At 50.5% G+C, this 70,243-nt stretch overlaps 2 protein-coding genes across 5 annotated transcripts in view; one reads left to right on the top strand and one right to left on the bottom strand.

Moving 5' to 3' along the window:
* Positions 1 to 13,458, bottom strand: part of LOC138822751 (MICOS complex subunit Mic25-like) — a 222,252-nt gene extending 208,794 nt beyond the window's left edge. For all 4 annotated transcript variants that reach the window (XR_011370612.1, XM_070015695.1, XM_070015696.1 and 1 more), the window contains exon 1: positions 13,269 to 13,458. Coding sequence is in view for 3 of the 4 variants with exons in the window: in XM_070015695.1 (XP_069871796.1) it covers positions 13,269 to 13,355 (87 nt within the window). In the remaining variant the exon portion in view is untranslated. The remainder of the gene's footprint in view (positions 1 to 13,268) is intronic.
* Positions 13,459 to 33,614: 20,156 nt separating this feature from the next.
* Positions 33,615 to 54,988, top strand: LOC138822750 (thioredoxin reductase 3). The gene is made up of 16 exons (XM_070015692.1): positions 33,615 to 33,932; positions 36,672 to 36,732; positions 38,054 to 38,163; positions 39,946 to 40,050; positions 40,260 to 40,332; positions 41,507 to 41,626; positions 43,558 to 43,700; positions 45,281 to 45,396; positions 45,739 to 45,964; positions 46,927 to 47,019; positions 49,289 to 49,365; positions 49,978 to 50,134; positions 51,767 to 51,874; positions 52,706 to 52,801; positions 53,710 to 53,844; positions 54,264 to 54,988. Exons 1-16 carry the CDS (start codon positions 33,705 to 33,707, stop codon positions 54,324 to 54,326), a joined length of 1,911 nt encoding a protein of 636 aa, XP_069871793.1. The 5' UTR covers positions 33,615 to 33,704; the 3' UTR covers positions 54,327 to 54,988.
* Positions 54,989 to 70,243: the final 15,255 nt, after the last annotated feature.

Genomic DNA, 70,243 nt, shown 5'->3' with positions numbered 1-70,243 from the left:
CTCCACACGGAACCCGAAATTCTAGCCAGAAGATACTTGAGTGAAGCCTCAAAGGACTATTTACTTCCCTTCCCTGAGCTCAATCTATGTGCCAGGGGAGGGGAGGGGAGAGGAAGGGAGAGGAGGGGAAGGGAGGGGAGAGGAGGGAAGAGATGGGATGCATTTTGTAAGATAGAGTGGGGCAGAGGGTGGCATTCCAGAATATAGAACAGCATGATTGAAAGAAGGCACAGCAGGGAGAGTACATGGACAAGTCATAAGATTCAGTCTGGCAGGTACACAGGCAAATGAAGAAAGAAAGCTATAAAGGGTTGATGAATTCTACTAGAGGCCTTGAATGACAAGGAGTCTAGAATTTATGCTGCAGTGAGTTGGGAGGCACTGAAGCATCAGAGAAGATGCCCCACCAAGATCTTCTCTTTGCAAAGGACAGTCAGGCAAAAGAGAAAAAGGGGCTGAGATGGCAAAGCCTGAGGAAAAGTAACACAAGAGTGCAAATCAGGAATAAGAGAGATGAAAAATGTACCAACTGTAGGACTGAAGGGGAGGGAAGGGACACAAAGACACTAAAACAATTGTTTAAGAGCTGGCATCTGTCTGAATGCATGAAACAAGTAAAAAAGCCAATTCACAGAATAGTAAGTGCAATATGATCTCATTTGTGCAACAAAATAGGAAAGAGTATGCTTGTATATGCAGGCTTGAAAAGAGTCTGAAAAGAATCATGAGAAATTGTGAACAGTTGGCATTTAAAAATAAGATGCATTTTGCAAAAAGAAAAAAATCTTAAAGTAATAGATGAGAGAAAAGATGACAGCAAGGCTCTGAGCCTGGCTTGCTGGAAAGAAGGAGGTGTCATTAGTGAGCCAAGAACTGCTGTGTGTGTGTGTGTGTGTGTGTGTGTGTGTGTGTATGTGTGCGCGCGCGTGCGTGCGTGTGTGTGTGTGTATGCGCAAGTGATATCTTCTAAGTGCATCCAAGTATCTATGTTCCACAGGCAAATAGATTGCTCAGGAAGCTGCAAGAGGTTGCATCTGGGGAAAAAAATGAGGGAATCCCTGGTGTTAGGGCACTGAGAAAGGAGAAAGGATGTAATTTCCCCACTCTCCAGAAGGAGGCAATGAAGCTCACAGCTGGCACAGAGGAAGTCAAGCCCCAGAGCGAAGGGAAGGGTGCCTATTTAACGCTAATGATAGAAACAACTTTGACTGGTATTCCTTGAGCACACTCTGCATGCCAGGCTCCAGGCTAAATGCACTGTCTATGCATCACCCTTTCATAGATGAAGAAAACAGTTGGGAAGCTCAACAGTCACAGACTCAAATCTAAATCCTGGTACTTAACAGTGACACCTGCACATGTGAAGACAGGAATGTGGAGAAACTCAAGTTACCTGAAAGCTGAACTGACTTAGATGTCACATCCCCTGGCCTGATAGTGTTTTATGGCCCAGAAAGTCAACCTAGTTAAGCCTACTGAGGTCAAAACCAGCTCACACAATGTTACTGACCAGGCACAACAAAGAAGTTCTCTAAGGTCACAGGTGGGGTATCAGCTCATTCATGGGCTGGGACAGTATCGCCATCATCACACCATGAATGGAGAAGGATGGTGCACAGAAGACTGCCTGATGCTGCAAGGCACATCAGCAGCTCAGCCAGGTCTTCACAGCCACACTCCTTCCACTTAGTACCACTCAGCAGTATGTACTGTACCAAGCACTAGGCTACTAGAAAGAGATGAATGCTGTTCCCTGCTCACCCCCATGCCAGGCCTGCGGCTCCTGTGGGAAAGGAGGAGAGGACGGTCCGCGCACACCAAGCAAGGGCCAGTTTGCCAACTTCTACAAGATCAAGTTTGTTTGGAGTCTCAATCAGTCAGGATCCTGATGCCCAGACACCTCAATCCCTGTAAGTTCCTGCCCAACTCCGTGATTCTAAAAAGATTCTTCCTCTCCTTGCCTAGGATTGTTGCCTTGGAGATTTTGTTCCTAGTCCTTTAGTTTTCGATGAGCTGAAATTAGACGCACCGGCTGCTCACAAGATTTAAATCCCAGAATGTCAAAATAAGAAGAGTCCTGGAGACCTTGCACTTCAGGCATACAAGCACAAGTATCCACAGAAGCCACGAAGGTGACAGAAATGGAAACCTGGTAAAGACAGAAAAAGTAGCGCAAGGGCACTGTGGTGCTGAGAGGTGAACCCACAGGGCCACCAAAAGAGGGCAGCACCTTGAAGCTCCAGGAAAGTGCTACCATATGGGAAGAGACCAGACTTTGAATGCTTTGTTTTTTTCAAAAAAAAAAAAAAATCACATTTATATAAAGCCTCTCAATGTTTAAATAGTGGCAATTAATTCAAATCTATTAATACCATGGTTTCTGGATTCATAATGTGGGAGGGAGGACCAGCCACTGGTTTAAAATACCATCTAGCAACCGACTAATTTATAGCAGGCTCTGAGCCAGGTGTCGGAGGCAGAAAACACAAGTAGGATATGGTTCCTGCTCAGAGCCAGAAGGAGTAGCTGAGGAAGAGATCATTTGGCCTGACTCATAGTACTTAATGTAGGTAGCAGATCTACAGAAAGTTCCTAAAGAGGCAAAAAAAACAGAATGTGGTCCTCAGAGAAGGGGGATTTAGTCAGTTAACGAAGGAGAGGTAACTGCACAGACAAAGGAGAATGGAGTTAGACACAGAAACATGAAGCAGCTTAGAAAAGGTCAAGACCAAGGGTCTCCTGCTGGGACATTTCTGCCCCTGTTTCTGGAGACAGAAAGGGACACCAGCACATGGAGAGCCAGTATCTCGTAAGGCAGATTCTGCAACAGGTCTTTTAACTGTATGCAAGGGGAAGTCCTGAGCCAAACACATAAGGGTGAATTCTGATTAGCCTCTAACAAGGAGCTAAATGGGGCTGTGAGAGCAGGATAAATGAGCAGAGTGGGAAAGAGACATTCTTTCCCCCTACAAACCTCCCTTTTAAGTGTCTGAATTTTATGACCTTTGCCTAAAAAAAGCTTACCCTTGTAGCATCAGGACTTACAGATTGGTGAAAAGCAAGCCTATTAGAATAAAGAACAATTTGTCAGATGGTGATAGAAAGACAGTGTGGGCCTGAACTGAGATAAAGAGTAGTAAAGACAAAGAGGGAAACTGTTGGAAGAAACTGTTGGAAGGTAAAGCTCAAGACTGTCACTAAAAGCAGAAAAATGTGGACTGCCCATTTTCCCAGACAGGGACTAGATGGTAGAGCCACTCCCCACATGAAGAAGAGGCCTTTTCAGAAGAGGCAGAGGAGTGGTGCAGAGGGGACAGATACACCCACAAGACGACATGGGGCATGGAAGAGATGACCAGGGGAATTCAGACAGCTCAGGCTTAGCTACTTAGAATCTAGATGCCATCAGCTCATGAATGAAGATGAGAGAATGGGGGGTAAGGGGACAAACTGCACAGAAGCGACAAGAGGACGAACAAGGAAAACTTTTGAAGATTCTATAGACATGAGGCAGGGGGGTGGGGTGCTGTTTTGGTCCTGGACACCAGCTCTACAGAGACATTCCTCCAAGAAATGGAAAAGCAACACTTGTGTCCCACAGCAGCACCTTCACTTGCCAAAGGAAACAGAGATGAGCTTAGTCAAAGTAAAAATTCACTACCTTTACATTTATGCTGGTTTGGATTTTGTTTTACCTCTTGTTTTTTTTGTATGTGTGTCAGTCATGGAGCTTGAATTGAGGGCCTGGGTGCTGTGCTTTTTTGCCCAAAGCTAGTGGTTAACCACTTTGAGCTCCATCTCCAGTTTTAAGTGGTTAATTGGAGATGAATCTCATAGCCTTTCCTGCCCTGGGTAGCTTTGAACCACAATCCTAAAATCTCTGCCTCCTGAGTAGTTAGGATTACAGGTGTAACCCACCAGCACCCAGCCCACATTTATGCTGTTTTATAGATTTAACTTTTATGAAGATGTGTAAAAGGTAATTATAATTATACAGTTAAGGATCACTGCAATGGAATTTCATCTTGTAGGAGGGGGACATCGTAAAGTCAGATGGCAAGTTAGAAATCACTGCAACTCTTACACTGTTTAAATTTTGTTACAGGTTACACTGATATTCAAATAAACCCTTGAGAGTTACTCAAAATACCCCCAGGGGCACATGATTGTATATAGTCCTCCACTAGAAAACACCACTGAATTTAGGAACTCCCTGGTCATGAGAATGGAGGGCACCAAGGGCAAGTCTGAGCCTTCATACTATCCTGTCTCAGCAACTGAGGAGAAAAGATAGAGAACCCTGAAGTATTTATTCTGTTTCCCTGTTTCCTAATATCTCAACACGCAGCCCAAGGTGTGACATGTTGGGGGAGTGTGTGTGAAAGCACCAAGCCCAGGGACTGGCACACAGTGTGTGCTCAGGCAGTTTGTTGGACTTGAAATTCAAACTCAGACTCCATTCATTGGAAAGCAAGAGAGGTGTTGGCTGGCTGTTTCTTGGCTTCCCAAGCTGGCATTTCCTGTTGTGACTCTGTCAAATTACACTCACTCAAATGGTAAACCAAGCAGCACGGTAAGGCTGAAGATTGGAGAAGACTTGTGATCTAATCCTTCAAGGTATATATGCTAAATACACACGAGGACATATCACATCTATCTCTCTAAAGCGTCAACATTTTTTGTTTACACACTTACTTTAACCAAGTCAACTTAAGATGAAGGATGCAAACAAAAAGAAGATTATCGATTGGAGAGGATCCCAGATATGTAGGTTAACATCTAGCAAAAACAAAACAGAGATAAAGAACAGAAAAAAGTAGTAATATAAACTACCATACAGATCATTGCTATTAATGCTGAGACATTCAAAGATTCAAGCTCAGAAATGCTGTTGGGTAAGAGTACAGTAGAAAAGAAACTGCTACATACATATGAAACAAGTCCTAGTAATTCCTCCTTCACAGCTGTCAGATAGCCAACTTGAGAACTGTTAATTCACTAAGTCAACATGAACTCAAAAGTCACATAACTAACTAGCCATTCTAATTTTAAAAAAAAATCTTTGCTCTCTTAGAACTTACTAAAGAAAAATAGGATCAAAGTCTGAAAAGAACACGGTGACAGAGACTAATAAAATCATTAATGTGAACAGGATATATACATAAGCCTACAATTCACATATTATTCATGAAAAGATGCAATGATCTCTCCTAAGTTCAGGCAAGAAAATAATTTTCACAGCTTCTATTAAACAGTGTGCTGTGGAATGTAGCCAACGCAATAAGACAAGTTAAAAAAAAAAAGAGAGAGAGAGAGAGAATCCAGAGTGGAATGGAAGTAAAACTGCCTTTACTGGCAGATAGTATGATCCTACCTAATATCCTAAGGAATTAATAATGAAAAGAACAAGAATCTGTAGTAACGTTGCAAAACACGAGATCAATATGCAAAAATAAGCTCTATTTCTACATACTAGCAATCTAAAATTCAAAAATTAAAAATTAATTTTAAAAAACAATTTTGTGGGCAGGGAACATAGCTTAGTGGTAGAGTGCTTGCCTAGCATGCATGAGGCCCTGGGTTTGATTCCTTAGTTCCACATAAAAAATAAAATAAAATAAAAAATTAATTTAAAAAACAATGCCACGAGTCAGTGGCTCACATCTGTAATCCTAGCTACTCAGGAAGCTGAGATCTGAGGATCACAGTTCAAAGTCAGCCTGGGAAGGAAAGTCCATGAGACTCTTATCTCCAATTAACCACCAGAAAACTAGAAGTGATGCTGTGGCTCAAGTGATAAGAGTGCTCGCTTTGAGCTGAAGAGCTCAAGGACAGCTCTCAGACCCAGAGTTTAAGCCCCACAACCAAAAAAAAAAAAAAATTGTTCATAACAATGTAAAAAAGAACACTTGGGAATATTTTTATAAAGTGTAAACTTGTTTCACTAGAAATATAAAATGTTGCTGAGATACATCATGGAAAAAATATATTTTCACAGACTGAAGACTCCATATTGTTAAAATGGCAATTCTTCCCCAAAGCAATCTATAGATTCATTACAAAATTCCAGCAAGAGCCGGACACCAATAGCTCACACCTGTAATCCTAGCTAGTCATCAGGAAGCTGAGATTTGAGGATTGCAGTTCAAAGCCAGCCCAGGCAGGAAAATCCATGACACCCTTATCTCCAATAAACTACTCAAAAAAGCCAGAAGTGGCACTGTGACTCAAGTGGCAAAGCTCATGCCTTGAGCAAAAAGAAGCTCAGGAACAGCACATAAGCCCAGAGGTTAAGCCCCAGGACTAGCCTGTCTACCACCACCCCAAAAAAAGTCCCAACAGGAGTTTTGTAGAAGTTGATAAATTGATCCTAAGATGTATGCAGAAACACAAAGGACTCAAAACAGCTAAAACAATATTGAAAATGAATAAAGTTGAAGGAAGTCATACTTCCCAGTTTTGAGAGTACAAAGCAGTAATAATCATAAAAACATGGTGTTGGCAGAAGGACAGACATAGAGATCAATGGAACTGAATTCAAAGTCCAGAAATAAACCTTAGGTTTATACTGAATGGATTTTTCATGAAGACTCCAAAGTAATTCAATGGGGAAAAATAGGCTTTTCAACAAATGGATTATGAAAAATAAGATATGTCATGCAAAACAAATAAAATTTTCAGCACACTCTAGTACTTGAGCCAAGTTCAACTCATCACTTGATTTGGTAAATCATTTTTTACTGAAACACAGCCATACCCACTCATTAACATATTGTCTGTGGCTACTTTCACCAAAAATGTCAAAACTGAGTACTCATGACACAAACCTTCTGGTGTTTTGATGGATTTACTATCGGGCCACTGAAAGAGGATTTTTGTCCAGCTCTGACTTACAGCCAGACCTTACAACATATACTAAAGTCACCTCAAAACATACCAATAAACGTAAATATAATAGCAAAAACTATAAAACTTTTAGGGAAAAAAAAAAACAGGAGGAAAGTTCCATGACCTCAGGTTAGGCAAATATTTTACAATATCAAAAGCACAATCAAATTTGAAAAGCATAAACTTCATCAAAATCACTAAACATTTGCAGTTCGATGACTCTATTATGAAAATGAAAACACAAGCCACATACTGGAAAAAATAGCAGCAAATCAGAGCAGACCAGCAAATCAGAACAGAACAAAGAGTTTATATCCAGCACAAAGGAATAATGATTTTAAAAAAAGACAAATAATCCAATTAAAATGGTAAAGATATGAGTACATTTCACAAAAAAAACAAATATGGATAGAAAATGAGCACATGAAAAGATGCTCAACAGCATTAGTTATTAGGCAAATGCAAATTCAAACCACAATGACATACCATTTCACAGCTACTAGAATTGCTATAATCAAAAAGACAAGACAATAGGAAGTGTTGGAAAGGTTATGTGAACCCAAACTCTCATATTTGCTGGTGAAAATGGAAAAGAATACAACCACTTTAAAAAACAACTTGGCAAGGTTGTTTTGTTTTGTCTTTTCTTTTTAGACAGGGTCTCATATAGCCCTGGTTGGCCTTAAATGATGATTCTCCTGGTTGGGCCCTCTGAGTGCTAAAATTACAGATATGTACCACTATATCCAACTTGGCAGTTTCTTAAAAAGTTAAACCCAATTCATAAACAAAGTGGCCCAGCAAGCCTATCCTTGAGAAATAAAGACATATTAAAAAATAAAAAAAAAAAACTTGCAACAAACAATCCTAGTAGTATTCAAAATAGCTGAGAACTGAAAACAATTCAAATCCCCATTGAGGACTGAACACACAAAATGTTCTATATAACCCATACAGTAGGGTACTACTCAGCAATGAAAAGGAACAGACTACAAACACCTATAAAACCACCAATTTTGAAAATATTAAGCAGAGCTGATAAGTGGCTTAGAATGGACAAGGCCCTGGGTTCAAGCCCTAGGACCACAAAAAATATTTTCACTAAGTCAAAGAAGGTAGTTCATGCCTGTAATCTTAAGTACTCAGGAGGCTGAGGTCTGAGGATCATGGTTTGAATCCAGCCCAAGCAGGAAAAGTCCCTGAGACTCTTATCTCCAATTAAGCACTAAAATGTTAGAAGTAGAGCTTTGGCTCAAGTGGTAGAGCACTAGCCTTGGGCAAAAATGCTCAGGGGCAGCACCCAGCTTCTAGTTCAAGCCCCAGGACACCCCCCCCCCAACACATGCACACACAATATTTGAAATGAGAAGTATTTGTGATATATAATACATCTCAGTAAAGTTTTTTGTTTTTGTTTTTAAAAAAGAAGTCAGAAACACCCAATAAAAAGCTTAGCAAGGGCTGGGAAGGTGGCCCAGTGGTAGAGTGCTTGCCTTTCATGCATGAGGCCCTGGGTTCGATTTCTCAGCACCACATAAACAGAAAAAGCAGGAAGTAGCACTGTGGCTCAAGTGGCAGAGCACTAGCCTTGAGCTGAAGAGCTGAGGGCCAGCTCCCAAACCCAGAGTTCAGGCCCCACGACAAAAAAAAAAAAAACTTAGCAAACATGGCAAATTATAAACACATTTCTGTATCTCCACAAACCAGAAATAAAACCCCAGGCACATGACTACAAGCAAAAGCAGGCAAGTTAGCAAGTCAGAAAAAGGCATCAGCCAGGCACCGGTGGCTCACACCTGTGATCCTAGCTACTCAGGAGGCTGAGATCTGAGGATCACAGTTCAAAGCCAGCCTGGGCAGGAAAGTCCATGAGACTCTTATCTCCAATAAACCACTAGAAAACCAGAAGTGGTGCTGTGGCTCAAGTGATAGAGTGCTCACCTTGAGCTAAAGAGCTGTGCCCAAGCCCAAAGTTCAAGCCCAGTGACCGACGAAAGAACGAAAGAAAGAAAGAATGAAAGAACAAAAGAAAGGCATCAGTAAAAGATTTAACATCCATCCAGGTGCCAATGGCTGTAATCCTAGCTACTCAGGAGGCTGAGATCTGAGGATCATGGTTCAAAGCCAGCCTGGGCAGGCAAGACAGTGAGACTCTTATCTCCAATAAACCACCAGAAACTAGAAGTGAAGACTGTGACTCAAGTGGTAGCGCAAGCTAGCCTTAAGTTGAAGAGCTCAGAGCAGGTGCCCAGGCCCAGAGTTCAAGCCTCATGACCAACAAAAACAAAAACAAAAAAACAAAGATTTAACATCTAGAGGCTAGAGAGAATTAAAATATATGGAGGCAGGATCAATAAAAGAGAAAACTTGACTAGGGAGGAGGCCAGGGTGGCCTTTCAGAAGAGGGATCCAATCTGTTCCATCCCATTGTATTGGTGGCAAAAGCCAATGGAAAGAAGTAATGAAAGAAATAATGAAAATTTTCGATACATGGCCCTTAAATTTGTTCTAAATAAAAACGGACTGCATTATGCACAATTATGAAATGTCTTTGGATGGACATGAAATTGAGACTGTGTTTCCATGTCAAAGAACACTAAAAATCGTATTAATAGTATTTTTTTTTGTTTTTTATATCTTTAAATACTCTTCTCCTGATATGAGAACTTCAATGTGGCCTCCAGGAAAACATTCACAGCGTTTCCTGGCATCCGGGGCCCAGCTCCCGGTAGCCCACAACCTTCTCAAACATCCTCATCCCTATGCCTGTCAAGCATCTAACTTTGAACCTGGCTTTCCAGATCTTTTACTAACACACTCAGCTCACTGAACCTACCTCCTCACTTATGAGATGGGGATGACATTTTACCTCTAAGAGGGGGATTATGGTGTCTCTCAATGTTAGCATGTGCAATATCTGAAATAATGCACCAGGCACAGTGCCCAGCCAAGTCACTATGCACCATCCACAAGACTGGTTCAGATCATATCACCAGAGTCATCTCCCCAAACAGGCATTTGCCTTTGTGCTATTTTCTCGGAACTTGCAGCTTTCATTCTGCTGCCTCTTTGTCTTTCCTTTCTATCTTTTCCCCTACACACCTGAGTCCTCCAGATGGCAGACACTTGGCCTTTGTTCTTCGTCTCTGTAAGGCGAGGCATGTCTGGTAAGTAATATACTGGCACAAATATTTCCTGAGATGGTAGCCTCTCTCTGGTTGTGGGATGTTGTGGGAGTCTCTTGCGTATCTAACTATATCCTCTGGACTTTCCACTCCCCAGTGGCCCAGAGCTATTCTCAAAGGAGCACAAAATAATAGTAAGGCTTATCTAGTCTAGATAATGAGCTTGGGGACAAGGATAAGGAAATAGGTTTACCAAGGCAGTGGAATAGGAAGCTGAGTAACTAGCATAGGGAAGAGGTTGGAGAACTGTGACAAGTCTGGATGTCAACAAGCACCCAACTTTGGTTGAATTATTAGGTGACTTTTTTACATGGGATGGAGAAAAAAAGTAGACATACAGAAGATACTATTGCCATAAGTTTGTCTATTCTTATTCGAGGATGAGGGAAAATTAACTGGTTAAAATTATCTTTATGTATTTCACACATGCTTGTTCTAAATAGTAGAGTTGAATATAATTGTAGCACTTTGCATTAATTAAATTTCTTTTTTCTTCCAAAAAATTAGGGCTTAAGACTTTATATGTAAATATATGCAAATAAGCATGCAAATGAGCAAGGCCCTCCCTAACCTTTCATTTTAAAGGAACCAGAGCACTTTCTAAGACCTGGGGAATAAATACAAGTGGTCTCTAGGAATACTTTATTTTCTCTGAAGGAGCCAGGGCAGATATTCTTTAAGAATCTCTTACTAGGTTAATGTATTAACTTCTCATCTGTTCTCTTGGGTAACTGCTTTGTTGATCGATCTTTTTTTTCCTGATCTTTACTCACCTGCCTAGAGATAAAGTGAACCCGGAGTAACAAAAAGCACTCATTACTATCCCATCTTTTCTTCTATCTTTCTCTTTCAAATGAAGTACACAAGCATGACTTATCCTTTCCTGATATGGAGCTAAGCATCTCTCCCCACATGCCTCTGGACAGGACACTTATTCTCTCTGATCAGCCTGCCCAACTAGAAGAGGACACAATCACTGAGGTTCCTTCTTTCCTTCCCATTTACTAGTCACAGCTAAGTTAACAGGACTCTAGACCACCTAGTAAGAACAAAGTAAGAACCTAGTAAGAGCCACACTTCCACTTCTGGCTTTTTGGTGGGTAACTGATGATAAGAATCTCACAGACTTGGGGCTGGGAAGGTGGCTCAGTGGTAGAGCACTTGCCTTGCATGGATGAGGCCCTGGGTTTGATACCTCAGCCCCACATAAGCAAAAAAAAAAAAAAAAAGCTGGAAGTGGTGCTGTGGCTCAAGTGATAGAGCGCTAGCATTGAGCTGAAGAGCAGAGGGACCGCACCCAGGCTGAGTTCAGGCCCCACAACCGGACCCCCCCCCCCCAAGAATCTCACAGACTTTTCTGCCTGGGCTAGCTTTTAATCAAGATATCAACTTCCTAAGTAGCCAGGATTATAGATGTGAGCCACCAGTCCCCACATTAACTAATTTTTTAAGGTGGCAACTAAGACCAAAAAAAAAAAAGCTGTTTACCCAAGTCCACATTAACTGAGCCTTTTCTTTCTTTCTTTCTTTCTTTTTTTTGGAGGGGAGGTCCGATCGTGGGGCCTGAACTCTGGGCCTGGGCGCTGTCCCTCAGCTCTTCAGCTCAAGGCTAGTGCTCTACCACTTGTGCCACAGCGCCACTTCCAGCTTTTTTTCTTTTTGCTTACGTGGTGCTGAGGAACCAAACCCAGGGCCCATGCATGCAAGGCAAGCGCTCTACCACTGAGCCACCTTCCCAGCCCCTAACTGAGCTTTTTCCTGAACTACTTCCCTACTTAATTCTACAATCCTCTGGGCATTTCTTTTAAATTGGTCTGTTTACTGGGTTTATGCATTTAATCATTCAACAACTATTGACACAGCACTCACAGCGTTCCACACGCAGTGTAGGAGGAACTATAAACTGTTGGGAGTTCAACAGCAAGGTCTGGAAAGACCTACTTCAATCCTGGTTCTCCCCAGTGATCACCTATGTGATCTCAGATGTGACTTCTTCAATCCTGGTTCTCCCCACTTGTCACCTATGTGATCTCGGATGTGACTTCTGGCTCAGTACCTCAGATCTCCTTACTCAAAAAATGGGATGGTAGAATACTTCTCTCAGAGGTCTGTAGAAAATTAAATGAAATACTGTCTGTAAAGGGCAACGCACAGCTGCCACCACACTCAAAATTATGAGCTGCTTTTATTATTCTCTTGCATTTTGGGGATAGTCTCACCTGTCACACAAGAGCCTGTCTCAAGAACTTACACTAATGGAAAAACAACTTATCAGCGCAAGTTTTAAAATGAGACGGGTGCAATGGAAATAAAACTGTCAGCCAGGTGGACGCTATTTTGGACTTTCGTGGTCAGGGACACAGAATCTGTCTAAGGCCCATTCTGACCTGAACACACCTGGTCTTGGAAGCTAAGTACGGTCAAGTCTGTTTGGTGCTTGGATGGGGGGAAACATGTAAGGTGTGGGCAGTGACAAGGTGGAAACCGGGAAGAGGAATGGAGCGGTGCACGGTAAATAGAGATTGCTTGGCATCTTCTAGAGAAGGCAAGAAAGAACTCCTGGGAGGAGCGGACAGACAGGTGGAGATGGGGGGAGGCAAGGGGACTGGCCTGGGATGTGGTCAGAGAGGTCAGCGGGCACCTGGGCAGCCTTGCATAGCCTGGAGAGGAGGCTTTCTCAAGAGCGCGGCTGCGGGTCCACGTGGAGGGCTTCGGCAGGGACGCGCGGCCCAGGACCTCAGGCGCAATTCCTGCGTGCGGCGGAGGGCAGGGCGCTCCCGCGCGCAGGCGGCCTCGGCAGGCGGCGCCCGGTACACAGAACGCGACGCGCACACTGGGGAGAGGCGCGGGCGCGGAACGAACTCGCAAAACGTAAACGCTAAGCCGACCCGAGCTGCGCTTCCCTCGGACGCTGGCGGCCTCCCGACTCGCGGCCTCCGCGGCCTCCACTCCTCCTCCCGGAAGGCCGTGTCGAGAAGGCTGGACACCGAGGACCGGCGTGGCCTCTTCCCGGCCGGGAGACCCGCCGAGCCTCCGGACCCCAGGCCCGGCCGGGACTCCACGAGGACGGCGGGCGGCAGACGCTCCGGCCGGCCGCACTTCCCTCAGGGCCGGGCCGCGCCGCGCCGCGCCGCGCCGCGCCGCAGCGCCCTTGGGCGCCCTCCACGCCCGGCCCGGCCCCGCGGCGCCGCTCACCCGGATGCCCTGGAGCACCCGGACCCGCTCCTCCTCGTCCATCTCGAAGGACACTCTGCGGCTCTCGCTGCTCTCGGCGCTCCCCATGGCAGAGGCTGGCGGACCGGAGGGCGGGCAGCGACGCCACCGGCTCCAGAGCAACCAGGCAGACGCCGCGCGGGCGCTGAGCCCGACACTTCCGAACTCGGCCGCCAAGGCACCGACCAACAAGAGCTCCTCTTATTGGTCGACGCCGGAGGCCCGGCCAATCAGACGGCTTGGTCCCGCGGTGCTTTATGGGAGTCGTAGTCCATCTTCCAGGCGCCCCAGGGCACGCCGGGAGCGCGGCGGGGGCGTGGTGCTCTGGAGCCGGGCGCGCGACCCTCAGGAGAGTCGGGCACGCGGGCGGCAACGCGCGTCCCGCGGCGGAGGCGGGCGCGCGGGCGCGCGGGCGCGCGGGCGGTCAGCGGGCAGAGCCGCGGGCCGCCCTGAGGCGGCGCCCCGGCCCACGTGGGGTGGCCGCTGGCCTCCTGCTGCACACTCGCGTGGGGCGCGACCCCGGACCTGTGCTGAGGGCCGGCCCCGGCCGTGGGTGACGCCCTGGCATGTTCTGTGGAGCGGGGGCCTGGAGTTCTCTCTCCGGAAGGCACCTGGGTGGAAAGCGGGAGCCATACGCTTGGGGACATTGAACACAAAAGAGTTTTCTTCCTCACCTGCAGGGAGGGGCTTGATCCTGGCTCACCGCACACGTGTGGCTGTCTGCGCCAGCCGTCAGCCCCCCTGACTGCAGGGCCTGGGACGTCCACCTGACAAGTAGAAGGCACTCACAGCCAGCACCACTAGAGCCAGGTACAATTGACGGGTGCACAATTCTTTGATCACTGGTTATTGTTGTTGTTTTCTTTTGCCAGTCTTGGGGCTTGAACTCAGGGCCTGGGCACTATCTCTGAGCCTTTTTGCCCAAGGCTAGCCCTCTACCAACTTGAGCTACAGCGCCACTTCTGGCCTTTTCTGTGTATGTGGTACTTGAGGAATGGAACCAAGGACTGCATGCATGCTAGGCAAGCGCTAGCACTAAGCCACGTTCCCAGCCCTCCCTTGTTGTTTTCTGAGAAGGCCCATCTAAGAAAATAGGTTGACTTCTCTCGCACTAAAAGAGCACAGAACCACAATTATAACCATTTGGGAAGCAAATGTGTCATGATAATAGCTTCTATCTGTGTTTTGCTGAACAGTAACTGTATCCCACAGATCTTCTACCTTAGGAAGATTTGTTTCAGGGTGCTAGCATGCCAGCATGTATAACAAACCTTTGGAAGCCAAATCGTTTGTGTGTTGTCATTTTTTTAATCTTATGGTTAAAAGGTTCTCACACCAAACTAGGTGTCCTTGGACTCTAAAGAAATGTCTTTTTCTCATACCAACCAGTGTCCTGATTCTCTTACACTAACTAGTCCTAGAAATCAGGTCAGTTGACAGTAACTCCTAGAGCTGACTTCAGTCACACCAGGCAGTCCCTTCCCCTGTGCCAACCACAAGTAGGGTTCCTCGGCTATGTTACCAACTGGATATTTCCACAACCCCTGCTTAGGTTCAGTAGTTCACTGGGACACTCCCAGCAGAAAGCGTTGTACTTAGTACATTAATCTATTACAAAGCTACAACTGAACAGCCCAACAGAGAGGTTGATGGGTCAAGGTCTAGAAAGGCCTGGTATAGAAGCCTCTCCCCAGGGAGGCAAGTGGGATGCCAGCTCAAGTTCTCTGAATCTGGTTCAAGGGTTTTTACTGAACCCAGTCTCCAGTCAGCTTGGCCCCTCCCTGGAGCTGGGGGATGGGCTGGAAATCCCCACCCTCTGGACACCATCCTGGTGCCATGTGATTCACACCACTGACAGACTCAAGTGAGCCCGCACAGCTTCTCACCACAAGCTACTGCTGCCACTTGGGGGCTCCAAGGGTTCCATGAACAGAGGGCAAAGCCTAAATGTGACACAGTAGTTGGTTGCCAGATAGTGTTTAGTTCCTTCCTTTTTTGGGTCTAAAACTAGGACACTGGACCTGGATGCCTGATGCTTTCACTCATTGGCTGCTCTCTACTAACTGAGCCACACCTCCAACCCTTAGATTTTGTTCTGTGTGTGATAGCACTTTGTCTCCCATTTCCATGTAGTCTTCTGTTCAATCACTGGTGCTTTTGAGTTGAATTAAATGGTTTCCAGCAAAAGTGTGGGGCCTGCCTTCAAAACAGTCTGAATGGATTTAGCAACTCTGTTGCTAGAGGACCATGAATGATAGCGCAGACATAGGGAGGGATGAGACCCTGGGCCTAGAGCTCTAGAAGGATGGAGTTCGGGAAAAACTAATTGAAAGTCTAGTTGGATCATAAAGATGAAGGACATGAATGCCAGGCTCCAAGTTTGACCCCTGAGGTGGAGATGAAGTGGGGAAGTCTTGAGTTTTGGAGCAGAATAAAGACCTGGTCCACCCTGTGCTTTGGGAGCTCTGGGCCCCACCATGGAAGGTCATCTCTGTCACAGCCCAGAGACACTTCCCAAAGCCTCTCCTACCCCAAAACAACCAGGCCGAGATGCAGAGTGCACTTCCTGGTGTTTGCTCTCGGGCAGTCTGTGGGGAATTCACATCACCCTCTTCACTGCGTTGACCCTTGAAGACCCAGTTGATTGGGGGAGTCTCCATTCCCAGCTTTGTATTTCTGGTGACGGTGGCATCCACTGGCCACTGGAAGCCAGGTCCAGTTTCTAGCATGTGACACTCCTCCCTTCCTCTCGCTTCGTCGAGGTCTGTCTGCCTGCAGGAAGCACACTGCAGCTGTGGCAGGCTCAGGCAGGATGGAGACCCTGCCCATCTTTCTGTTCTGCATGTTACCCCCCACCCCTCCATGCTCCTCACAGGGGGCCAGGATGCAGGGGTCACCCTTGCTGGCCCCAGTAGCTAGTGGGGAGGCTGTGGTGCCAGGAGTGCTCTGCCCCCCCCCCCCCGCAGCTCTGTCCATCGTCCCCAGAAGGTACCAGCGGTCCTCTGCTGGAGTCACAGAAGCCAGAGTCACAGAAGCCAGGCCTGGCACACACCCACTCCTCCACCAGGCTCTGGTAAAGGGGGCGGTGTGGCCACAACTGCCTTTCACCAGCACGGCTCATTGCCTACAAAATCAGCCTGCCCACACCTTTGCAAACAGTCCTTTCCTCACACCTCTTCAGGCCCCCATTAGAACAGCCATCTGTTCCTGCCAGGGCTGGACTGTTGGCCAGTTGCTGTGTGTGTGCAGTGGGAATGAACTACATCTGCTCTGTGTGTGTGTGTGTGTGTGTGTGTGTGTGTGTGTGTGTGTGTGTGTGTGTGTGTGTGTGTGTGTGTGTGTGTGTGTGTGTGTGTGTGTGTGTGTGTGTGTGTGTGTGTCACTGCCGGAAGGGAGGGTCAGCCCAGACAATAAAGCTACTGGGCCCATTGTTCCGTTGCTCTGTGCTCCCCACCTGCTCTCCTGAAATCCAGGAAATTCTCAGTGCGAGGCAAAGCCTCCAGATGGAATGAATCGACTGAAAAGCACAAGTGGCTCAAGCAGAACGTCAGGATCTGCCTCCTTGGCTCCAATTTCCTTTTCTGTCTTTCAGAGTTTTAAGCTTTGGCTTTAGCCTTGGATTTGACTATTTAACCAAGCAGCTGACTGCTTAGTGAGAGGAGCAGGCCAGGGACAGCTAGGATTCTGTGCAGCCTGGCAGCTTCCCTGGGGCAGTGCCACGAGAAGTCAGAGCTCCCCCAGCAGAGCAGCCAGGAGTGGCCAAGGGTGTGGAAGGCTAAGGGTTTCAATATGAAAAGACATAAGTTGGCTCAAAAAGCCAGATGGGCCACTGGATGTCCAGTGAAAGGATCTGAGAACTTAGCTTGTACACCCTGGATCCTAGGTTTTTTCTCTGTTCCTTCCCACCAGCCCCCCCCTTGCCTTCCTCCCCACCCCACACACAAGCATGCTTGTGCACAGTTCCAGGCCCCAGCTCTGTCTGGCAAAAGTCTTGCTTTGTTTCCAGGTCTGACTGGAACCCTGGAAGGGCTTTGTCACCCACTGAGAGGGCCAGGGCCGGACAGCTACCACCAGACCAACGCTCAAAATCTGGGCTCCAAAGAGGCCCAAAGCGGGCTGGGAAGGTGGCTCTGGTAGAGCACTTGCCTTGCATGCATGAGGCCCTGGGTTCAATTCCTCAGCACCACATAAGCAAAAAGAAAAAAGCCAGAAGTGGCGCTGTGGCTCAAGTGGTAGAGAGCTAGTCTTGAGCTGAAGAGCTGAGGGACAGTGCCCAGGCCCAGAGTTCAGGCCCACGACCAGACCCTCCTCCCCCCCCCAAAAAAAAAAACAAACAAAGAGGCCCAAAGCCCTGCACAACTCACGGGGTTCCAGCTGGGCAGGCTGGGGCCAGACAAGCTGCAGCTCCAGACCAGGGAGCACCTTAGGGCAGAGAGGGCAGCCTGAGGTGTCAGGACCTCCGTCGGGAGCAGCAGCCAAGCCTCTGACCCTGTGCAGCCTGGCCACTTAGATCCCAGCTCAGATCCCAGCTTAGATCCTCACCTCCACAGACGGAGCCCCTCACCTCCACAGACGGAGCCCCTCACCTCCACAGACAGAGCCCCTCACCTCCACAGACGGAGCCCCTCACCTCCACAGACGGAGCCCCTCACCTCCACAGACGGAGCCCCTCACCTCCACAGATGGAGACCCCACACCATCTCTCCAGGAAGATGAAGGCCACTCTATGCTGTTGCTCATTCACTTGTTGATTGTTTGTCTCCAGTATGGCCCCTGGTTCACACACAAACACACACACACACTCAGAAGCTTCAGAGATAGGGACATGTCTGCTCTCTGCATCACTGAATTTCTAGCACTTAGTCAAGGCCTGGTAGGGATGGGCTCTCAGAAATCGTTGAGCGGCTGATTGACTGAGTGAAGGAGCCTGCTCTGCTGGTGTCATGGCTCCTTGTCCAGGGCAGGAAAATCAGTGCCTGAGAATAAAGGCCCTGGGCCTGGGGACTCCCAGCTGTGCTACCTGTGGGATCTTCCAGCAAACCAACCAACCCGCCCTTTCTCTGCCACTGTTTCTCCATCTGGAGGAGAGGAAAGAGATGCCAGTTCCAACTCACAGGGTTGATTAAGAATTGCCTGTGTGGGCACTTGGACTTAGAATGATTGGAGACAGTGAAGAGGAAATACGTAGTTATGACTGAGTGCGTGTCATCCCAAATACCCTGCAGGTGGGATAGCGCCACCACAGATGTGGAAACCGAGTTTCAGATGGGAAATGAGACTGAAATGCCCACTCCTCAAAGATCACCGGGGACCACCGGAGACTCAGACACTCGAACTGCAAAACGCAAGGTTTATTCAGAACAAGCCTAGGCTCGGACCTAGTCCCACACACTCTGACACAGCAGAGGGAGGGAGGAGACCCCGAGCGACATTCCAGCAGGGTTTATAAAGGCAAAAACCACAAGGTGACAAAAAGATACATTATCCAGGTGTCCAAACAGAATTACATGTGAATGCAAATCTGATTGGCTCGGAGCTAGGGGTAACATTCGGGGTGGTTAGCGTCAGCAGGGGGTTACAGAACCAGAACCGGATGGGTCATCTGTGTGTGGGGGGGGGGTAGTTAGGGTCTGATGGTTTCAGTATAAACAACCTCTTTCTGTAATCTGTGCAGGTTCTGGGCAATTTCAACATAATAATACCTCTCAATACAATGACACTCTCAAAAACATCTTGGCTAGCAGGGCTTAGAAGAAAGGCAAAAAGTTAATCAACGTAGGTTGCCTGAGCAAGATAGAATTACTCTTGTTCTCTGAAGACGTGTCTCAGGCTCTTTTTACTAAAAGATAGTGTCAAGATGTGAACTCTGGTTTAGATGTCTCAGAAGGTGGGAAGCCCTTCCCAAGGCCCCATGTAGGACCCTCGTACCCCATGGAACACAGACCAGCTCGCCCCCGGGGCTGGACTGAGCTGAAGGCCCATCTGACCATGTGGTGTGGGTATGAGAGCAGGAGGCTCCTCCTGGCGGGCGTGCCCCACCCCCTCCCCACAACTCCCCCCCCCCCCAGGCCTTAAGGTGTGACTTGTAAGGTCCATTCCTGGGTGGTGAGCAGTCCCTGCCCAGTACCTGTGTTACCTAGGCAACTGGGACACCTGGAAGAGGTCATATCAGCATCTGCTGAGGTCACATCTGGATCTGATGTGGCCACACCTTTCTCCCACCTGGTCCCACCTCCTCTTACCTGGTCCCACTTCCCTTTACCTGGACACACCTCTCCCTGCCCCTACCCTAGATAAGACCTAACCCAGGGCCAGACACCCTCTTTGCCAGCCACGTGGAGTGCCAACCTGGCCTGGTCCCAGCAGGTCTATTGAATAAACCTACCCCTTACCTGAATACCACGTGCGTGGTGCTGTTCTTACTCCTACCTCGTTTTATAAACCTAACATGACTGAGAGGAGGTTCCTGGGAATCTCACTTCCTCATTCCTGCTCCCAGCCCAGCCCCCACGCTGGCTTCTGCAAACTCCAGCACCCAGAGTGCAAATGTGAAATTATAAAACTGCACCTGCCCCTCCCCACACCCTGTGAGAGGCTTGAGGTTGAGTTTTATGAATTCATTAAATGTGTAGGCAAACTTTTAAGGAAATAACATTACGTTGAAATAGGAGCTCTAAATCGGCCCAATTCCTTTAGGGGCTCCTGGGAAGTTCTACCTGCCTCCTTGGCTATGTTGTTTTCCCGCCTTTCAGCCTTTATTGGCCAGGAATGGGAGGGGCCAGCCCCTGGATCCCCTGCGGGCTCTGAGCAGCTGAGGGGACCCCAGGCTGGCCTGTGGGACACACCAAGCCAGGGCTCACCCAGAGGAGGCTGCAGGAGTTTCCCCTCCCCTTCCCAATCTCTTACCACCCTACCTCAGGTGTGCTAACCATGCCCCTAAGTAGCTCTCCAAATAACCCCAAGACTGGCCTCACTGAAGCTGCCAGGCCCTGACCACCCACCAAGGGCCTATCCTAATACTGTGCTTGTCTTCATCCGTCTGCCTGCACCACCAGACTCAGTGAGACCACATGCAAGGCACATCTGGAGCGCCTAGAATTCACAAGGAAACCCCAGCAGATTGAGAGCCGGGGGACCGGCGTGTTCGGGGAGCCTGCTTTCCTTGGCTTTGTGAGTCTGCTCTTCAGATACATCTAAACTCTCACCTCAGATTTCACCAGTCATTTCAGAAAGTCATCTTAATGTTTGTTAAGGGAAAATAATCCTTTTCCTATTCTTTCTTTCTTTCTTTTCTTTTTTGAAAATGTCATGGTTGTTCCTGAAAATTTCCCTTGGGGGGGTGATCACTGTGGCACATACCGTCAACAGTCTTCCCTGAGATTCCCCTGAGATTGCCGCCGTGGTTCCATTGAACTCACAGGTTTCTCCACGGAAGATCTGTCCAGCGCATTCTTACCACAGCCATTGAGAGAATGTTGGTTGCTTTCTGTATATGGGTCTTCATGCCGGTCTACATTGGGCCTCTTGTTACATTGCCTCCTGGAAGGAATCTTTTGCTCATTTCTAATGGACATCTGCTAGTATGTAAATAGTTACTGATTTTCTCTTCTCCCCCCTCCCTCTCTTTCTCTTTTCTTCTCCCTTCCTTCTTTCCTCCTCAGTCCTATCCTCCTCCCTGTTTCCCCCCATTCTCTCCTTCCTTTACTTTTTTCCTTTTCATTGAGGATCTCACGACTCTTCCTGAGCTCAAGGATCCTCCGCTCTGCCTCCCGAGCACTAGGATCCCAAGGGTGTGCCACCTCACCCTGTAGAGTTCTTGGAGCTTTTGTTCTATGATTCTGGGGATGGAACCCAGGGCCTCATGCGTGCTAGGCAAGTTCAGTCCCAGCATCCATGTTTTCTAGTGCTTTGTGCTCCCCCCCATGGGGCAAATTGTCTTTATCATGGTATATAAAGTTTATGAGTTCTATGAGCTTTGTCAATACAGTTATTTCTTCCACATTGGGTGATATGTACATTACGTTCCTTCTGCTTAGTGTCAGCTGTTCCCTCCTTCCCACTCATTCCCTCCCTCCCATCGCTGCCACTGAGTTGCTTAGTTCATTTCGATCAATGACCAGTACAGCTGATGGGTCCCGCTGTTGTATGTTTTCCCGTTTCCCTCTGTTTCTGTGTCCTTCTCCTAGTTTCCCTAAGATATGCACATATATACCATATATGTGGTCAGCAGCATGGGTCATTTAGTAATCATTCTACAAGATGAGTGGATGCTTTGTGCTTTTATGGTACTTTGTGGGATAATTTCTCAGCATGAGTCTTCAAATTACCAGTTAGATCATCAGCTGTATTCATTCCACTTTTCATCAAGCTAGCTATTGAATTTTTTTCCCCTAATTAGAGAGTCAGGTCTTTAATATCCTTATTTTTTAAATGAAGGCAACAACCTTGGGCAGATCTCCAAAGTCACCTATTATACTTTTCCCAAACTCCTGTTCACTCTCTCTGTTCGACCTGATTCCCGAGACATACTTTTTGTTGTCGTTGATTGATTTTGGTGACTCTCCTTTACAGGCCTGTTATGGGGAGAACATGACAGAAAGACTTTCTTGTTAACCGTTCAGAATCTCAATACAAACTTGCAGGTTTCCAAACAGATCAAGCAGGTAGCAGTACTGATGCTAGTGGGAGAGGTGTTCACCTAGAGCAGGGGAAAGGGGGTCTGCAGCCTTCTGCTCCTAGCATGCCTCTGCCTCTCCAGCCTCCTTCTGCTTCCCCGTTCAAACGTGCCTCCCCCTGCTCCAGGGTGTTGAAGCCTCATTGAACCCTCTTCACAGGTAAACCGGGGGCCTTATCGAGCTGGTGCTTGACCATTGGTAGTCAAAGCTAGGTCAAGAAGTGGTTCCTGGTAGAGGGCGGAGGTAGAGGACAGAGCAAGGACATTTCACAAACCCTTGAGAGTGCCAAGGGTTGATCCAGTAAGTTAAGGTCATTTGACTAATCCTAGGCGCAGATGTGGTTGAAAAGGAAAATCAAGGCAGTGTGAAGAGCCCTGGCAAACCCATGCGGGCATGGCAGGTTTGTGATGACTCTGCCCAGGGCTCCTGTAGGTGGCGCTGTGTGTGCAACTGGCATTGCTGAACCCAGGTAGCTCTGCACACTAGCTCACTGGTGGCGCCCAGAGGCTCTCGTAGGACAGCAAGACATCCCCTGCACCATTCCTGCAGGATGGGGCTGAGTCACATGTGCTGGACTTTGAGGTCTCTCTTGTATGGGCACTGTGGGTATATTGGTTAGCATAGCTGCCTTCCAAGTCCTTTTTTTGTTCTGTTTTTCATAAGAAAAGCTTTGAATGGCAGGTCTGGTGATGCACAGCTATAACACCAGCCCTTGGGAGGTTGCAGTGGGAGGATTTTGGGGTTTAAAGCCAGTCTGAGTTACATAGGAAGACACCCCTCCACCCCCCCAAAAAAAGCGCGCCTTGGGTCTTTTGTCTTCCCGTGACAGGAATGAGTACATTTATTCAAATCCCATAGACTTCGTAAAGGAAGAAAGTCTAGATCTGCCTCCAATCCCAGCCTGGATAGCTTTGCAATTTAGAATTCAGTCTTGTGTGTTATAAACATCTTGTTTTCAGACCTAAGAAATTCACCCACACTTTCTGGCTGGTTGATATTTTTTTTCTCAAGTCTATAGATGCTCTTCATCCTAACTTGACAAAGGAGAGGTGCTTTTGAAGCTGTTTTATAGGTTTTCTATTCTACAGGCTTGCTGCCCATTACGATCATCTGTCAGAGCCATAAAGCAGCAGTGTGCATGCTTTCCTGTTGGTTGATTTTATTTAGACACTAATTCTTATGGCTGTTAGAAGAAGGAAGACAAAGGCAGGGGGGAGCATACTGAGATCTCTCAGAAAATTCTCACCTGCTCCATACATCACGGCTCAAGGACAAGAAGCACACTTCTGCAGCAAGATAAATAAATACATAAATAAAGCCACCGGGAGTTGTAATAATTGACCATTAGCAGCCTCCCAAATTGCTTCCAATCTCTGGTCTGTCTCCAGACACTGGAACTTGCTGAAACCAGTTTTATCTCCAATAACTATAACTCTGCATCTTTAACCGGCATATGATACCTCTGCCATAGAGGAGCAAGATGAATTCTTGCGAGTGAGATGATTTCTGTGAGTGAGCAGGAAGCAAATATGAAAGGCCAGCGTGCCAACCCCAGTTTTCCGGGGCCATTATGCAGCGTCTGAGAGGAGAAAGGAAAGAAGGGGCCCTGAGAGGCGCCGTGGGTAACATCCTGCAGGTACACAGCGGACTCGGCCTCGGAGGCAGCGGTCCTCCAGATGCGAAGGGATGGCCGCCCAGGCAGCCGCCAGGGAGGCCTGGCCCCAAAGATCCCGTCCATCTCGTCCACCCTTGCCCTCTGAACACATCATCTGCAGCGCGGCTGGGTAAAGTTAGGCCCCAGGGGTTCGGGGCGGATCAGAGGCTATACAGATAGAAAAGGGGCCGAGGAAGAGGCGGTTGTGCAAACGGCCTCCCCAAGGGCGCCAGGATCCATCTCTGCTCTTGTTGCCTTCCTGAGCTGCCACTGCTGTCAGCTCTGGAAAGGGCCCTTGCCCCTCGCCTGCCGGCTCCCTGGGTGCGGGCTAGCGGCAGAGCATGCCAGATTCGGTTAAAGCACTGGTAATGAAACATCTTCATTACAAGCCCCCTTCCAGTGTTGATTTTCACTGTAAATGAGCCCAAGATGTGAGGGCTGGACGCCTCACCGCGGCCCGGCCTCCCCGAACCTCCAGAGACCCCGAGGAGGCTGCGCGGCAACCACAGCTGCTCGCTGCAGAGCGCAGCTCAGGCTCTGGAAGGCACCGTCCCAGCCGCGGCTCTGCTCTGCCCTTTCCAGCACCACCCACCGCAGGCCGCCCGGAGGACCCTGCCGCCATTGCCACCCCGGCCAGAGGGGGCGCACTTCCCCTGGGGCGAGGAAGGTCCAGCAGAGGACCTGTGATTGGTGCAGCCACAGCTCTTCATTTGCATGGAGGGCTGCTGTGATAGATGCAGACACAGCTCTTTGTCTGCATAGAGAGCTGCTGTGATTGGTGTCACCCCGATTCCTCATTTACATGAAGGTCTGTGGTTGGTGCAGGCACAGCTGTCATTTACAAAGAGATAGACCATGATTGGTGCAGCACAACCCCTCATTTGCATGAAAGGCTATGTCCTGATTGTGCAGACACCCTGGCCTTAGCATCCCAGCTACGGAGCAGGCTGCTCCTCTCACGGTGCCAACCTGGAGACGCCTTTCTGGGCTGCTCCCGAAGCATAGTTCCAATCTTTAAGTAATGGCTGGGCTGGTAACCTAAAGCCAGGCAGGGGCAGAAGCAGCACCACTCTGGGCGGAGCTGGTCAGAGAGGGGAGAAGAGTTCCCTAGAGCAGAGGGGAGCGGAGCAGAGTCAGAGACCGGGAGGGCCGGCAAAGCCGCAGACGAGAACGGTGCCCGGTGCCCCGGTTGCTGGAAGAGTTCCCGGGACCTGCCGAGCCTCAGGGCCACGGGTGGGTGTGGGGCACGCCGGGCCTGAGCGGTGACACTAGCGGCAGTGGAGCTGGTGTCCGACCCCGGGGCCGGATCCGGAGCCGCGACCACCGCCGCGGCTCGGGGCGGCGGGAAGGGTAGGGATACAGCAGCTGCCAAGGGCTGCGCTGCGCCGGGTGAGGCCCGGAGCCCCACGGGCCCCTCCGGGCTGCCAACGCCCGGAGCGCGCCGGGCCTGGCGGGGTGAACCCGGGCCTGGCACTGAAGACACCAGGCTCCCGTCGCCACGCCGGGTCCACGCCCGCAGGGCACCGAGGCCCCGCCCCGCGGCGGCCCCCGCCGCAACCCCTACTCCCCTCCCCCCCCCCCCGCCGCGGCCCGCCCCCATCCCCGCCCCGCCCCCCCCGCCGCGGCCCGCCCCCATCCCCGCCCCGGCCTCCCCCGGCCCCCCCCCCCCCGCCGCGGCCCGCCCCGGCCTCCCCCGGCCCCTCCTCCCCGCCGCGGCCCGCCCCCATCCCCGCCCCGGCCTCCTCCGGCCCCTCCTCCCCCATCCCCGCCCCCATCCCCGCCCCGGCCTCCCCCGGCCCCCCCCCCCCCCCGCCGCGGCCCGCCCCCATCCCCGCCCCGGCCTCCCCCGGCCCCTCCTCCCCCATCCCCGCCCCCATCCCCGCCCCGGCCTCCCCCGGTACCCTCCTCCCCCCGCCTCCATCAACGTGTGGACTCCACCGCGGGACGGCTAGCCCGGGCTTCGGCCTCCTTGCTGATCCCAGGAAGAGTCTAAGCCATTTGCACGCATCAGAGGCCGCGGCGGGGTGTTTCTCCACCCCGGTGCCCGCGGGCCCCGCGGGAGCCTCCCGGCCCGGGCCTCGGCTCCGCAGCGGGGAGAGCGGCGCGGGCCGCGTCCTCCTCCCCGGCCGAGTGCGGTGGCCGAACGGGAGCAGGCTCCCTGCTGTGGTCCCGGCGGCGCGGGGCCGCGGCTTCGTCGGCGAACCGAGGGGCGCCAGCGCCGCCCGGCGGCCGCCCCGAGCCCCGCGCCCCACCCGGCCGCGGAGCCGCGGCTTCGTCGGCGAACCGAGGGGCGCCAGCGCCGCCCGGCGGCCGCCCGCGTCCTGCTCTCCCGGGACCCTCCTCGAAGCCGCGCCCCGCGCCTCAGCGAGGGGCTCTGCGGTGCCCGAGCTCAAGTGCGACTCCGCGATGGGGGCGGGCGCGGGCCCGGAGCCGTGCTGCGGCGAGCACGCGGGCCCAGACCAGCCGCCGTCGTGATCATTACTGATAAGGACAGTAACTAACTTTGCCACGCTGGGGGCCGAACCCACGGCCCGGGCACGTAGGCCAGGTAAAGGGCGGTACCAGCGAGCTACCTGCGGGGACGCGCCCGCCGCTAGCGTGGTGTCCGCGGCCGCCCCGGGGGACGCGGCGCTCCGAGCCGCCGCCCTCCGAGAGCCTCCGCCCTCCAGAAGGGAGGCTCCAGGCGCAGAGGGTCGGGAGGCGCCGCCCCGTCCCGGGAGGCCCCGCCCCGCGAGGCCCCGCCCCCGTCCCCGGGAGGCGCCGCCCCGTCCCGGGAGGCCCCGCCCTCGTCCCCGGGAGGCCCCGCCCTCGTCCCCGGGAGGCCCCGCCCCATCCCGGGAGGCCCCGCCCTCGTCCCCGGGAGGCCCCGCCCTCGTCCCCGGGAGGCCCCGCCCCGTCCCAGGAGGCCCCGCCCCGGCGCGGCTCGCCGACGGCCGTTTGCTTCCCCTCTGAGGAAGGCGCGGCGCCGCGGCGCCTCCCGCACCCCACTGAAGGAGGCTGGGGTGGGCAGGCCACCCTGCTCCGAGGCACCGGAGGTCTCTGATCTCAGAGGAGCCGCTGGCATCGCTCTGTTCCGCCTGAGCAGGCGTCGCCATTTCCTCAGAACCCCCACGGCTAGGCTACCTTCTGGAAAGATCCACCCCAGCCAGGAAAGGGGGCGGCTCCCCTTCCCCTGGGCTTCAGCCGAGCCGTCCCGTGCTCACGGGCCCAGGGAGTGCGGGGGTCTCCCGCCTCGCGGCCTGCTCTCCGCCCTGGACGGTGGGGAGCGCGGCGGGGGCCAGGCCCGAGGCCCAGGCCGCTCTGCGGGAGCGGGAGCGGGAGCGCGGCGGGGGCCAGGCCCGAGGCCCAGGCCGCTCTGCGGGAGCGGGAGCGCGGCGGGGGCCAGGCCCGAGGCCCAGGCCGCTCTGCGGGAGCGGGAGCGGGAGCGCGGCGGGGGCCAGGCCCGAGGCCCAGGCCGCTCTGCGGGAGCGGGAGCGCGGCGGGGGCCAGGCCCGAGGCCCAGGCCGCTCTGCGGGAGCGGGAGCGCGGCGGGGGCCCAGGCCGCTCTGCGGGAGCCGGAGCGGGAGCGCGGCGGGGGCCCAGGCCGCTCTGCGGGAGCCGGAGCGGGAGCGCGGCGGGGTCCAGGCCCGAGGCCCAGGCCGCTCTGCGGGAGCCGGAGCGGGAGCGCGGCGGGGGCCCAGGCCGCTCTGCGGGAGCGGGAGCGCGGCGGGGGCCAGGCCCGAGGCCCAGGCCGCTCTGCGGGAGCGGGAGCGCGGCGGGGGCCCAGGCCGCTCTGCGGGAGCCGGAGCGGGAGCGCGGCGGGGGCCCAGGCCGCTCTGCGGGAGCCGGAGCGTGAGCGCGGCGGGGTCCAGGCCCGAGGCCCAGGCCGCTCTGCGGGAGCGGGAGCGCGGCGGGGGCCCAGGCCGCTCTGCGGGAGCCGGAGCGGGAGCGCGGCGGGGGCCCAGGCCGCTCTGCGGGAGCGGGAGCGCGGCGGGGGGGGGGGGGGACGGGGATCCGCGGACCGGTGCCCCGAGGCTGGGCTCGCGCGCAGAGCACTCGCGCCGCCTTTTTAAAGCGTTTCTTCCCCCAGACCAGCCCACGTCTGCGGTGCCGCCGTCCCACCCCCACTCCCCGCGCGCGGCCCGTGGCTCCGCGTCCAAGCCCTTCCCGCGAGCCCTGCCTCCCCCCGCAGCCGGCTTCCCGGCCGACACCGAGCCGGGAGGAGCTGCCACGCGGCTCGGCCACCAGCCAGGCGCCCCGGCCCGCGCCTCGCAGAACCGTAGCCGCGCGCCCTGGTTTCTCGAAGCTACCAGACCTTCGCATGTGTTGGCAACAGCTAACCTAGACACTGGCCACGGCCGAAACTCCTAAACCGTGACTCATCTCCGGGTCCCATCCAGGAAGCTGATGGGCAAACGCGAGAAGGGCGGTTACTTACGAAAGCCAGCAAAGACAGAGCTTGTCCCGAATAAGACTGGGTGAAAGACGGTAAATACTGAAGTGTTAATCAGGACAAAGGATGCTTTTTAGGAAAGTGTGGCTTCATTTTTTCTGAACCTAACCGTACAACCCTGGAATATATATGTTTAATTTTTAAGGCAGCATTTGTTTGCCAGTAATTGCAAGTTAAATATTAGATGGCAGCTGTCCAGCCAGAGGGCAGCACTGCTCCACCTTCTCAAAGGCCCAAGGCCTCTCACCCATTTGTATTCTCCGTACACAGGTCTTCCTCGTGACCAAAGAATGGCTAGCTGGGGGGTTGCGCAGGGCATAACTTGGTGTAGTTTCAAAGTTCCAGTGTAAATACCTTTAACCAGCAAGAAACAGGGCTGGTGGTGTGACAGCAGCCTTGTGCCCACTCAAGGCTCTGAGTTCAAACCTAGTCCCTCAAAAAGAAATGGAGCTTGATTTGTCCTCCTTGCATACGGGCTGGACGGAGTTCCAGGCCTGCCCTAATAAAGTTAGCTTATGAAACGCTGGCTCTCCCCCGCTGCTCCAGCCATACCCGCTCTGTGGGTCAGCTTTTCATCACAGGGACAAAATGCCAGAGAAAACTCAGCTGGCCTGAGGGAGGGCTATCCTGGCCAAGGTGTCAGAGGTCCTGTCTGTGGTCCACGGCCCGGGATGAGGCCCACAGACAGCAGCACACAGCCGGAGCTGGGGAGGAGCAGAGTGCCCTGCCTCCTATGGCCAGGAAGAAAAATGAGACAGAGAGCACAAGCAGGGAGGAGGGACAGAGAAAGAGAAGGAGTGGGGGTTTGGGGGTTGGGGGGGGGGAGATAGAGCTAGAGGGGAGAGGGAGGGAGAGGGAGAAAGCAAGAGAATGAATGAGAGAGAGAGATAGGGAGAGAGGAGAGCCCCCACCCTGTGCAGCCGTGGATTCCCACAGCCCTGCTCAGCCGCAGGACACAGTCTCACACAGACCTGAGCCCGAGCCACAATACAGTGGCCCTCGGGATCATCAGTGCCACTGTTCCCAGCTGCTCAGTCCTGGGCTGGCAGATGGTGGAGGAGAGTCTGTTCTCAGCACTTCCACGCCCCCTGCATTCCAGGCGATGCTCAGAGAGACAAAGTCTGGTCCAAATGCTTTGGGACGTGCTAAGTTGTTTGTGTTTGTAGCAGGCAGGCGCTTAAACCCAGCACTGGCCACCACCGTGACCCACAGGGCTTCGCGCCTGCGTCCCAGCTACTTGGGAGGCAGAGGTGGAGAAGGGTGGTGGTTCAAGGCCTGCCTGGGGGAAAAAGTGAGACTATGGGTAAAAAGCAAAAAGGGCAGCTTGGGGGGCATGGCTCAAGTAGTAGAGGGCCTGTTTAGAAAATTTGAAGTTCTGAGTTCAAACCCAGTACCACCTCCCACTCAAATTACCTGGGACAAGTCAATCTGAATAAGGAAGAGTCAATTGAAATATTTAAATTCACGGATGTAAAAGCCTTGGGAAGGAAGTCGGTGTTTGGTATTGTATCCCCACTTAAATACGTGTGACCAAATGCAGTCCTATCGTTCAAGCAGAATGCATATATCAGAGACTGACAATGGAAAAATAATAAAATTCACAAAATTTGTGCGTGAAAAGGAGGTGAGGTAGCAAACATCCAAGTGTTCTACTTTCTTCTTGTTGGGAAGTAAAAACATGTAGCTAAAGGTTGGAGTTTGTCAACAATGTCAGAACTCCAATCTCAATGTTGCTTAATCACTTTTCTTTAAAGAGCTCTGTGAGGAAATGATCTTTTCTGGAAAAAATTTGTTTGGAGCATAGGAACATATAGTTCATCCAATTCCATTTTAGCTTCTCCCTCCCTCCTCCCCCTGCCTCAACATTTCATTATTTCATTTATATTTTGTTTTAAAATGAGCAGAACCAGGGCTGGGTGTAGTGGTTCAGGCCTGAAATTCTGGCTACCCCAGAGCTAGAGATGAAGAGGATCGCAGTTCAAGGCCAGACTAAGCAAAAATTACTAAGGTCTCCTCTCAGGAAGACATGTGTGGTGGTGAGCACAGGTCATCCGAGCTACAAGGAAGGATGAGAAAAATACCTGAAAAATAATTAAAGCTACAAAGGGCTAGTGGTAAGGCTCTAATGAGTGGCTACCTAGAAATGGTTGGACCCTGAGTTCAAATCCCAGTACTGCCCAAAATAAATCAGCATAGCTATATTTGTAAAATTATATTTCCATGCATCCTTCTGTCTGTTTAAGCACATACAAAATGGATAGAATAGCCAACACCAACATACATACAGGGACAAAAATTGTTTCTGCTAAACTTTAGGATGTTCGTTATCTTGTAGTCTGATCTGTCTTCACTACTTTTATGTGTTGCTTGAGTTTTTTTTTGGGGGGGGGAAGTGAGCAATTTTTGGTAGTACTGGAGTTTGAACCCAGGGCCTTGTGCTTAACATTTGAGCCATAACTCCAGCCCATTTTACTTTAGTTAATTTTTAGATAGAATTTCTTGATTTATTTTCCCAGGCCAGCCTAGAACTGTGATTCTCCTGATCTTCATATCCTGACTCTCTGGGATTATGGATGTCAGCCACTGAGCCTGGGTACATTATTTTATAAAAGTAAGTGGGAGATAAATGAGTTAAGTATACAACTTAAAGAATAGGAAGAATAAAAATGGTTTCAAAGAACTAGCGAAGGCAGAAGCAAAACTTAGTGAATTAAAAAACAGATTTGATGAGTAAAATGGAAAACTTTCTTTGAGAAGCAAAATGGTAAAGAGTGATTAAGAGCTTGTGTTCATTGGGCTCTGGCCTGTGACAGGATGCCTGAGGAAAATCAGCTTGAAGGAGGAGGAAAGGGTTTTCTGGCTCATGACTTTGGAGGTTTCAGTCTAGGGTCCTGAAGTCCCTGTGCTGCAGGCCTGTGCAGGAGCACAGTGCTTGCCGCATGGTAGCCAGAAGGGAGAAGAAGAGGGAAAGGGAGGGGGGGGAGGGCACCAGAGACAGGACACAGCTTCTTCCTCCCATCAGGCCCCAGGCCCTCGTGTTGTGAGGACGGCCACCAGGAGAGACCACATGACACAGAGTACAGTCAATAGAAAGTCTTTATTAGTTGGCCAGGACTACACCAGGCCATCGGGTGCCCAAAGTGCAGCCCAAGTCCAGTCTCAGGGCCCTTTTGAAAGCAGAACACCCACCTTCTTGTTGTTTGCTCAGGTGGAAAGTCCCTAACTTCCCCCCCCCTGCAGGTGCAAGCCAAGCGGGAAGTGACAGAAGCCAGCACAGCACTGAGCTGGGCAGCATGACCATTTCCAGGACCCATCCCTATGACCCACTTGCTTAGGAGCATACACGGAACAGTGGGTACATATATCTTTACACGACAAACTGTAAGGAAGTAGTCTCATGAGTGCAAGTGCAGTCCTACCTTTAAGAAAGAGTCACAAAAGCAAAATGGAATTACAGAAGCTAAGTGTAAACGCTAAGATGGTGAGGCTTGATACGCCCTATCACCCTGGCAGCCTGAGAGCTACAGGTTTACTGTCTGTCAAGGAAGTCAGCAGCCCCTCCCCCAGCCTCTTCACCATAGCTCTGGCACCAGGGACACAGCCTTCAACCAGGAGCCTTTCGTGGGTGGGGATAATTTATATCAAGACCTTAAGAGAGATTAAGAGCGGAGACACAGCTGAGCACAGTGATGCACGGCCATGATTCCAATGTAGAGGTTGAGGCAGGAGGATTGCAAGTTTAAGGCCAGTCAAGCCAGGGCAGCACAGGGAGTTCAAGGTCGGCCTGAGCTGCACAGCAGAGGCCACCTTAACAAAATGGGAGGCAAAGGGTAAGAGCAGAGGGAAGGAGGAGGGACAGAGAAGAAGAGAAAGACTCACATGACCAGTCTGAAGGAGGAAGGGGACATGCCCCTGTTGTTTCTTTCCTAAGTTTCTCCAAACCCTGACCTTTGCTCAGGCTGACAGCCCAGTTGTGTGAATTCATTGCATTGCATTCTTTCCTTCCTTGAGAGTTTCTTTGCTTTTATTTCTTTCCAGTCCTGAGCTCAGCGTCTGAGCTGCTTTTGCTCAAGGCTAGCTAGCACTCTACCACCTGAGCCATAGCGCCACTTCCAGCTTTGTCTGGGTATGTGGTACTGAGGAATCGAACCCAGGACTTTATACATGTTGGGCAAGCTCTCCACCACCAAGCCACCTTCCTCGAGAGTTTTTCTACAGCAAGGTCTGGGCTACCCAGCCATGTTCACAGCATCGACACTGATGTCTCCCTCACTTCTGCCCTCTGGTGGCTCTCCATATGACGCAGGCCACTTGTCCTCCCAGGTGTCCCCCTGGCTTCTGCCTGTGCCATCCTCCACATCGTCTTGATTTCTCTCTCCCTGAGAGCTCTCGCTCCAGAACTCAGGTGTTGGCCTTCGTGTCCTTTTCCTAACATGCCCCACACACCTAGTGTCAAGCAGCTGTCTGTGAGCCAAAAGCATGAATAAACTGCACAGGCCTGGGAGTGGCAGGGATCAGGGCAGCCCCTGCTTCCCTGATTTGGGGCTCTCTGGTCAGAAGGGAAAGCAGTGGAGATGATCATTTGTCATGAGGGTACACCAGGGGGAGGAGACGAGGGTCATCTATGTGCTGGTGATGCCATCTGTGGCTCACTCTGTCAAGTATACTGCTGGCCTGCGACGAGGCTCCAGGGGTAGAGCTGGGGCTTGTGATGAGGTCTTTTCCTCCTGGACCTGGGCAGATAAGAGTAGAGCAATAGTTACAGGAGACCATTGGCATACATGTGTCCTGAGGAGATTAGAACATGTGTGGAGTGACAGCTCAGGGACCCAGCAAAAGGGGTCCTCGGAGAACGTTTCCCCCAAGCTCCTTCAGGAGCTGCTAAGGGTGATGTGGGTCTGCTCTGACTACAGCAAAGAACCACAACCTAGGTGGCTTACACATGACAGATGTACTTTTGACAGCACAAGAGCGGTGTGTCCGCATGGCTGGGCGCGTGTCCTCTCCCTGGTCTGACTGCTGCTCTCTTGTCCTCAGACAGAGGAGGAGGTGACACTTACTTTTGAAAATATCAGTATTTCCTAAGATTGGCTTTATTCACACTTCCCAAAATAAGACATTTATCCTGCTTGGAGAACATCTGTGCATGAAGACGGCCTAAGGGGCTGGTGGAGGGGACTAGCAGTGGAAGGAATGGCACGAGGTCACCTCTGGGCCGTAGCGCTCAGAGCAGGCCGCCCAGGGTGAGAATAGCAGAGGGCCACGCTGGGGGCGGGGCTCTGGGCGGGGCCTCACAGGGGGCGTGCCCAAACAGGGTAGAGCTTGAATGGGCATGGGCGGGGCTATAAAGGGGTGGAACCTTACTGGGGGCGGGTCCTCTCTGGGGCGGGGCTTGATCAGGTAGGGGGCGGGGTTCGGGCGGGCCCGAGGGCGGGACCGCGCAGGGGGCGGGGCGCGCGTGCGCCCAGGGCCAGCGGCCAGCGCGGAGCTCGCGCTGCGTGGGCAGAGTTCTCGTGCCCTCGGTCACCGTCTCCGCACCGTCACCTCGGCCGCCGGCCGCCTCTCGGTTCCTGAGCCGGCCCGGCCGGGGCGGCAGCGACCGCGAAGCCCTGGAGCAGCCTCCGTCGCCGCCGCCGCCGCCGCAGTCGCGGGCGCAGATGTCGCCCGGGCTGGGGAAGGCTGGCGTCGTTCCCAACCGCCGCCTGGGCTGCGTCCGCGGCGGGCCCGTGTCGTCGCCGCCGGGGCGCCGCGCCCGCTTGGCGTCTCCCGGGCCCAGCCACCCGTGCTCTGAGACCCGCGAGGAGCTGCGGCGCCGCCTCCGCGCCCTCATCGACGGCAACCGAGTGATGATCTTCAGCAAGAGCTACTGCCCCCACAGCCAGCGGGTAGGAGGCGGGGCTGGCGGCCGGGCGGGCCGGGCTGGGAGCGGCCGGGCTGGGGGGCGGGGCCTGCGCGGCCGAGGGGCGGGGCCGAGGGGCCGGGACCTGCGGAGGGAGGGGCGTGCGCGGCCGAGGGGGCGGGGCCGAGGCAACTGAGACCCCGCGGGGGGGCAGGGCCTGCGCTGTCCGGGGGAAGGGGCTGAGGGGCGCTGACACCGGTGGGGCGGGACCTGCGCTGCTGCGGGGGCGGGGCTGAGGAAGGCCCACACTGGTGGGGCGGGACCTGCGCTGCTGCGGGGGCGGGGCTGAGGGGAGCCGATACTGGTGGGGCGGGACCTGCGCTGCTGCGGGGGCGGGGCTGAGGGGGGCCCACACTGGTGGGGCGGGGCCTGCGCTGCTGCGGGGGCGGGGCTGAGGGGGGCCCACACTGGTGGGGCGGGGCCTGCGCTGCTGCGGGGGCGGGGCTGAGGGGGGCCCACACTGGTGGGGCGGTGCCTGCGCTGCTGCGGGGGCGGGGCTGAGGGGGGCCGATAGTGATGGGGCGTGGCCTGCGCGGCGGAGGGGGCGGGGCCAGGTTGGTCCTTTCTCTGGGCTTCCCGGGAGTCCCGCCCGAGAGCGTTCGGTGGTCCGGACGCGGTGGTTCGGTGGAGGTTGAGACACGGCCGGGTGCGGACTCCCCCCTCCCGCACAGCCCCGCTGCTTGGGCCTGTCCACGGATCGAAGCCCGCAGCCTGCCGGCGGCACCCCGGGCCCGCCCTGCTTCCTGGATGCCGCTAGCTGAAAATCAGACCTGTGGAAGCTCGGGGCGTGGTGCCCGGCAGCGCCTTCACGGGTCACCCTGCCAGCGGCGCCGCCGCGGGCGAGGCGGAGGCCTCCGCCTTACCAAACCTGCGCGGTCGAGTCCGGGGTAGGACGGCGGGCCGTCCTTTCCCAGCTCGCTTAGCTTGCGGGTTCTTTGCTCATTGCGGTGTTCACATGCACACAGGTCAAGATCATTGATATGCATGCGTTGGCATGGGATTTCTTAAGCACGTATTCGCGTGTGTTCATTTTAAAAGTCAATGAAATAAGGCTAGTACCTTGGGCACCTCCTGGAGTGTCTTCTCCCTAGCTTTAACCACCGTCCAAATGCTTTTTTCCTAATGAATGGAGCTGGTTTGAGCAGAGGTAGGAGATGATGAAGACCATGGTTGGGCGGAACATAAAGAATCTGAAGGAAGCGAGGAGGGTCACTGCTATCTCAGACTGTGAAGCAGCATCACCCGCTCTCCTCCTTACTTGTGTTCACGCCTGTGTAGGAAATGCCTTGACTGTCTTCAACCTCCCTCATAGCTCTCCTTTTCCTTTTTTCCATTATGCTGAAACGCATGCCCAAATAAAGCCTGTTTTGGGAGCCCATTTTCTCCATCTGCCACTGAAGTGGGGCTCGGTCCAGGCAGGTGGGGGGGCAGGATGGGACGGAGCCCACAGGACACTCTACTGAGAGGCAGTGGACGTTCGCAAATAGGTGTTCATTTGTTGAGCGCTCTTGCAGGATTTCCACAGACTTTAATACGTTTCACAGGGAGCGGGGCACAGACCTCCTGGGTTTATCTCTGGGGCTGAGAACATTGGAAGGTTTTGAGTAACATGGCACATGATGGCTTCGAAAAGCCCCCTTTGCTGTAATTATGGGAACTGGAGTTAGAGGGACACAAAGTTGATGCAAAGAGAAATCTAGTGATGCCACTAAGAAATTCCAGCAATAAATAAATACTGGTGGGTTAAATTCAGATCACAGCACTGGGGTACGGGAAAGATAAACGGGTTGAGCATGGAGAATTAAGACTTAGTAATGGCTGTGATGGGAGGGATGGAGTTGCAAGTCCAGACTGGAAGCTGTTGCCTGAAGAGCTATAGGCTACAGGGAAGTTTGCTTAGGTCCCGCTGCTACCCTCTGAGCAGCAAGGCTCTCAAATTTCTCTTTCTAAATTGATTTTAAAAATTATCTCTGATAGTACAAAGAGGTGTAAATTGTGTTGTTTTTTTTCCTGCTGATACTGGACCTGAACACTAGGCCGCACAGCTCTTCTTCACAGCTAGCACAGCACACTCTTTGAGCCACACCTCCATTTCTCTGGGGTTTCTTGATGGGCAACTTCCCTAGAGGGAGGAGTTTGTGTTCTGCTGCAGATTTCCCACCCTAGATGTGGGACAGACAGGCAATGGGGGTAGTTAATGGCAGCTGAAAGGAAATACACGAGGAACTAATGTGAGAAAGACAGCTGTCTCTGGGGCCTGGTGTTTGTGGGGAAAAGAAAAGAGATTTGGAGCCAGGCGCCGGTGGCTCATGCCTATAATCCTAGCTACTCAGGAGCCTGAGATCTGAGGATCACAGTTCAAAGCCAGCCCAGGCAGGAAAGACTGTGAAACTCTTATATCCAAAAACCACCAGAAAACTGGAAGTGGTGCTGTAGCTCAAGTGGTAGAGTGCTAGCCTTGAGCTGAAGAGCTGAGAGACAGCACCCAGGCCCAGAGTTCAAGCCCCACAGCTGACAAAAAAAAAAAGAGAGAGAGAGATTTGGACAACACTGTACATTGGGGAGTCTTAGGCAGGTGACAATAAAATGAAGGCAAGACATATGTCAAGCAGAACTCTTATTTGTAAAGAACATTTATTTTGGCATCTTGTAATGACTGTGGCCTCATTTCATAATGAGGCTGCACCTTTTGTAAGACTGAAACTCAGCTATATTTTTGTTACAGGTTAAAGAGCTCTTTGCTTCTCTGGGAGTTGACTATAATATCTTGGAACTTGATCAAGTCGGTAGGTAGACATTTATTGTTCATGATAAAATGCCAACAACATCAGCTTCTTTTCACTTACTTTATTCAACTCAGTTTACTCTTGTCTCCTTGCATTAGATAGTCCATTTTTATCCATATTCAACCATGCAGAGCTGGGTGCTGGTGGCTCCTGCCTGTAATCCTAGCTTCTCCAGAGGCTGAGATCTGAGGATCAGCCTGGGCAGGAAAGGCTGTAAGACCCTTACCTCCAATTAAACACCAGATAAAAGCTGGAAGTGGAGCTGTCGCTCAAGTAATAAGAGTACTAGCCTTGAGCAAAAAGGAGCTCAAAGACAGTGCCCAGACCCAAATTTCAAGCCCCATGATTGGCAAAAAAAAAAAAAAAAAGAGAGAGAGAGAAAAAAAAAATTCAACCGTGCAGAAACGAACATTTACATGACATAATTGATGTAGATTTTATTTATTCATTTTTGTATTTGAGGGAGGGAGTAGGGGAAGATGTAGAAGCTGCTACTTTTGAAGTCTTTGGGGGAGTTTCAGGTATAGCTGCCAACTCTTTAGCAAAATAGATGGGCAAACAGAAGAGTCAGCTCCTGCTTCCCAAACATGCTGCCCAAAAGGAGGAGAGAACGCCACCTTGGAGGCTTTAGAATCTAGATCTTTGTGACCTCTCCCCCTGCCTGCTACTGAACAGTGCTGTCCACATGGGGTGGAGTGTGTAGTCAAAATTCTCACCTCCCTGGCTCTGTCTCGTTTTCAGCCAAATTGTCATAGGAAACAAAACAAATCTTTGTCAAATTGTCATTATAAAGGTGATGCACAGAGGAGTTGCAGCTACATGTCAGGTAACGAGTGCATTTCTGTTTGGACAGTGTCACCTCTTCCACTGTCCTTCCATCCCCATCCACCAAATGTTTCTCTAGAGTATTCCAAACAAGGAAGTCTTTAGTAGTCATGGCCTAGTTTTATTTTCAGTGATAGAGGATAAATTTTGCACTATGTTCATAAAGAATCTTTACATATAGTCATTGACACTTACGGATTATCTTTCATCTTGATAATTGCTCTTTTTTTGGCAGTCATTGTATTATTTTCCAAGCTGATTCAGACGGCTTATTTAAAAAGGACTGGTTTTATGTTATAAAACATAATTATAAGTCCTGTCTGGTAAGGTTACAAAGCATCCAGGCTTCTTGCTGGTGGACACCCACAGACACCCAGCGTAGTGACAGTCCACCCAGCTCACACAGGCTGGCACTCACAGCAGGCAGTGTGGTGACATTGGGTTGAGCTCACAGAGGCCGGGCGTAGCAATTCTTTATGGAGTTCTTTGTTTGTAGATGATGGAGCCAATGTTCAAGAGATGTTGTTGGAAATTACTAATCAGAAAACCGTGCCGAACATTTTTGTGAACAAAGTACATGTGGGTGGATGTGACAGAATCTTCCAGGTAATGGTTGCTTACCTACTTCAACGCCGCCTGCCCATATTATTTTAAAAAATATCCAAGGGGGAAGGGTTCTTAGGAGTTGCTCTGTCTTTTGGAAGCTGTAAAATGGAAAAGGATGGCAATAGATAATCTTGCCAACGACCCAGTGAATGTCCGAATCTGAGAAGATGGTCCTTCTTGAACGAGATGAGGAGGCCACACAGAGAAGCAAGGCTGCTCTCCAGGAGAGCGAGGTCAGCGCAGACATTGATCTGGGATAATTAGAATTCCTTGCCAGCTCTGGGTGCTCTGCAGAGGCCCATGACTTGTAAGGCTTTTGATTCGCAGAGTGCAGGCAGGAGTCAGGCAGTGACAGACTAAAGAATCAATGTTTATGTGGCTGCAGATGTAGCTTAGTGGTTGGTGGAGCCCTTGCCTAGCACTTACAAGGCCCTGGGTTTAGTCTCCAGCATGACTCTTCTCCCCATCTCCTCTACTGTGGATGCTTATTAAAGTCTTCATTATTAGTTACTTAATTTTATTAAAATTATGTTCTAGGGAATGCTTTATACATGTATGAAATGTTAATACTCAGTGACTGACTAAATACTTGTTTGAAATTGTAATTAATAATTATATTTTGGTTAGGGAAAAAGACTGTCTGCATTAAGCGCTAATCTGCGATCTGCCTCATTAGGCAGTAATTGACTGCTTTGTCAGCCCTAGAAAGTGCTCATGTGCAGGCTGGTAGGTACTGTGATTGATCATAGCCCCTAAACATTTGTGAAGTTCTGGGCTCATGGTCCTAACCTGAATCTAGAGGTAACAGAGGTAGCGAATGCACTTCAGGACTGAAAGGCTTGTCCTTAGAAAGCAGATTCTTAGAGAAGGATTTCTCTAGAAGCACCTAAAAGTAAGGAGATTGGTACCCTTTTTACGATGTTCTAAAAGCATCTTGGGCGCTCATTCTGTGGGGCAAGTCTGTAGTTATGAAACACCTGTTCTGCTTCCCAAGCGCAGGGATTGAGTAAGTGCCTTTGCATAAAGAAAATGGTTGTTAACCTCACCCAAGAGAGGGATGAATAGAAGAGCCGGCATCATGGCCCTTGCCAAAACAACAGGTGATGTGTTCTGTGGGAAGCTCCCCAGCATAGTCACAAGATTCAGCTCAGTCGTGAGGCGCGATGGGGAGGCACAGATACTGCACCAGAGCCACTTTTTTTTTTTTGTCCAGTCGTGGGGCCTGAACTCTGGGCCTGGGCGCTGTCCCTCAGCTCTTCAGCTCAAGGCTAGCGCTCTACCACTTGAGCCACAGCGCCACTTCTGGCTTTTTTTCTTTTTGCTTATGTGGTGCTGAGGAATCGAACCCAGGGCCTCTGGCATGCAAGGCAAGCGCTCTACCACTGAGCCACCTTCCCAGCCCCCAGAGCCACTTTTAAAAGGAAAATTAGCACAGGAGAACGAGGACCAGGACGCCGATGTCTGCTCACTTCACTGCCCTCAACTGTGATATTTTGATCACTAGACCTGGGAACATGACAGAACACAGCCTGTGCCCTGGGGCCATTCAGCAGATGCCTCACCATGGGGTGCGGGCAGGGCAGCAGTGTGCCGGGCTGACGTCACACTGGCTGCTCCCTGTTAGGATAGCATGTGGAGAGACTTAGAATTCCAATTTAGACATGTCAATTTGTTTCTAAGGTATTTTTAAAATAAGACTTCCATGCTGATTGCACACTGAGTACAAATGAAGTTTTAAACCGTTCATTCATTGGGTATTCTTTCTGCTTTGGCGGGCTGCAGGCACATCAGAACGGGCTGTTGCAGAAGCTCCTTCAGGACGACTCGGTGCATGACTACGACCTCATCATCATCGGCGGGGGCTCCGGGGGCCTCTCGTGTGCAAAGGTGTGGACTGGAAATTAAGCCCACACAGGACATTTTCTAAAAGTTAATCTTAATGTTGCGGTTGAAGCTTTTATTATGATAACTTGTTTAATTTAGGGAAAAGGCTGCTCTCTTGTAAAACGTAACTGTTGTCTGTTAAGGGTAGAAAAATGGAGGACAAGAAAATGACAAGATTTTTATATATAGCCTTTTTTTTTTTTTTTTTGTAGGAAGCTGCCATTTTGGGAAAGAAAGTGATGGTGCTAGACTTTGTAGTTCCATCCCCACATGGCGCGTCCTGGGGTAAGCTGCTCTGTCTGATGTGCTGTGCTTTACCCAGGCCCACTGAGCCCCACCCCTCTCAGGAGTCTAAGCCAGCTGTTCTCCATGTGTGACAGTGTGATGCCATTGCGGAGAATGGTACAGCCATGACTGGTGCTCTGGCACTTCTGCCGCACGGTGTTTTCTACCCACGACTGTTCATATTTTTGCATTGTTGTGGTCTCAGTGTTTGTGCTGGGTCCTGGGTCTGCCTGAACGCTTTCCCGTTCTGCTCCTGTTCTGGAGCTGGGTTTGCTGGCTGTGGAGTCAGCGTGTTGTATCTGCTGAGTAAGGGCGGGAGCGAGGCGCAGCCTTGCTGCTTGCTCGGACAGTGCTCACTGTGCAATCGAATGTGCAGCTGTTGTGCTAGATGTTCTTCGTTTATTCTTCAGACACATTCTCCTTTCATCTCTGCCCCAGAGAACAGGTCAGTTGGCACCTTGTCCTCAGATTTCCAGCTGCGCATGGCCAGTAGTGGGAGGGGAGAGGGGAGCAAGGAGAGAGGAGAGGAGCTGGGTCTCCTCCTGTGAAGGCCACCTTCAGGGCCCTGGTGGCCGTTCAGGTTCCTTGTCCCTCACACGGGGCTCCCAGTGCACCCTACAAGCCCTTGTAATTCCTGTCTCTATTCAGTTTCCCAGCCTGACTGTGTCTTGTCTTGCCTTGAGCGGTGTACACTTATCTCTTTCCCCTACTTCTACCTTCTTCCTTTTTTTTCTCCTGCTTTCTCCCTTTCCTGCCCAGACACGACCCAGTCTATCAGGCAGACGTGAGGTGAGCACAGTCAGGGAGGGAGTCCCTGGCTGCCTGGCAGGGCTGGCGCTGATGTGCTGTGCTAGCCAGCAGGTGGCTGTGGTGGCCTCTGACTGTGGGCCCCGACGCTGTGCCTCCACGACCTGGCAGGGTGCTCGCCTCACTAGTCTAAGGCAGCTCCCATCCCTTGTGCGTCAGATGCAAGCAAGAGGTTTGGCTCTGCCTCCAGAAAACTCTCCCCCTAACACCCATGGCTTTGCTTGTTGACTCCGTGATGCAGAGTTGTGTCTCACTGGGGGGCGGGGTGTTTCTCCACCACCATTCAACCTAGCCACGTCCATGTTTCAGTAAGCATGATGCAGAATGAAAGCACGCACGCGGCATCACAACTGCTCCTTCTCCCCAGGTCTTGGCGGCACTTGTGTCAATGTGGGCTGCATTCCTAAGAAGCTGATGCATCAGGCTGCTCTCCTGGGGCAGGCGCTCAACGACTCGAGGAAGTTCGGCTGGGAGTACTCTCAACAAGGTGAGAAGGACAGCCTGCTATACATACTTCATAGCCGAGTTTGAAATTCATTTGGTAAGCACTTGCCAGGAGCCTGGAGTGTCAGCCAGGCTCTGCGGCCCCCGCGCAAGGCTGAGGGTTGTCCATTTAGTATCCCAGCTAGGTGTGGACTGGTGATTCTCCATCATGGTGGCTGTGAGAATGTCTTGTGGGCTTTAAGAAGCCACCACAACTCATCTCTCCCTATGGCTCCCCTGCCGCAGGCGTGGACCAGGCCTCTCTAGAGTGTCTCGGGTGATTTCGAGGTTTGGCCAGGTGGCACAGGCCTTCTGGTCAGGTAGAAGAGAGAGGAAGGGTTGGGAGCTGGGGATGTGCAGCATGGGCAGGGCAGGCCTGCGGCCGGGCCTGGCAGGGTTGAGGATAGTGGGCTGGGGCTTCACTGTTCTTGTAGGCAGAGGAGAGTGCTAGCTCAAGCTGGCACGGCCTGGTTGTAGCTAGGACCAGGCCTTCCCACTGGCAGCGTGACTTCTAGACAGTCTTTTCACCGAGGAGATGCCCCTTGATGGCCTGCAGCTCAGAGTGCCGGCATGTGTGAGGTCCCCAGAGAACCCTCCTAATCTCAAGTCCGCCTCTTGCATGGAAGCCCAGGCGAGGTGCTTCTGGTTAGTGACTCAGGTGGGTGCCAGCCAGGATGTTAGGAACCCTTAACGGCCCTCCTGGTACCCTCAAGGCAGTAAGATTGCAGTCTGAGGGTAGTGAAGACAAACCATAGCAAGGAGTAAACCCTAGAGCCTTGGTGGTGAAGGTGGGGGTGGCTTGCCTATGTGGGTGACCCTCGTGTGCCATGATTCTACCAGCTGGTAGCCAGGGGTTCCTCTTGTCTGCGCTTCAGTGTCTCACCCTGCCTGGACTCCATGTCAGGGAGTCGGATGGGATGTCTCATGCCCACGGGCCTCACCTGGAAGTCACTTGAGGCTCTTCACCGCCCTGTAGGGACCTGTGTAGGGCAGTGCTAGATCTTCCTGAGTACACATCACAACAGCCCCCTGGATGTTAGGTAGACGGTATATATGAGGAACTTTGAGGAGTCTCATTTCCTCCTGTGAGCACAACTGAGATTCCTCAAAGCTGCCCACTGCAGAATGCTTTGAGTCAATGCTGGGATGAGGTGTGGAGACATCCTCAGTGGCTGAGAGTGGAGACCGCATGGTGCGAGAGTGCTTGCAGGCTCAGAGCTTATCCTCAGGCCCCTTCCCACCCGCAGAAAAAATAGTTACTCATTTGGGTAGCTCACCTTCATAATGAAGAAATATAAATTAGGAAGCAATGTAAAGGCCCAGGGTGTTGCATTGTGGTAGAGGGCTTGCCTAGCTTTGTGAGGCCCTCGGTTCCATCCCCAGCACCACAAAAGAGAAAGAGAACATGCACGCCCTGTCACCAAGGCCTCTCATACCCAGTGAGTGGCTGTGGGGGTGTGTGGCCACGCTGGTGCTCACTGACTTGAGCCTTCTGCACTCCCACAGCCCAGGGGTGCAGGCTTGGTAGAGGGAGGGGGGCATCCATGATGAAGGCCACCCTCTTTGTTATGTGGTGGGCATCAGCTACCGGAGAGGTCTGCTCTCCTGCACGGCCTTTCCCGTGATGCTTGTATTATCTCTTCTTACAGAGCCCTGATGCTTGCAGGGCCTTGTTGTATGAAATGGAAATAGGTATAAGTTCTTTCTGTCCACTTCTGGGTTTATAAAGCAATAGGTAATATAGCTAATATGTGGCTATATGCAAGTTACCATTATAAGTAAAAGTCCACAGGTGTGGTCATACACATGGACAGTCCAGCACTGTCTTCCAGGGCAGGAGGATCATGCGTTTGAGGCCAGTATGGGCTATGTTGAGATACTGTCTCAAAGATAAATATGATGCACTTCACACCCGTGCCTGCTTCTGTTTTTCAGTGAAGCACAACTGGGAGACCATGACACAAGCGATCCAGAGCCACATCGGCTCTCTGAACTGGGGCTACAGGCTGTCCTTGAGGGAGAAAGGCGTGACCTACGTCAATTCCTATGGAGAATTTGTTGAGCCTCATAAAATAAAGGTGTTGTCAGATGCCCTGTCCTGTCCATGCTGCACATCAAGGATGGGGCCAGCATCCACGCACGCATGCACACACATGCACACAGCACAGACAGCACAGACCCAGTGCAGGGCACACACATGGCTTCACATCCATCTGCATTTCTCCCATTGTTAATTACCCATATGTGGGCTAAATTGAAGAAATTGCATTTTAAAGACCTCTTGAATAGTTTAAAAGACTAAAAGATTTAGCATTTTAGCTGTGGAATCCTTTTTTTTTTTTTTTTGGTCCTGGGACTTGAACTCAGGGCCTAGGCTCTGCCCCTGAAATTTTCAGCTCAAGCTAGTGCTCTATCTCTTGAGCCACAGCTCTACTCCATACTTCTGGGTAGTTAATTGGAGATAAGAGTCTCATGGGCTTTCTTGCCCACGCTGGCTTCAAACTGTGGTCCTCAGATCTCAATTTCCTGAGTAGCTAAGATTATATGCATGAGCCACTCATTCCCAGTTGGAATCCTTTTGTATAGTGAAATGTTAAATATAACTCCAAAGTGTACTGTTCATAAGATCCTGGATAAAGTATATCAGAATTAATATATTTATGTTTATGATATTTATATGTTATCAAATCAGTACTGGAAGAACAATGAGATCATTTTGATGGACACAGAATTTTTAAGATAGAATTATGAAAGACAGTCAACTATTATCCGCAGAACTTAGTGCTTTACTCTGGGAGATCATGTAAGATAATCTGGATATGATTCTGATTACTCTGCATCAGCTGTTAGCTCACTGAGGTGGTCATTTAGAGTGCCCCTCTAAGGCTATGCATGGGCAATTTGACTTACATTATTCACAAGAAAGACTGTAAAATACAAGTTTTATTTCTCACGTTGCAGTGTGCCTGGCGCAGATGGTTGAATAGCCAGCCATTCCCCAATTGAGTCTGCCCCTCCTGAGGGCCTCAGCAATATCGGTCTCTCCTCAGTGGCTCAGACTAGAACCCTTGAGCTCTTCCCCTCTGCCTGTGGCCGGCACTTCTGGTGTGTCTCAGGATTCCTGAGCAGGCCTGTGCCCTTCCTCTGTCTGACTGCTCATGCCAGCCCACAGGTTTGAATACTTTATATGAAGATGTGCTCTGAATAATCTCTGTAATTACAAACAATCCACAACCACAGCTAACTCTCCATGAGAAGGCCTCCACTTTGGCTCTTGTTGGTTTCATTTCACCACTGACACATCCATGTACTATTTGCTTCAGGCCACTTGACAGCCCCCCAGCCCAGCTCCTTGCCGCCCAGGTGCCTTTGGGCGCTGCTCACTCTTTGCGGCTCCATTCCTCTTGGTCATCTCACTCCACTCATCTCTGGTTTGAATATATGCTGACCTTTTGCTCTGCTACCCCAGACCACAGTGTGCTTTGATTACCATTTTGTAACAATCTCTGCTTCCGTGTGCCGCACTGTTGTTTTTGCACACCTGTTACTCTGTTGAATTAGAAACCCTGTTAAGTATGGATAGAATGAAGTTTTTCCCTTATGTCTGATACTCTATAATATTAACTGAGTAAGTGAAAATTACTTTCCTTTTTTCAAGGCAACCAATAAAAAAGGACAGGAAACGTATCATACTGCCTCAAAATTTGTCATAGCAACAGGTGAAAGGCCACGCTACTTAGGAATCCCAGGAGATAAAGAATACTGTATTACTAGGTAAGGTTAAGTACTCCATTCTGACTTTAATCAACAGCATTGCCTTTATATGTCTTCAATGTATTTACTCCCTTATTCCACAAAAGCTTGGATTGATCACACTAAATGCTAAGTAATGAAGCAAAGATGAAATAAAATTAGATGAATAATAAGAGTAGGAAGATTTATGTACAAAATTATGCTCTGTCTGGGTAATTGCTAGAAAAGACCTGAGAATTTGCTTCTAAACCTCCTGCAGGCCCACTAGCTTCAGGGTATAGGGTCCAACCGAAGGCCATTAAAACTGGAGCCCAGTAACATTTTGGTTGCATGGCCCAGGCATTCTTTCTTTTTCTCTTTCAGCGATGATCTCTTTTCTCTCTCCTACTGCCCTGGAAAGACCTTGGTGGTGGGCGCCTCCTACGTTGCTCTGGAGTGTGCTGGATTCCTCGCTGGCTTCGGCTTGGATGTTACAGTCATGGTGCGCTCAATCCTTCTTCGTGGCTTTGATCAAGAAATGGCAGAGAAAGTGGGCGCCTATATGGAAAAGCATGGTGTGAAGTTCATAAGAAAGTTTGTGCCTGTGGCGGTAGGTGTGAATGACATTTGCAATTCCTTCAGTTGTTCTTCTTACTCTTTAACTTTTTAAGTTTACCTCTCCTGCATTCAGTTAATGAAATTAGGCTGAGCCGGGCGCTGGTGGCTCACGCCTGTAATCCTAGCTATTCAGGAGGCTGAGATCTGAGGACTGAGGTTCAAAGCCAGCCCGGGCAGGAAAGTCCGTGAGACTCTTATCTCCAATAAACTACTAGAAAACCAGAAGTGGAGCTATGGCTCAAGTGGTAGAGCTCTCGCCTTGAGCTGAAGAGCACAGGGACAACACCCAAGCCCAGAGTCCAAGCCCCAAAACCGACAAAGAAAAAAAAAAAAGAAATTAGTCTGCACTTAAGTAGCATTGCAAGTAATGTAACACCCAGGATCCACAAAAGTTCACTCACTTAATTCTTTCTCTGGTTGCTTGAGACAATGTCCCTGTTCTCTAGGGCTAGGGCTGCTCTCTTCTCTCTTCTCCTCTCCTCGCCCTGTCCTCACAAGAGTATTTATCTTTAGTATCTTCTTGCCTCTGAGTCACATCAGTATGTCTTGTCCTGAAACACTGAAGACCTCCATGCCTTTCTCACTGCCTGCCTGCCTCCTTCCCTCCTTCCTCCCATGCTGCTTATTTCTTACCTGTATTTCACTAGTCATTTCTTAACTGCTGCCATCTCTATCACTCCTTGAAACTACCTTTCAAGAAATGTAGTGGTCACACATTTCTGTCCTCATTTTATTCTGTGCCTCCTGGCAGCTCATGAGGACACTTGCACACTCCATCATTCACATATAAGTATGCTCACACACATGTAAACTCCCACATGTAAGTATGCTATGAAGGTGCACTCACAATGTAGATCCTCATGCACACATAGGTATGCTCACACACATACGTCTTTGGACGCATATGTTTTCTGTCACCATAAATGGAATCATGACATGATTTATCCTTATTAGATCCAACAGTTGGAGAAGGGTTCACCTGGAAAGCTGAAAGTATTGGCGAAATCCACTGAAGGACCAGAAACCATCGAAGGAGTATATAACACAGTGAGTTTTTGTTTTATAAGCAGTATGTGAATGAACACACTCAGAAATTAGCAGAAATTGAACCTACAGAACCTCCATACTGTGATGAACGTTTATTCTTTGGGAGAGTATATAGATAGGGAGAAGAGCTCTTATCAGTGGTTTCATAAAGAGTACCATGAGGTCATCGGATGACCTCCATTAAGCCAGTCTGTTCCTCTTAGAGTACAGCTGAGGGTTGGGAGACTGCCAGTTGAACCACACTCCTAATCCCATGGGGAGAAGCTGGACTTACTCCTTGCCACTGCAGTGTTCATGCAATTCTGAAAGAATGCAGTAAGGTAAGCCCTCTAGCCAGGGCTTTGGCTCCAGTTGCACAAATGCCAATGCAGAAACACAAGAAATAGGAAAAAGCAAAAGTCAGTAGTTCCACAAAAATGGACATTCAATACTGAAGTAAATGAAACCCCAAAGCACTCAAAAGAACAATAATAGGAATGATCTAGGTCAAAGATGATACAAATAAGCACTTAAATTCATTGAAAAAACTGCATTTTTCCATTTGTAAAGTTTATAAATAAACAATGGAATGAAATAAGATAATAGAAGATGTGAAAGAGAATTTCTGGGGGAAAAATTAAAATTTAGAATGAAAAGCTTAACAAGTCAAATAAAATTCAGTTGAAATCCTTATCAATAGACTAGAATAAATAAAAGACTATGGGGGCATGAAGAAAAGGTAGATGAATTATAGTGTTCAGATACCATTAAGAAAACCAGAAAAGTACAAATGGAACATGAGATAACTAGACCATTACTGAAAGACATAACTTACAAGTTATAAGCATAAAAGATGGTTTAGTCAACAGAATACTAGTAGAAAACCCAAATCTTGAGAAGAGATGGTTATTCAGGAATAGAGACTGGAGTACCAGACAAGGCCAGGCAGAACCTGGTCTGAACATTCAATGTTTTTTGTTCTGTATTTTCAATCTTAAGACACTCCCATAACATTGGGCATACAGAATAAAGAATATTGAAAGCTGCAAAAGGGAAGCACAAGAGGCCTATATCCCAGTAGAAACTCTAAAAGGGATGAGGGCAGGAATGATGTTTCAAGCCTTGAAAGAAAATAACTGCCAGTCTAGATTACTGTATCCAGATTACTGTATCTAGATTACTGAATGAGACACTAAACCTTATGTGATAAAAACGGAGCAATTCATGAGCATGAGCCACACTACAGACGATATTTCAAAGAAGCCTACCACAGAAGAAGAGAAATACAACCATGAGAATGTGGGGGAGAACAAATCTCGGTAGAAGAATAAGCAACTAAGTACCAGGGATGAATCAGGAATTAGTATAGCTCAATACTAACTCTGAGTGCTAACAGTCTCAGTTCTCCAAATAAAAGACATAGACAGGAGGATTGGATATTTTTTAAAAGGCTGGGCACTGGTGGCTCATGCTTGTAATTCTAGCTACTCAAGAAGCTGAGATCTGAGGATTTCAGTTTGAAGCCAACCTAGGCAGAAAAGTCTGTGAAATCTTTATCTCCAATTAACTACTAAAAAGCTGGAAGTAGAGCTGTTGTTCAAGTGGTAGAACACACACACACACAAGACCCAATCCCTTGTTGCCTACAAGAAATGTACCTTACTAGCAAAGACAGACTAAAAGTGAAAGGATGAAAAAAGATGCTCCAAGAAAAGGGAACTCAAGAGAAAGCAAGAGTGGCTATATTCACATACTGTATACATATGCTCATGTAGTTAAAAACTGAACATGTGGGTGTGGAGCCTCAAGTTATAGTCCTAGCTCCCTGGGATGTGGAGATCTTGGTTCCATGATAGCTCAGGCAAAAACAAGTTCACAAAACCGCATCTCAACCGATGGCTGGGAGAAGTGGCATGCACTTATTTTCTCAGCTGGGGGGCAGCACCATGGCTGGACACATGTTGTCATCCTCAGCACAAGTAAGCTGTCCTAGGGAACACTTGTGTGCACTGTGCTCAGGACATGCCTGTGTGGCTTCATCTCTCTGCTTATAGCCCTCTGCTTATAGTCACTTGCACTTGAGCTTAGCCCTTCAATGCATAGGTTTTGAGGGACACACAGGCTCACGTGGACTTCTATCATAAACCTTTGGAGGAGTGTTCACCTAAGCTGACAAACAAGCTGGTACAGGTTGCTTATAATACTTATGGCCAGCCCTTTAGCAACAGAAAGTATCTACAGTGCTGTCCCTTATTTCTCTCTTATTTTTTAAATTTCTTCCTAAACATAGGTTTTGTTAGCAATTGGTCGTGACTCATGTACAAAGAAAGTAGGCTTGGAGAAGATTGGTGTCAGAATCAACGAGAAGTAAGTGTGTGAATGAGCACAGGGCTGTGGTGGGTGGACACACTGCACACTGCACTGCAAAGCACAGCTTTGTCACACCCCCTCTTAGGTTGCTCAGTTAGAAGATATAAAATGTTCAGGCTTTAAATTCTCCTTGTAGTCAGGACTATGCCAACTCTGTACTCTGGTTTTTTCAGTCAGTCACGCTTACTGTGTGCCTTAAAGAGTACATGTATCTGACAGCTGTTTAAATACAGATTAAATATATTTGTGGAAATATATGATGCAGTGTCTGTGAGAATGAATTCTGATGGCACTGACTAATGAAAGAGAGCCTGAAGATCCAGTGAGACATGGGAAGAGTTTGGCAGTGTGTGACATGGGAAGAGTTGGTGGTGAGCCTTGGCACCCAGAAGTGTGCATGCTGGATCACAGAGGCACTGCCCTTTGGAATGATGGAAACCCTGGTTATTTTAAGGTGTTGATCTTAAATTAATAGAGATTACCGTTAGCCCGAGGTATATGAGTTCTCAAATGAAGGAGGGCTTTCCTTTGTGTAGTTCTTCATATGGAATGCTACCAGTCAGCAGTACCGTTAGTCACAGATTTCCTTTCCTTGTCACACACAACCAGGAGTGGCAAGATACCAGTGAATGATGTGGAGCAGACAACTGTGCCCTATGTCTATGCTGTTGGGGATGTCCTGGAGGGCAGGCCGCAGCTCACTCCAGTAGCCATTCAGGCAGGCAAGCTGCTGGCTCGGAGACTCTTTGGGACCTCTCTGGAAAAGGTAACATTCTTCCAGGTGCTAATGATGTCCTTGTTCTCTGTGAGGCTGGAACCTTGTGTGCTTCTCCCCTGGCCCTGAGGTAATATCTGGAAGTTGAGACTGAACACAGCAGCACAAGTAATGCTTGTGCGATCACTTTCCAAGTGAAGGTTTCCCAGAGATGGATTTGCAGCTGGCTCACTGTTGAGTAGTTACTTTACACAAATATGGCTGAGTTTCTCTCTGTCCAAGATGGTGCACTGATTTAATTAAGACCACCATGGTCCAGCCCTACAGCTTACCAGTTGGTTGGTGGTCATGAGTCAGACAGCATGGTGAATAGTAAGGCAGAACATGAGTATGTGCCATAAGCCAGTTGCTTTCGGGCCATGGGGAGGACACTGCGCTGTCACTGCAAAGGATGGGGAAAGGCTTCCTCCGTACATGCAGAAGGGCCCTCAGCGTGGCCAGGGGCTTCAGTGCCTGCTTGGGGAGACTTGGTCAGACCTCTGTCACCACTGCTAGGCCAGTGCTGTGGGTCCAGTGGTTTGCAGTGTTCATATTCTTTGTGTTCTTGGGATAGGCTTTGTAGGATGAGCAGATCAACATTAGGGCAGCAAGGATTTTTCTGAAGGTCAGTGGTCCAGGTTAAGGGCATGGAGTCTGCAACATATGGTTTGTCTGAGGACTGTGGTCACCTCATGGCAGTCTCTGAGACCAGTGCAGACGAGAACATGGGATGTGTGCTGTGGGCATTGCTAGCAGGGCCAGGCATGCCACAGGAAGGGCTGAGAACCGTAATGCCGGTGGTATGTTGAGGGGTTTGTACAGAGTAGGCAGGAGTGGGCGGGAGGCTGTCCCGGTGTGAGGAGCTGGCAAAGACCTTACTTCTCCCAAGTGTTCCTTTAGACCCAGGAAGGGTGGTAAAACCACTGCCCGTATTAACCCAGTGACTAATCTGCCATTTCTGCTCACTCCTTTTCTGATACATGTGAACATAGATATTGTGCATGTACTCTTTCCTCTTCTTTTGGCTGAGCTTTTTGAAATGGCGACATCAATGGTGCCTTGCCCCTTGTACTATTTTTTTTTTTTTTTTTTTTTTTTTGGTCATGGGGCCTGAGTGCTGTACCACAGATATTCAGCTCAAGGCAAGCACTCTACCACTTGAGCCACAGTGCCACTTCCAGTTTTCTGTTGGTTTATTGGAGATAAGAATCTCATGGACTTTCCTGCCCAGGCTGGCTTTGAATCGAGATCCTCAAATCTCAGCCTCTTGAGTAGCTAGGATTACAGGTGTGAGCCACCAGCACCTGACTTGCCCCTTGTACTTCTGTCTGTGAGTATAAGCTCACTGCATCACATGGCACCTGAGAAGGTCAGCCAAGGGGGTAGGGGTAGTCATCTCTCCATGGAGAGAGACAGACAGACAGACACAGAGAGAGACAGAGTGTATGTGTGTGTGTGTGTGTGTGTGTGTGTGTGTGTGTGTGTGTGTGTGTGTGTGTGTTGGTTCACCTGCCACCATTGCCACTTAACAACCTTCTAAGTCCCTTTAAATCTGATAGTCCTACTACCTTTTGTAAATGTTTGTAATAGTTTTTTTCAGAAACACTGTCACAAAATAGGAGAATGTGATTTGTTGTCTTCCAGTGTGATTACACGAATGTTCCCACCACAGTGTTTACCCCTCTGGAGTATGGCTGCTGTGGACTATCTGAGGAGAGAGCTGTTGAAGTTTACAAAAAGGAGAACATGGAGGTAAGATCCTGTGCCTTGTTTGCCTCTTGAGATCTTCCCTTTAACCCGCCATCCTCTTGCAGCCCTTTCTGTCTTGTCATTTTGTAAGTTGCTATAATGGCTACATTATAGAAGATGACATTTCTATTTCAGGAGAACTCAAATTAATCTTTTGTGCAAAATAATTTTTTTTTTTTTTTGTCGGTCGTGGGGCTTGAACTCTGGGCCTGGGTGCTGTCCCTCAGCTCTTCAGCTCAAGGTGAGCGCTCTACCACTTGAGCTACAGCGCCACTTCTGGTTTTCTGGTGGTTTATTGGAGATAGGAGTCTCATGGTCTCTCCTGCCTGGGCCGGCTTTGAACCGCGATCCTCAGATCTCAGCCTCCTGAGTAGCTAGGATTACAGGCGTGAGCCACCAGCGCCCAGCTGTGCAAAATAATTAAAGAACTCCAACTGGGGAGAGGGTCTACAAGTGGGGATTTAGAAGCAACAAGTCTGCAAGGCTCTGAGTTCAAGACCCAGTGCTGGCACACACAAAAAGAAGAACATATCCTTATTTATATTAAAGAACTGAATCTGAAGACTGAAGTAACAGTTCCAGGAGAGATTGGTGGAGCACAACTATCAGTCTGTCTCTATGATTGGTCCTTGGGAATGTAGGCAGAGAACCTCCTCAGACCTCTCTTTTGGCAGTGTTCAGTGCCAAACACAACAAATGATGTCTGTTGACTTTTGACATGCATTGGTACCCAAGTTCAAGTCCTTGCACTGCCCAAAGGAGCAACAGCCGCCCTGCCCTTGCCTTCTAGGTGTATCATCCTTGTCTTTTAGGTGTATCACAATTGTCTTCTAGGTGTATCACACTTTGTTCTGGCCCCTGGAGTGGACAGTAGCTGGCAGGGAAAACAACGCCTGTTACGCAAAGATAATCTGCAACAAATGTGACCACGTACGTAGCCAGCCTGGCACTCTCACTTATGGGGCTGGGGTTGAACACAGTGGGTTCCACCATGGAGCCCACCCCTCCCCCCAAGGGCTGGCATTTAAAAGCAGAGATTTGTTCCTAGCAAGAGGGCTTTAGTCTCTTTAGAGCCACGCTTCAGGACAAGAGTTCTCAGAGCCATGGCAGAGGTGGACGCCAGTGCTCCGGGGCTTCTCCTGGGCTTTTCCTGGGCTTGCTGTGCATTAGGCTTGTCAGTATAGAGCGAACCTTTTGGTCGTTACCTGTGCATCCCAGGCCGCGGTGGCTTGGGGACCGTTGCTGCCTGAGGTCAGCTGGCCCATGGCCCTTCCAGTACTGTCATCAGTATTGAAGATGAACAGGCCCGAATCTGATGAGAAAGTACCAGTGAGTTGTGAGCCTGTAGCATACTGTGACCCTAGAAATGCATATTCTCTCGCGTCCTATCACCTAGGTCTGCGCTCGCATCCGCCCGCATCCCCACACACAGACTAGGGTGCTGGCTTCCTGGTCACTGCTTTGTGTGCAGAGCCAGGCACAGCTCCCTGCCGTGGCTGGCTGCCTTTTTAGTGCGGCTGGGACCTTAAAATGACGGCACTGTTGGAGTCTAATCCACCTCTGCTGTGGCGGTGCTCAGCATTATCTCAACATCATTCAGACATTTACATTAGACGGATGGATTCCTCTGTGCTGAGTAAATGGCTTGTTCTAGTAAACTGGAGTGCAAATTAGCACTGGGTGAGCATTTCCTGGTTCATTTAGTAGAGTTTTAGAGTCTGCTTCCGTGGAATGATCTCTTCTCAGCTCAGCAAAGCACTAAGAGCTGTTTTAGGGGGTACTGTGAACCTGAGGCCAACCCCGAACCTCTGTGTCCTCCTGTTCTCTTTGTATCAAAGGATCGCATCATAGGACTTCATGTTCTTGGACCGAATGCTGGTGAGATCACCCAGGGGTTTGCAGCCGCCATGAAGTGTGGGCTCACGAAACAGCTGCTCAGTGACACCATCGGGATCCACCCCACATGTGGGGAGGTAAGGGGTGAGAGGCCATGCGGTTGCTTTTAGCTGGTGTTGTTTGCAAACCTATTTGAAAGCAGGTTATCAGAGATTTGTAGAGTAGCGTGTATGTGTCTCTCTTTTTTTTTTTTTTTGTCGGTTGTGGGACTGGAACTCTGGGCTTGGGCGCTGTCCCTCAGCTCTTCAGCTCAAGGCAAGCACTCTACCACTTGAGCTACAGTGCCACTTCTGGTTTTCTAGTGGTTTATTGGAGATAAGCATCTCACAGACTTTCCTGCCCGTGCTGGCTTTGAACTGTGATCCTCAGATCTCAGCCTCCTGAATAGCTAGCATTACAGGTGTGAGCCACTGGCGCCTGGCTACATGAGTGTCTCTTAAAGCAACAGTGGTGGTCATGTCTCCGTGTGTTCACTGTACGTTCTTCCTTTGAGCAGGTATTCACAACTCTGGAAATCACAAAGTCATCGGGCCTAGACATCACCCAGAAGGGCTGCTGAGGCTAGCCCGCTGCTGCCGGCCCTCCTTCCCATCTCCACTCTCTGAAGACCAGATGCCCTGTGCCCTGGACACTGTGGGCACAGAGTCTGGCATAGAGATGAGAGAAGAGGACCGGAGACGGCAGCAGCGGCCCCAGCCCTGGCTGACGGCAAGCAGCAGGAGGACTGCGCCCTTGACGCCCCGGCCCCGAACCTGCACACAGGTGAGCCGTGGCCGACTCTTGCACGTCAGACCTGAACTCCTCCAAGCCCTTAGGATGGACAGTTAGCCACATTGCCTTTTGTCCCTGCGGGAGTCCCTGCGCCCTCTCTTTGCATGTCCCTGGAGATACTCTGGTGGAACCGACAGTCACGGAGCAACTTCCCAGCATCTGGGCCTGGCCCATGCCAGTCCATGGCTTCTGGGAGACACACTCACCACTGCAAGAACGCCGTGTGCTCCGCATGGGTTCTAGTCAACTGTTAGAATGCAGCCTTGCAGTGCATTTCACCTGCTGTCAGTGTCCCGACTCGGACCCGCCAGATGCCTGTGCTGGAACCTTGAAGCCCTTGCCTGCCTGAGCATTGCCAGGCCGGAGGCGCTCAGGTCAGAGAAGCACTGGGGCCTCCTTTCACCTTGACCTCAGGGTACATTAAAAAGTTTTCAGTACCATACTGTGAGCCGCTCTGTGGGGTCAAGTCAGCAGAGGAGCAGGGGCACTGGTTTCCAGGGCCCAGGGGAGGGGCCTCGCTCTTGGGAACCTGGGCATCCCGGACTGGGGCTTTCCCAGGAGCCCTTGCTCTGGTGGCACTCGAGCTGGCTCACTCAGCCCAATGCAGAATCCCTAGGCATAAAACATTTAAACTAGCAAGCACCCGCGGAACACCACGGTCATGGTGTCCAGCCGCCCTCTCGGGAGCCCACACTGATACAGCAGGTTGGATGGAGCGGGGTGGTGGTGGTGGGGTGGATGGAGCAGGGGTGGATGGGGAGAGGGTTGGAGGAGGGGAGGTGGATGGAGGGGGAGTGGATGGAGCAGGGGTGGGTGGATGGAGGGGGGATGGATGGAGCAGGGGCGTTTGGAGGGGGGGTAGATGGAGGGAGAGGAGGTGGATGGGGGGGTGGATGGAGCAGGGATGGGTGAAGGAGGGGAGGTGGATGGGGGGACGGGGTTGGAACGGGGTGGGGCCAGGAGGAATCTGGCTAGGGATGCGGTGGTGACTGGCCTCCTTCTGTGGGGGAAGGAGGATGGGTGTGACTAGCAGGGAGGGCCGCGGGCGCCGGGTGGGACGCGGAGCAGAGCAGTCCGAAGCCCCAGGACACGTTCTGTGGATTCAGTAAAGCGTGAACGCCGTCTCTGGGAGGCTTGCTACCCAGCGGCCCCTGGCGCACACAGGCCGGCTCTCCCGAGCCCCCATCCAAGGGGCCCAGGATGTCCCGTCCCGGAGACCCTCCGGCTGCGTGGAGAGGGCGCCCTGGGCCGGGATGCGGGCCAGCTCCCGCCCGCGGGGGCCTCCCCGTCTCAGCCGTGAGCACCGCGCTTGCTGGTGTGCAGGACACGGGTCCCCTCGGGCGAGCCCTCGCCCCCTCGTGCCCCCTGGTGCCCTCGTGCAGCCCGGCGCCCGCCTCTCCCTTCGCTTCCGGGATTCGCGGCGCCGGTGGCTCACGCCTGTCATCCTAGCTACTCAGGATCGCGGTTCAAAGCCAGCCCGGGCAGGAAAGTCCCTGAGACTCTTACCTCCGATAAACCACCAGGAAACCGGAAGTGGCGCTGTGGCTCAAGCGGTAGGGGGCGCCTCGACCTACGCGGCGCGGGCAGCGCCCAGGGCGGGCAAGACAGGTCTCCAGCCCGCCGCCCCGCGCCCTCTGGCAGGGGTCGGGAGGTTCGCCGGGCGGAGGCCGGACGCACGCTGCGGCTCGAGGCGCTCCTCTTCTCCGTCGGTGGCCGTCACCGCCACGGGCGGCAGGCGCAGGGCTGTGGGCCTGCGGGAGACCCCGCCTTCCCGCGCCTCCCTCGGCCCCCTGCCCTCCCTCCGGCCCTTCCCCGGCGGCTCTGGGGACTCAGCAGGCCGGTCCAGTGTGGCTGCCCTTCTGCCTCGGAGGTCCTCGGCCTGTGGCCGTGGGCCTGGTCCCAGCTGTGTTTGCTTGTGTCGTGTGCTCGGCCGGGTTCCTGGCTGCGAGAGCATCCGGCTCCCACACATGCGCACTTGGGCCCACGGCGGCCGTGGGGCTCCCACGCATGCGCACCTGAGCTCCCATGCATGCGCACCCGGGTCCACAGCGGCCGTGAGGCTCCCACGCCTGCGCCTCCAGGCCCCGGCGGCCGTGAGGCTCCCACGCCCGCGCCTCCAGGCCCCGGCGGCTCCCATGCATGCACGCCCCATCCCACGGCGGGCCACATTTTCGAATTTTGGAAGAGAACAGGGCGGTCACCGCGGTTCCTGTTAATTCATCGTGAAAGGCGAGGGGATCTCGGGACGTCGCACCGGCCTGGGCACGCGGGGCGGGGGCCGGTCTGCAGGGCGCCCCAGCTCGGCCGTGCTCCGCCTCAGCCCAGCTCTTCCCTCTGCCCTTCATCCGCCCCCGGGCCACGGGCTCCGGGCTCCGCAAGCGCCTCGGTAAGAACGGCCGCGTTTCGGGTCTGGGCTGGAGTTTTTGGAGAAGGGCGGACGCCCTCTCCCGGGCGCTCACGCCCGCCCCGCGCGCCTCCCACAGCCCGGACCTCGCCGTGACTGCACAGCGAGCGGAGAGCGCGGGAGCCCAGCTGGAGCCGCCTGAGCGCGTGCGCGGCAGCGTGTGGGCGGCGGGGCGCAGAGCCGGGCGGCGGGCCTCGCCTGTCAGCAGCGGGCACCGGGCGCAGAGCCCGGGAGGCCTCGCCTGTCAGCAGCGGGCACCGGGCGCAGAGCCCGGGAGGCGGGCCTCGCCTGTCTGCAGCGGGCACCGGGCGCGCGCCCGTCGGAGGCCTCGCCTGTCTGCAGCGGGCACCGGGCGCGCGCCCGTCGGAGGCCTCGCCTGTCTGCAGCGGGCACCGGGCGCGCCCGTCGGAGGCCTCGCCTGTCTGCGGGGAGCACCGGGCGCCCCGTCGGAGGCCTCGCCTGTCTGCGGGGAGCACCGGGCACGCGCCCGTCGGAGGCCTCGCCTGTCTGAGGGGAGCACCGGGCGCGCGCCCGTCGGAGGCCTCGCCTGTCTGCGGGGAGCACCGGGCGCGCCCGTCGGAGGCCTCGCCTGTCTGCGGGGAGCACCGGGCGCCCCGTCGGAGGCCTCGCCTGTCTGCGGGGAGCACCGGGCGCGCGCCCGTCGGAGGCCTCGCCTGTCTGCGGGGAGCACCGGGCGCCCCGTCGGAGGCCTCGCCCTGTCCTCGGAGTAGGCCGGTTTCGTGGTCCGCGTGCGCGGGCGTGTCCCGGAGCATCCCCGGCTGCAGAGCGCGTGTCCGGGCTTTTCAGGGAAAGGTTTCGGTCGGCTGGTTCCGGGTCGGGGTGCCGGCCCTCCCGGGACGGTGAGGCGCCCAGCGCTGCCCGGCTGCCGCCCGGAGCTGCCCGGCCTGCGCCCCGCGTCACCCGCTCACTCCTCACCTGGCGTGCGGCTCGCAGATGTTTCGCCTTGGAATTCCAGTTTAACTCCGTTCCGGTCGCATAGAACGTAAGGAGTTACTCCGGCTGTCTTGAGTTTGCTCGGGCTTTGGGCTGCTTGGCTGCGCTGGGCAGGGAAAGGCGTGGAGGCCTGGGAGCCCTGTGCTCCGCGGTGGCCCGAGCGCGGAGCGCTTTGTTGACTTGTCTTAGTTCTGGCCTGTTCGTCAGAGTTGGATCCCCAAACTGTGTGGCCCGAGCACACGAGCACTCGTCAGTAGCCGACTTCTTCGTGGGTCACGTGGTCTGTGGGAAGCGACCTTCTTTGTCTCTTCTGATTGGCTTTAGCCTGAAGTTTATTTTATCAGGTAAAGTATGGCGATTCCCGCCTGGTGTTAGGATCTACTTTCTTGGAAGGCCGCTTCCCAGCCTTCCCCCCTCATCCTCTGGCCATCTTTGTTTCTAAAAATGTGTCCGTTTCTGGTAGGTTTTCCTTCTTTTGTGAGTAGAGGTTTTGAAAATAGTCCTTGATAATCATTTGGATGTTTGATGTAATATTTCGTGCGGCATGTCTGATTTTATTGACTTGAATCTCATCTCTTCTTTGTTAATCTTGCCAGTGGCCTGTCAATTTTTATTTTTATTTTCCAAAAAACCCCAGCTTTTTATTTCATTGACTATGTAATTTTTTAGTTTCAATTTAATTGATTTTTGCCCTAATCATTGCTCTCTTTCTCACACTGTCTAGTAGTTTTAGGTTGATTTGTTCTTGATTTTCTAGCAGTTTTAGTTGCATCATGAGGTTATTTTTCTGTTTTCTTTATGTGTGTTCTGTATCTGTAAACTTTCCCCTCAGCCTGCTTTTGCTGTATCCCAGAGGTTCCATTGTAACATGTTCATTCGCATCGAAATGTAAGAAATTATAATTTCTTCCATGACCCAGGTGTTACTCATTAGAGTGTTATTCAGTCTCCATGTCTTTGAGTGATTTCTGTAATACGTTTTGCTGTTGAGAACTAGTTTGATTCCACTGTGGTCAGGCAGGATGCAAGGAGTTATCTCAATCCTCTTGTTAGGTTCTTTGTGTGTCCTATGATAGAATCAAGTTTGTTGAATGTTCCACGGACTGCTGAGAATAATGTGAATTGGGTTGTTGTTGGTTGGAATACTTTTAGATGGTTAAGTCCATTTGGGTTGTGGTGTCATTTATTTTAGTGTTGTCTTATCTTTTGCTTGGTTGACCTGTCCTTTAGTGAAAGTGGGGTATTAAAATCTCCCACTGTTATTGTGTTGGGGTCCATCCTGTTCTATGTGTCCGAAGGTATTTGTTTAATGTATTCAGGTGCTCTATTATTTGGTGCATAGCTATTGACCACTGTGATTTCCTCTTCATGGAACATTCCCTTTATTACTATGCATTGACCTTTCTTGAAATGACACAAAGAAGGTCATTAAAATACTCATTTAATGTAAAGTCTATTTTGTCAGTTAACAATATGGCTACTCCCATCTTCTTGCAGAATGTATTATGAAAGATCTTTTTTTCCATACCGTCACTCAGAATTTGTTTTTTATCTTTGACTGTTAGATGGGTCTCTTGGAGACAACAAATGGATGGATCTTGTTTTTTCATCCAATCTGCTCTTCTTTTTCTTTTAATTGGGGAATTGAGTCTGTTAATGTTTAGAGTTATTATGAAGAGATGTGTCATATTTCCTGCCATTTTCTTGATATCCTGTATTTGCTTCTTTCCCCTTCCTGTGCTTATTAAACTAGTCTTCCAGTTACTTTTGTCCAGTGTGTTTCCTTGATTTTGTTTTTGTTTTTTTCTTTCAGACTGTATGCTTCCCATTAGTATTCTTTGTAATGCTGGTTTAGTGTTCATGAGCTCCTTTAATTTTGTCATGGAAGGTTTTAGTTTCACAGTAAAGTTTAAATGCTATCTTTTTTGGGTACACCAGTATGGGTTGGCAGTTGCTGATCTTCAGAGCTTTAATTGTACCATTCCAGGCTCTCCTGGCATTGAGAGTTTGTGTGGAGAGTTCTGCAGTGATTCTGACCTTTCCATTGTGACATTGCTCTTTTAATTCCTTATTTTTTTAATGCAGTGTTTTCACTATAATGTGTGTAGAAGTATTTCTTCTTGAATCCTGTGTACTAGAATTCTGTATGCTTCTATCAGGTAGGTGAGATTTTCTCAATATTGGGGAAATTTTCTGTTATTAGTTTATCGAATAGGTTTTTCAAGTGCCTTTAGTTTTCAATTCTTTGCCCTCATCAATCCCAACTATGCATAAATTCTACCTTTTGGCTGAGTCTTCCAATCCTTAGATTTCCTTTTGCTATGTTCTGAATGTTTTTTCCATGCTTGTGTTTTGCTTTTGCTTTAATTCCTCTGTTTTATCCTCAACTCCAGATGCTCTGTTTTCCACTTATTCTGTTGCGGAGGCATTCAACTGTGATTTGCAATAAGGAAATTGAACCTTTTATGATTCCAAGTTCTTTGTTGAGATCATTTCTCATAGTGTTAATTTCGTCTTTTTTTTTTCTTTTTCTTTCTTTTTTCTTTTTGTCGGTCGTTGGGGCTGAACGCTGGGCCTGGGCGCTGTCCCTTAGCTCTTCAGCTCAAGGCTAGCACCCTACCACTTGAGTCACAGTGCCACTTCGGGCTTTTTTCTGCTTATGTGGTGCTGAGAAATCAGACCCAGGGCCTCATGCATGCGAGGCAAGCGCTCTACTACGGAGCCACCTTCCCAGCCTAATTTTGTCTTTTAATGAGGTATGTGGCTTTTGTATTGCCCCCTTTTTTTTGAGCGACTTGTATTTTTTTTGTCATTTCCTCCTTTCATTCTATTTGCTTTTGGATATCCCTTTTATTTCTTCGACCAGTTCTCTCATCATTTCTTTGATGGTTCTTTTGTCCTCCATCTCTTCTTCACTCTCACCCCGTTTCTTCCTTGGATTGTTGGCTTTTGGATTTGGTTTGTTGTTGTCTTGATTGTTGATGAGTTTTGTAATCTTCTGTTGTGATGTATGCATTTGGGTGCAGGGGCTGTGGAGGTCGTCGGGTTGTAAAGTGTGGTGGTGGAGTGACTCACTGGATGGATCTGTCAGACTTAGCGTCCGGCAGTCTTCAGCTCCGGGTGGTGCGGATAGCGTAATGTGTCCTGCTCAGTTGTTGGGGCTGTGTGGTGTAGGGTCAATCTGGTGTTCCGGCCTAGGTTTGGGCCCAGTGGCATGTTCCCGGTATGTAGTGCACAGCGGTCTGGTGTCTTTGTCTGGTTCTTTATCCAGGGCAGGTGGATCCCCGCTAGCCCAGGGGGATCTCGTTCTGACCCCTGGCCAGTCCTGGACTGGTGTCTATTTCCAGAGGGGCTGGAGGCAGTATTCCAGCGCCGGTCTCATTTGAGCCCTGTGGGAGGTGCAGGCTCCCACTCCGCTGTAATGAGAGGTTATCTCCCCGCCCCACAAGTCCTGGACTGGGACGGGAATGGGCATCGGAGGGGGTGGGCTCCCACAGGGTGGTGCAGGGGATTGTTCCCACCCGAATCCCGGGCTGGTATTTACTTCTTCCAGACTGGAATGCTCTTGGCCCTGGACTGTCCAACACCTGGAGGGTGGCTCACTTGGGTGAACTAGCTCAAGTTTGGCTCTCAGGCTGCCACGCTCTCCTCAGGCTGGCACAGGCTTGGTCAGGCCTGGGGTGGGGGTGGGAGTGGCTAGATCCAGGCCTCTGGGGTGGGTGTGACCTTCAGAAGGGCGATCTTCCTCTAGGCACAGGGAGATTGGCCCACCTTCTTTCAGCAGATCAGGTTTTTCTGCTGCAGCCAGGGCTGTGGAGGATGCAGTCCTTGTGCCCACCCAGTATTGTCCCTGGTGGTCTTCTGCTGGAAGCAGACAGGTGGGGAGGGGGAGAGATGAGGACAGGCTCTGGCCTCTTTTCCTTCAAGTGTGCTGTCCCTTCTTGGGAGGGAGGGAAGGAGGGGTCCAGGCTAAGCACTGTGGGTCTCCACCAGTGCTGGTCTCCTGTGGGAGGGGTCCTGGCAGGGTACTCACAGTTCCCGGTATTGATCCTGGGCTGACTGACAGTGTTGTGAAAGCTTTCTGCCTCTGGATGCTATAGGCTCATGCTGCTGATCTGTACCCCTGCCTGTGCACAGTGGATTCCCTCTTCTCATGATCATCACTGCCATGACCTATGCTGTGAATGTTTTGGTGTTTTGACCTACTCTGTGTTATCTAATACAAGTGGCTAATGCTTGGTTTTGGTTTCCACCCACCTGGCGTGTCTTTCTGTCTGTCCACTCTCAGTGTATCTGTGTCCTTACTGCTGAGTTTCTCTTTCTTATTAAGACTTTTAAAAAATGTTCTGTAGGGTATGTTGTGATAATTTGATGCCTGTGTAATGATCAGATCAGGGCCATAAGCATTCCCTTCTCTTCCAATGTTTCTATAGTATTCTATACATACTGCTACAGAAAAGCAGAATTCCTCCTCCCTGTGTCTTGGTGCCCCTTATTAAACTTCTTTGTGCTCCCTCCTCTCTACCTTTCCCAGAATCTCATGACCATCCTCCACTCTGTTCTTCTGAGGCCAACTTTCTACTTTGCACTAATTTGTCTTTCTGTGTTTAGATTATCTCACTTAAGACAGTGACCTTTATTTCCACCAGCGCCCCGAGGGCATCCTCCCCTGTCAAGGCGCAGGGAGCCCAGTGCGTAGTCTTTGCAGCCAAGGGCATTCTTTATGAAGCACCGATTTAATTCTTTTTAATGGCTAAGTGATACCCCTTTGTACATGTAGTCCACATATTCTTTATTTGTCCATTGAGGGTGATCTAGGTTGGCTCTGTGTTTCAGTTTTTGTGAATAGTGCTGCAAGGAGTGAATACATGTTTTGGTATAATTCCATTTCCTTAGGGTTTGTACTTGTTGGAATTGTTGAATGGTATTTTTAATTTTGTTTTTTCATTGCATCTACCGATTCCATTTAGTCAGGGTCTTGCATATGCTAAACAATGTGCTGCCCCTGTGCTATGCCCTGAGACCTACCTAATGCTTTATTTTTTCAGTGCTTCTTGAGGAAAACACCACGCAATTCATATCTGGCATTCTGTCAGCACTCACTCCATGTTCTTGTGGCACTTACTTCATTTCTGATAGCAGCTTGAGAAGAAGACAAACGTAGCAGCGCCGGACACGGGAGAGCAGGCCTTCCTGCTGATGCCACGGGAGGGAGGGCGGGCCTTCCTGCTGATGCCACGGGAGGGCGGGCCTTCCTGCTGATGCCACGGGAGGGCGGGCCTTCCTGCTGATGCCACGGGAGGGCGGGCCTTCCTCCTGACACAGGGGGATGGGCCTTCCTGCATGGCTGCATGGTTTCCACCCCCACCCCTTGTCATCTGCAGCTGAGTCCCATCCGCAGCTGCATTCGCTGTCCGTGGTGCTGAAGGGTGGCGAGGAAGGTTCGGGCTGCGTCCTCTCCTGTCCTGGCGCAGTTGCGCGCCTGTGCAGTCTTTGCAGCCAGGGCATTCTTTATGAAGCCGGTGATCTCTGTGGTCTGTACTTGGCCTCGCGCTGTGTAATAACGCACTGTCTGGTGGGTAGAGAGCAGCCTGTGCCTGTTTTCCAGTTCCCTTCTCGCAAAGTTTAATAAAACACAGAAAGCGGAGTCGTTCAGTCTTCTGATGTATTTGCTCCCATACAGTGTTCAGCTCGGTTCCTCTCCTTTTTTTGTCCTGAGGGCTCAGGGCTTGGCTCCCAGGGCTTCGGCCTCAGAGCAAAAGGCCCCCGGCTCCTCTCAGAGCTGTGAGCCAGCTCAGCAGGAGTCTGGGGTCTCGCCGGCAATCCCTGCAATCTACCCCAGAACGATTTCAGTGTCTTGTCAGCCTGGGACAGAGCTTTAAGCCCAACACTGAGTTTTGAAATCTTGAAGGACACCGGCCAGGGAGACTGGAGCCACAAACCTAAGAAGAGGGCAGGCCGCAGGGAGAAGACACCCAAAGCCTCGGGAGTCCACTTGAGGTGCCGGAGTCACCCCCCCCCCCAGAGGGAGAAATCACAAAGCGAGCAACGACTTTGGACTCATTTGGCAGTGTGATCAACAAGAGCACTTGGGCTCTCCCCGGAGGGGACTCCTCTGCTCCCTCTCCCACATGTGGCAAGGGAAGCTAGAGAAAAGTTCTGAGCACAGCTCTCCCCAGATCGCCATGTCTGGGAGAGAGGGAAGTAAACCACGAGCAGGTGAAAGGTCCCCCTGGGGGCACCAAGGCCTGCGCTCCCCGGCGAGATCTTGTCAGGCGAGATCTTGTCACGGACTGACAGAGGACTACAATTAGAGGCTGCAGGGGGATGAGCCAACCACCTCACGCCCTTAAAGCTGCGCGGCTCCTCTCAGCGCACAGACTCCCTCGTGCCTCAGGTCGTCGTTGGTGCTGCTCTGTGTGTCAGGTGGAGGGTGCCGGGCAGGTGGGGCCCCTGTGCGGGACGGGAAGGGAAGTGCGTGTTGGGTGTCGGGCCTCAGATTCAGCCTCCATCTCTGAAAGTCCTCATGGCTCAGAGGACGTGTCCTCTAGAATGCAGACGGAACATTTCTTCTTAGGACATCTAGACCTTAAATTTGGTAGCTCATAATATTAGTAGGCTCTTCCTCTAGGTAAGAAGTAATTCCTATTTATTTTTCTGACTAAATGGCTTTAGTTGAGGAGCACAGAATGTTCAAGTTACACTTTGTCAGGCAGGAATTTTGACAAATAAAGATTACTTATTTATGTACATGTAGTTCATGAAATAATGTTTTTCTTTCTCATTATTATGACAAAAGCTTTGCTACTCTCCATAAATCAAGTAGAAAAGTGAGCTACATGTGAATTGTAAGTTTTTAAATTAAAACAAAGATTTTGAATTCTTTAGCGGGAATGGGGTTCTTTGTTCCAAAGCTTGTAACTCACGGCGGCTAACCTGATGTGCCTGCAATATCTGGTAGTATTTGTCATGAAATTTTCCTGTCTCATCTTGCCCTTGTCTCCATGCTTAGTTTTTATTTTTCTCAGACTCTCTTCTTATTATCTGTATGAAGAGAGACATAGGAACCAATTTGCTTGTTCCTAAGGTACAGTGAGTTTGGGGAGAAAGGAAGGCCAAGGCTGTTTAGCAAGAATGCAGTTTGCCTCTGATTCATCCCTGGGCTTCTCAGGAAGCAGCTGTCTGCAGGTCTGTCTGGGTTTCCCAGGCCACAGCCTCCTGTCAGGGATGGCACTCCTCCGGCTTCCGGTCTTCCCTATCGAGAACTCTTCTATGGACGTCTCCCAGAGCAGTTTCACACATTAACGCTATAGATAAAGTGTGAGCCCTGAGTTATTCTTTACCATTCTGTCAGCTTACAAAGTCGTGCACATTCTCATCCTGTTTTTCAGAACTAGCTGAAAAACCAACCATTTTCCGGACATTTCTCTGGTTATTGCCCCTTACCGGCCGGGCTTCCCTTGTGGCCTCTCTGGGCACAGGGCTGGTGTCTGGCGGGTGTTTTTCCTTCCAAGGGCTGGAGCCATCTCTACCAGGTGCTCTTCTAGTTTCCAGGGTCACCCGTGTGAGGCTGGCGGGATCGCCTTCGTTTGTGAGGTTATGGTGCTGGTGTCAGTGGTGAAGCGGAGCTGTGGTGGTGCCAGGAACGTGTGTGCTTTGTGGTGTGCCTGGGTAGACGTGAGTTCTGTCACTCTCCTGAATGTCATCTGCAGTAGCATCTTTATTTACCCAGCGGATAAGCGCAATTATGTTGGTATTGCAGACGAGAAGCAGGCGTGCCTCCCTCCCTCTCTCCATGCTGCAGTCTGTCCCCGCAGACGTCCCCGCCGTGCCCGCAGTGCCGCCGAGGCAGCCATCCTCCGCCTCCCGACGCTCAGGGCGCTGCCCTGGGCCTCCACCCCAGCTTGGAGCTCGCTGGTGATCCATTCACACAGGACCTGGGCAACTACCAAGGACACAGCCTCTGAAATGATTGCTTATTCCTCCAGGTACTAAGGAAATCTCTGTAGCTGCTCACCTTCTCTATGAGGGCCAACAAAAAGCTCGTCTGCTCATTTTGCTTGTTTTTTCCTGTGTATAAAATGGAAGCTCTGAGTATGAGCGTGCAGCTTTTCAACCATTTCCCACATTGCCACAGTTCAGACCCTCCAGTCAAGGCCCTCCCCAGGACAGAGGACAGGGACCCTCCAGTCAAGGCCCTCCCGGGGCACCCCCCAGGACACCCTGCAGAGGACAGGGCTTTTTGTCTCCTCATGGACAACAAAGTGTGTGAGTTTGCAACCTGAGGCATGGTTGCAAGAACAGGCACACAGTTTCTTTTCTTCTATTTCCATGTACTTACCCATCTCCCTCCCCTTCTCTCCTCCCTTCCTTCTCTCCTTCTTTCTTGCCTGCCTGCCTGCCTGCCTGCCTGCCTTCCTTCCTTCCTTCCTTCCTTCCTTTCTTCTTTCCTTCCTTCCTTCCTCATCTTTTATCATACTTTCTTACATTGCTGTTCTGGAGTTTGGACCCAGGGTGTCATTCACTTTTTCAGCTGTGGCACAACCTCTCTGATGGACTTTTTTCACCTTAATGTGTCCCCTGGGGTATAGATAGCTGTTTGCACATGCTGACCTTCATGATCCTCCTCTTGGCATGTCAGGTAGCCCAGATTTCAGGTGTGACACCAGGGTGCTCATCCTCAAGGGTGTGTTGTTTTTTTCTGATTTCTCAGGACTTAACTAATATACATTGTATGTGTGAATGTAGAATATAGTTTACTAGTTGGGAAAATGCTGATTCTTTTAATGCTACCATGAAATTTTTATTTTTGAAAAATCACATTTCCAGTGTTTTAACAGCTCTGAATTCTGAAAGAGAATTCCATATTCATAAATATTTCCCTTTCTGTATATTTCCTTTTGTTTTTTGATCTGAACAGTCTGAAGAATCATGAAATGACTCCACTTTGTATCTCTGATTTTAAATTTTAATAGTTTCAATGTGTCACTGGAAACTTTGAAAACTAGTGTGTATAAGGCTTGAATTAAACATGTATGGTGATGATAAGGAGGTGTTCCACCAGTGCGTCATCAACAAACTGTCCCTTATTAACTTTATCCTTGGGCCTCTTGAGTCTGGAGAGGCATCATGGCTCCCGTGAGGCAGGAAGGAAACTCGAACTCCTGCGGAGAACTTCAGGGCTGGATGGATGCTTGTCTTAACCCAACTGAATATTAAGTGTCTCAGAGTCTATGTTAATTGGGGTTCCAGGGGCCATGCTACTCCTCTCTTTATATAAAACACTTTGTCATAAGCTGTGATGAACATTTGAGTGTGGGCTCTGGTCATTTAGAATATTGATTTTGACGTAAAAATAAACATGCATAGAATGTGTAGTTATTTTGGAACAATTCAGACAAAAGATTTGGAAATCTCAGTTCTATGAATGGAGACTGCTAAACTATTTTACCCTTTTGTAGTTTTTTTTAATCTTCTCTGTCCTAGGATAGAAAGAAGCTATTGATATTAAAAGAACAGCATTATTTCAAATCCCATGTGTGAGAAATTACATAATGATAAAATACTAGCCAGTTGTTCAACAGAGGTCTTTTCATGCCAGAAGCACTTCCATATTTGGTATGAATGCTTAGTTTTTCCAAGTCCTATTCTTTTTGTGGTCTGACTGAGTTCTGAGGTCAAAGCTCTACTTGGTTGGTGTTCCTAAGACAGAGGAATGCCTCCATTCTGTGTTTTGGTAGTTATTATAGGGATTTCTCTTCGTGGACGTTGGTATTCCTGTGTGTACTATCCTCTGTTAGTCATTTTCTCCCAGCTGGGGTCCCAGGCAGGCATGTGGCCCCAACCATCTCATACTTGAGAGGTTCTCATGGACTTTAGTGCCTGGGTTAGGTTTGAACTGTAATCCTTCATTGCTAGTCTGTCAGGTTGACAAAAATATTGAGCAACCAGTACCCACTTCTGTAATATGACTCCCACTATTCATATAGAAAAGATTGGCGCTCAGTGTTGTAGCTCAGGGTCATGTTTGCAGATTCAGGCAGTAGTTTTACAGCCCACCAATAGCAGCCTGTGCTCTGTTCATCTATTAAGGGTATTGGGTCTGACATTAACTATACTAAATCCAGAGAGAAAGCAGTGAATAACATGTGTGTCAAACCTGTGGAGTCCTTTGGCTGCAGAGGTCTCCTGTCACTTTCCTTCAGTCCTCACCATTCAATTCACCAGTACTTTTGAGTGCTTATTACCTTTATGCACATAAGGTCATGCGCATGAGGGTGTGGGTGTGGTAGTGACAGAGTGATTACATAGTTTGCATGGTTGCCATGGTGAGTTCTTCCCTGCACTGAAAATGAGAAATAGATACCACAGATGAGAACAAAATAAGATAATGCTCTTACCCCAGAAAAACTCACAGAGGAAGTAATGCACAGAAATGCTTTCCTTACATACAGCAAATCACAATGGCAAGAAATCACGTACGGGGAGCTATCCCATCAGATACATTTGTAAATCTGTCCTAATTTGGATATGTTGGTATGTGGGAACCAATGGCTGTGGTTTCTGCAAAGTGTGAGATAAACTTGATAAGAAAGGAGGAAAAAGGTGTGTGAGGGTTGATACACATATGTTTAGTAGCATAAATTGTGCAAAAGGTTTTTCATTGGGTTATTCTGTGCACACATATAACACACTTTAATTAATTCGGCTTCTGAATTACTCTTTCTGATCCCCTTCCTCCACCCCCTGTTCCTAGTGGTTTCCTTACAATAATTTTATAAATATAGATGATGTACTTTGATCTCATTAGACCCTTGTCACCTCGTTCTGTAACCCCCATCACTTGGATCTACCCAAACAGTCCACCTTTCAAAATCATGTTATTTTATTATTATCATCCTTTTGAATGTACACATGAAACAATGGTGATGTGTGTTTTGAGCTTCACTGTTATTCTTTATTTTGACAGAGCCTTTGGTGTTAGTTGAGATTAATGAAGTAGTAAGATTTGTCATAATGAAGTATTTTGTTCTTTCTCCATAGATATTGAATATATGCTTCTTTATCACATAGAATGATTAGAAAAGATCTGTACCAGAATACTGTTATCAGAAGCACCATTTTCTTTGAATATGCCATTGGAATCTTGGCCAATGCCATCCTCCTTCTCTTCCATATCCTCATCTTCCTTCTTGAGCACAATCCCAAGCCCACCGACCTGCCCATTGGGCTCTTGGCTCTCACCCACCTAGCGATGCTGATAACCGCAGCGTTCATAGCTACAGACATTTTAATGTACTGGGAGGGTTTTTGGGATGACATCACATGTAAATCACTTCTCTACTTACACAGGTTTATTAGGGCCCTGTCTGTCTGCATCACCTGTCTGCTGAGCGTCCTCCAGGCCATCACCCTCAGCCCTAGAAACTCTTGGTTGGCAAAGTTCAAGAGTAAATCGCCACGTCACTACCTGTGTTCTGTTCTTGTGCTGTGGGTCTTCTACATGTTAGCGAACAGTCACATCTTTTTGTCTGTCATTGGTACCCCCAATTTTACCTCCAGCAATCTTGTCTATGTATCTAAATCCTGCTCCGTTTGTCCCATTTCTCACACTCTCAGGCAGGTATTTTCTACACTGCTGACCTTACGGGAAGTCTTCCTCATGGGCCTCATGTTCCTCTCCAGTGGGTACATGGCCCTTCTCCTGTGCAGGCACAAGAGGTGGTCCCAGCATCTTCACCACACCAGCCTTTCTCCAAATGCTTCCCCAGTGCAAAGGGCCACCCAGACCATTCTGCTGCTCATGAGTTTCTTTTTGGTGATGTCCATTTTGTTCTACAGTATCCATGTCTCACGAATTATGTGGAATGATGACCCAATTTTATTTTATATCCTGATTCTTGTTGGCCATATTTATGCCACAGTCAGTCCACTGGTGTTGATCAGTGCTGATAAACGTGTGATCATCTTTGTGAGAACCATGTGTGGTAGAGAGTAAATATTTAATTATTCAGAGTTGGGTATGTCCTCAAAATTAGATAATGCATTGTGAAATACACCATGTGCCAGGTGACTCCAGTTACAATGTAGAATTATGGCTTTTTCCCAGTATATTTATTACTTTGACATATATGTATGGCTAAGAAATAAAGGCAGTTGAAATACATACTTGTTGTGGAATGTGAATGTTTTAAAATTTCTGAATGGGTCCTCAAGGGAGATGTGTGGTGTGTTCTCACCGGTCAGAGCCTAGTTAACCCACTGTTGTTGTTTAGATCTATAACAGCCCCAAGGTGCCACATGTTCAGGAGTTTCCCCTCCCTGGGGCACTATGGGAGAGTGAGGCCA

This window comes from Dipodomys merriami, unplaced genomic scaffold (genome assembly GCF_024711535.1).
Source record: "Dipodomys merriami isolate MVZ:Mamm:240054 unplaced genomic scaffold, mDipMer1.0.p SCAF_114, whole genome shotgun sequence".
NCBI lineage: Eukaryota > Metazoa > Chordata > Mammalia > Rodentia > Heteromyidae > Dipodomys > Dipodomys merriami.
The sequence above is the reverse complement of the archived record's forward strand: the minus strand, read 5'-3'. Positions and strand labels throughout refer to the sequence as shown.

Bases quoted from the DNA above. Each gene is read 5' to 3' on its own strand.
- LOC138822750 (XM_070015692.1), top strand. From the start codon at position 33,705: ATGTCGCCCGGGCTGGGGAAGGCTGGCGTCGTTCCCAACCGCCGCCTG. The intron at 45,965-46,926 runs GTAGGTGTGAAT...TATCCTTATTAG, and splicing joins GAAAGTTTGTGCCTGTGGCG to ATCCAACAGTTGGAGAAGGG. The intron at 52,802-53,709 runs GTACGTAGCCAG...TTTGTATCAAAG, and splicing joins TCTGCAACAAATGTGACCAC to GATCGCATCATAGGACTTCA.